The 72,089-nt window shown below is 43.4% G+C and overlaps 1 long non-coding RNA gene across 1 annotated transcript; it reads left to right on the top strand.

Annotated features, from left to right (window-relative positions):
- The first annotated feature begins 34,555 nt into the window (after positions 1-34,555).
- LOC138991434 (uncharacterized) lies at positions 34,556-52,960 on the top strand. Its single transcript, XR_011467378.1, has 3 exons — positions 34,556-35,223; positions 43,607-43,673; positions 52,611-52,960. It is a non-coding gene; the product is annotated as an uncharacterized lncRNA (long non-coding RNA).
- The last annotated feature ends 19,129 nt before the right edge of the window (positions 52,961-72,089 follow it).

Here is a 72,089-nt window from a genome sequence, read left to right as displayed (position 1 = left end):
CTGCCTGGCTTCTTGTGAAGGTTAAATTATTCAACATTTGTGAAGCAGTTAGAATAGAGCCTGCCACAAAGTCAGGGTTTAATCAACATTAGCTGTAGTTATGATCAGAGAGGGGAAGTAACTTATCCAAAGCCACATAGCTGGCAGAGGCAGTATTCCAAGCTAAGCTTGTTTGGTCCCCCAAGCCACACTTTTTTAGTAGAGTAGAGATGGAAAGAGATCCTTTATTTCTGTGGAAATAAAGCAGCAGAGGTGGAAAGAGACCCTTTATTCCGTGCCCTCTTCTCCCCACCCCCCTTCCCCGCCAGGCACTCCCAGGCAAAATTGCTCTTCCATGCCATCTCCCTGGCCAGGGCTGAGAAGCCTCGCATCACCCTGTTCCCAGACAGGGCATGTTCTCTCTTCAACTTCTGTCCTTGAAAAGGGCCAGAGCCTCTGTGTGAAGGGGAAAGAGAGTCTGCAGGCAGCCTTGGCCACCCAGCCTCACAGGGCCCTGCGGGATTGCTTCCTTCTGCTTTTCTCTGCATGTCAGGGTGACAGAGACCAGCCCAAGCCTGGCGTGCCTGGAGACTGTCTGCCCAGCCTTGCCCAGAACACCCCTCAGGGAAGCCAGAGGCCGAGATCACAAGCAATGAGCGAATGGGCTGGCCACTGGCAGGGTAGCTAAGAATAATGATAACAACGGATGATATTGCTTACTATACGTTATGATCTGGGCTCCTTAAAAATAGTACCATCTTAAATCCTTACTTCATCTCTTGAGAGCTTTCTCCCTGGTTCTTTCTTAGGATAGGGAGACTAAGCTCAGAGAGGTCAAGGTGTTTGACCCAAGTCACACGATGTTAAGGGGCAGAGCCAAGATTCAAAGCCAAATGCTGATTGGTTCCAAAGTCAGGTTGTTAACCCATGCTACAAAGCCTTACCTGATTGGCTGCCTGGAACACTTTGTTCCTTCTGGTCCCAGTACCAAGGGCCAGCTGAGAGATAAGTGATCACTGACTGTAGCCGCTGAAAGAACATGGAGGCCATCTTGCCCTGCCTCTCACTGGCCCTTGTGTGGGTCAATATAATGAATGCAAATATATGCAAACCACATGCAGAATTACCTGTCAGTTTTCTGAACCCCCAAGGGGCTCTTCAGAAAATTCTGAACTGGTATTTCCCAGTTTTCAGATATTTAAATACCACTAGTCAATTCATGGAGACTCAGTGGTTAAGAATCTGCCTGTCAGTGCAGGAGACAGAAGAGATATGGGTTCGATCCCTGGGTTGGGAAGATCCCCTTGAGAAGGAAATGGCAACCCACTCCAGTACTCTTGCCTGGGAAGTCACATGGACAGAGGAGCCTGGTGGGCTACAATCCATGGGGTCACAAAAGAGTCGGACATGACTTAGCGACTAAACAAGTCAATTCATAAAATCTGCATTGTTACTTACTAATTTTTTTAAACTTGATTTTTCTTAACTGAAAAAAATTCACCCCAAAACAGGAAAATTGAAATCAGTACCATAAATATAAAACCATTACCACAAACCAAAATGAAGTCTAGAAATGAAAACAATGAACACCTTACAATGGTACAAAATCCTAGCTGGGGGTACTTCCCTGGCAGTCCAGTGGTTAAGACTCTGTGCTTGCACTACAGGAGGTACAGGCTCAATCTCTGGTTAGGGAACTAAGATCCCACAAGCCGTGTGGCTCTGTTAAAAAAAAAAAAAAAATCCTAGCTGGGAATTGCAATTTAAAGCTTCCTGAAGCTTTGAGTGGGGGGACCTTTCTCACTCATACTGGCTCTCACTCTCTTTTTTATTTGTGAGAAATGGGTGCATGTTCATTAATACCATGTTTATATTACAGATCTGCTGGTCAGAAGCCTCTGGTGGGGCAGGACTCCGTTCTTTCCTGGAGTCTCGGGGGAGAATCTCTTCCTTGCCCCTTCAGTTCCACCTGGCCATAGGACTGAGATCTACATCTGTGTGCTGGCTGTCAGCTGGGGACCACTGTTACCTACAGGAAACCTGTTTGGTCCTCGCACATGTCCTCCTAATTTTCATGACCCCTGGATCCTTATCATGCTGCCGTCTTTCTGGTTCTCAACAGCCAAGGCAAGTTCTTGGATTGTAATGACTCATGGAATTAGATTCGTCCCACCTGGAAAATCCAGAACAGTCTCCCCATCGGAAAGGACTTAACCTTTATCATACCTGCAAAGTTCCTCTTGACAGGCAAAGTAGCATATTCACAGGCGTGGACATCTTTGTTGTTGATGTTCAGTCACTCATTCGTGTCCCACTCTTTGTGACCGCATGACTGCAGCACTCCAGACTCCCCTGTCCTCCGCTGTCTCCCAGAGTTTTCTCAAATTCATGTCCATTGAGTCAGTGACGCTCCCTAACCATCTCATTCTCTGCTGCCATGGATTTCTTTGGGGGAGGGGGTCATTATTTTGCTTACCCCTGAATACTAGCACCAAACAGAGACTTTCTTCTTGATAGAATCAGAGAGGGAGGAAGGGAAGGAAGAAGGAACAGAGGGAGGCAGGGAGGGAGGGAAAGAGGGAGCTGTCTGCTGAGTCTATATAATTTATAATCCTGTCTATGGGCCACTTAAAATAATTCTGTGAATGAAGCCTTGCTCGATAAGTCTTGCCCTGCCATGATCACAGCTGATAAGCTTTGGAAGTGCTCACATAGCCAGTCTTGCCCTGGCCATGTGAGTTTCCATCTGAAATAGGAAAGAAGCAATGGAGTGTCTCAGAGAGAATCCTCAAGAACTTTTCACTCAAGGCTCACGTTTTCCTTGCAGACTACCTAGAGATATCCCTGGCCCCCCACAATGCTCTCCTGGCTCAGAGTTGATTCCTTCTGGGTTCAATTTCTATTTGGTTGCAAAGGAGTCCCTTCCAGCACCCAGAATGGCTGCAATGTGTCATTGCCCTGCACTACATGGAGGCTTTAACAGCAGACCTGGGAAAGACTGAGCCATGCTGCTGGGAGGCGCTGGGTGGCTGGCTTCTTTCTCTAACAGGCCTGGTCTCTCGCCCTTTGCTAATTACTTTGATCCTTTGCACTTTGTAAAAAAGCCCCACAACACCAATTGGTCCCCTCTGGCTTTAACCTTGCAACCCAGTTGGCCCTTGTAAAAGTGGGGGGTGGGGGCCGGAGGGAGGCCAGGCAGGGGCAGGCACAGGCTCCCCAGATCTGCGCAGACTGCCTTGGGTCTGTTCCTTTAATGATCGCTTCCCAGGGCTCTCACAAAAAAAAAAAAAAAGACAAATAAAAGGCTTTTTACAAGATGGCAGGGCTGTGTGTGAGATTGACTCCATCAACCACCAGTTCATTCGGGAGTTTCTTTGCCTGTTCACATAACTTTCCTTCCAGATCTCTCAGCAACTGGCTGCCTCTGTCTTATTCACTCCAGCTTCCCACAGCTCTGGACAGCCTCCTTTCCCACTCCTGGCTCCAGCCTCAGGCCCTGCCCTTGGCAAATCCTCACTTTTATCCTCTTCTGCTCCTTTCCCCATTCTATGAAGCTACACTGGTGAAACAGTGTGAATTTGCCATCTGGGGAGACAGAGAATTGACTTGCAGGAACTCATGAAGCTGAATGTAAAAAAGAAGACTGTTGACTGAGATGAGGATTAGGAAGGGAGCCCTGTGGGCAGGCATACATAGGAAACAGGGGTTTTTATTCTCCTTGGAAAAAGCATAAATGTGGCCCAAACCCCACCTATGTGTCTTTAAGAGTAGATTCTCTATCACAGACTGGTTGACACACATGTGTGTATCAGAATTAGGTTCTGTTATAACAGTCCTAAAAGTTGCATATTATTTACTTTCAGAAAAATCTACTTTCCTTAATGCAAGGCGATCCCCATTATAGAGTATGTATAGGTCAGCTTTTGCTGCATGACAAACTACTCCCAGACTCAGTGACTACCCAAATCAGTGTTTATTTAGTCTATGATTCTTCTGGTCAATTTTTCTTTTCAATTAAAAAAATATATTTTTTTAACTGGAGGATAATTGCTTTACAATGTTGTGTTGGTTTCTGCCATACAACAAGGTGAATCAGCCATAGGTATACATATATCCCCTCCCTCTTGAGCCTCTCTCCCACGCCCCCCACCCCACCCCATTCTACCCCTCTTGGTTGTCACAGAGCACCCGGTTGAGTTGCCTGTTTTATACAGCAACTTCCCGTTAGCTATTTATTTTACACATTGCAATGTCTATGTTTCAGTGCTGCTCTCTCAATTCCTCCCACCCTCAGCTTTTGAGCTGAGTTCAGCTGGGTAGTTCTTCCAGCCTGTGTATGTGTGTGTGTGTGTGTGTGTATGTACGTGCACTCAATCATGTCTGACTCTGGACTGTGGCCCACCAGCTCCTCTGTCCAGGAAATTTTCCAGGTAAGGATACCAGAGTGGGTAGCAACTTCCTCATTCCCGACGCATGGACCGAACCTGCGTCTCTTGTGTCTCCTGCATTGGCAGGCAGATTCTTTCCCACTGTGCCACCTCCCTCTGGTCTGTGGGGGACTCACAAATGTGTGAGTCAGCTTCTGAGTTGGCTGGATGATGGCTGGTCCAGGGGACTTTGCTGGGACTTCCTTGCCAGTCCTGCAAGTGGTCTTTTACCCTCCAGTAGGTAGCTCAGGCTCACTCTCATTGTGGTGGTGGCCTTCCAAGGGAAGTGAAGGCATAGAAGGCCTCCTGAATCCTTGGTCAAGAATTGCCACCTTGTCAGCTTCTGTTATACTTTACTGTTCAAAGCAAATCACCAGGCCAGCTTAGATTCAAAGATGGGGAAATACTCTCCAGTGCTTGCTGGGAAATGCACAGTCACACTACAAAGAGCATGGATACTGGGAAAGGAAAAAGATTGTGATCATTTTTGCAGTCTAACCCAGTTTATTTCCCATTGTCATTCCCTGGAACTCTAGTCCCAGGAAAGGATCAATAGGGACACAAGGGTATGAAAGAATGTGTGATCAAAGAATTTGTGAAAATTTGGTCTCAACAAAGTAAATAAGGGACTTCCTTGCTGATCCAGTGGCTAAGACTCCAAGTTCCCAATACAGGGAACCCGGGGTTCCATCCCTGGGCAGGAAACTAGATCCCACATGCCATAACTCAGAGTTTGAATGGTGCAACTAAAGATCCCGCAGTCTGCAGCTAAGATCGAAGATCCAGTGTGCTGTGACTAAGCCACATAAATAAATAAATATTAAAATATTTAAAAATCCCAAAACCAAAGTAAATAAGCTTTAATGCAGGACTTCTCAGAGCCTTTAATCATCACGGTGCCTGATGAGTGAGCCTTCAAGACTGGAAAACAGCAGACAGTCCAGTGATTGACAAATTCCCAATTGGATTGTTCTTTTGGAGGGAACATCTCCCAGAATTCATAGCTGTAAATTGTATTTTGGGAAATACAATTGCAATATCATAACTCATGAGAATTTGCATCAGATATGTCGTTCCGGGTAAAGATGAAAGGGGAGCCTTCACAGGAAGTTCTTTCTCACCTGGACCACTCCCTGAGGTCAGCTATCATTACTGAGATGCTGTTAAGAACTGGAATGATTCTATGATTGTAGGGATTTACTCCCAGCATATTTTTGCTGGGAGAAGAGCTGGGCAGTGAAGTTCATCAAATTGGTGATAAATAATGCCATCACCAAGACTCATCCCACCCAAAGACAAATGTTCTGGAGGGATGACTCAGAATAATTCCTTCTGGTCGCTTTTCCCCATCTGTATTTATTTTCTTTATGTGCTTGACCTCACCCAAGTTTCTGCCATTTTTTATTTACAACTTCACATTACACCAGAAGCATTTTTTAAAGATCAGTTCAGGAGGAGCTCAATATTCTACCATATGGATGTAATATTTTGCCTAATAGCAGCCCCTCTCCTAATCTGGGTATTTATTCTTGCCCCTCCTATTTCATTATTTGGAATCAGAGCTTCTGTAAGAAGGGTTTCGTTGGGTTTCGTTATTTTGTTCTGTTGGAGAGCTGAAAGGGTCATCGGGGAACCGAAGGCATCGGACTTTTTATTTTCCTGTTTGTTTGCTTTTCGTGGCAAGGTGAGCATGATTGGAAGTGCAGTTAAGATCAGGTCAGTGCTCAACATTTCCATTGCTGGGGTCCCAGTTGGCAGGAGGAAGAAGAGGCTTCTTGCCGTGTTTTCAGATAAATTGCACTTGCGGTCTCGCCAAACTGCAAGCAGGATTCAGGTTTGGCTGGAGTCTGCGGTCTCTCTCACAGCTGTTAAATCCTCTGCAGACCACAGGCCAAAAATGACTGTGTTCAGGGACTCTGAATCACTTATTTCTCTCCTATTTCCTACCTACCTTGTATCCAGAAATCATAGAAGAAAATCTATTATTAGTAAATGGGTTTTCTGGTTTTTCAAAGTTAAGAGAGCTCAGGAGAAGGAGGGGAGAAGAAAAAGAAAACATAGCTGGTGTTGAAATTAGCTTGTGTTTAGTTACTTTTTCCCCTTTGGACTAAATTTGACTTTTTCCACAGTCCCTGAAGCGTGAGTTCTGTAGTAGTTTTCCACAAGTCTGATCTGAGGAAATTAGATCTTGGGACACAAATTGTGAGTCCAAAGAATCCCCTCAGGCTTGAATCATGTAAAGGCGGGTCATGGAAATCTCCCAGATTGCTCCTGTGTTCTCAGATGCCCTCGGGACTCAAGGCCAACAGTTTGAGTGCTCTGAGCCTCAGTTTCTGCATCTGTGAAATGGGACTGTGTTGTCAATAAATTAGGTGAGCTAGCTGCACTAATGTGCCAGGCTCTATTCTAAGTGCTTTACAGTGAAAACTCTTTCATTTCTGGGAACAACTTTATGACATAAGCCTCATGGGGACCCTCATTTGACAAATGAGAAAACTTAAATCAGAGAAACTGTAAAACATATTGTTCATTATAAATCAACTACATACAGACAGACAGACAGACACAAAGTACTGAATTCAATTCCTGGTGCCCAGTGGGCACTCAGTATATTAGGAGATTTCTAAGATCCTGAGCCATCCCATTCATCATGATATATTACCATAACGTCTTTCTTTTTTTCCCTAAATTTAGTTATTTGGCTGTGCCAGGTCTTAACTGCAGCATGTAAACTCTTCGTTGCAGCATGTGGAATCCAGTTCCCTGACCAGGGATCGAACCCAGGCCCCCTGCATTGGGAGCACAAAATCTTAGCCACTGGACCACCCGGGAAGTCCATCTCATTGCTTGTTTAACTCTCTGACATCTTCCATAGACAGTAAGCTCTTGGAGGGCAGGGATTGTAAGCAGTTCCCTCATACATTGTCCCCAGAATGCAGTCCAGGTCCTGGCTGGGAGTGGATGTTCCATAAATGTTCATCGAATGAACAAATTCTAAAGTAGTAGCAGCTCGGTTCCCCACTCACAGCCTGGTCAAAATTACACCTCATCCTGCCAGATCCTTACCTGATCAGGTGTTCAGGGCTTTGCTGGAAAGGAACTCACCCAAAGTACCAAAAAAGGAACATGGGAACATGGATCCTACTGAGATGTGGGCAACAGAAAAAAACAAACAAACTCACAAACTGTTCAAACAGGGCCTTCCATTACTCTCTCTATTCTTGTTCCTGAGAGGAGAAAAATGAGATGCAAAGCCCCCATCAACTATAAACTCATGGAACAAGTCAGATCAAATATCAAATAATGAAGGTGCCCTAACTCATGAAATTCTTTGCAGAACCAGAAAGATAGTGGTAAGAGCAAGCAGAAGTTTTTGAAGACATGGCAGAAAACATATGTTGAGAAGCATCATTCACTTTTAAGCCAGCAGATGCTAGACTTGAGATGCAGTAGGTAAGGAGAGCTGATTTGGAAGAGCTGGCACAACAATACAGGAGAAGACCCGAGTTTTAAAGTGGAGGTCTCCAACGTAAGTTGGTGGCATAATGAGTTGAATGTTGAATTCAGCAAATATTGAGTTGAATTATATACACGACAGTCACCCTGTGACAGGCTGAGTTCACGAAAGTGAACAGGACATACTTTCTCCCTTGCTCTCGGGGGCTTATATCAGATGGGGAAATTTAAATGGAACTCAGACAAACTTACAGTAAACCTAGGAGTGCAGGTTGACATAATCAAAGGAAAACAAAAAAGTCTAACCACCAGGTTGGAAGCTGATCTGAAAATACAGACATAAGTTTAAAAGCAATTGGGTATTCATTCAACAAACAGATGAGTTAAATTTTCACCATATTGTGAAATGGGAAAATTTGTTCTTAAGGCTTTCCTACCTCGTGTTTCAGCACATTTTTATAGCCTCCTGATTTCTCTCCCTTTCACCTCACCAACTTCTCAATTCTCTATTGCCCTCCCTCCCCCTTCCCCACATTCCACAGTGTAAAAGTTGAACCTCAGCTCCTTCTAAGGAGAAATGGAGAAACTAACGAGGGTGCAGATGACAAAAGACAGCTTAACACACTTTGCAACTTTAGGAGTTGAGCGTAAACCAGCATTTGTGTTTAATCCTGTATTTGCTCCTCCCAAAGAAACGAATCTTTAACTGCAGAATTTCCAAAAATCGAGTTTTGTGCTGCAGGAAGACACAGGAAATGCAACCTTTTATAGCTACAGATTTCTTTTAAGGCATTTAATTCAGAGGCAGAAGTTTCAGCAAACCATTTATTAAGCTCCTAATACACGCCAGGTGCTTGAACAAGTGCCATGTTGCTTATTCTTCACTGCAGTCTCAGACCTGGGCTTTGAGACATCAGGAAGGGTTTACAGAATAAGGAGAGGCACTCTGGGGGTAGATTTCGGCTCTTGTGTAGGAATGGAGTCGTCGTGGATAAAGGCACATGGGATGGGCGTGGGGGTCTAGGGAAGGAAGGGAAGAAAATAGTAGCAGAGCATGGAAATAAGAAACAGACAGTGGAAAATAGCAATTATAAGGGCTGATATATATTAATCAGGGGCCAGGTCCCAATGCCCAGCAACTGCCCTAACTCTCACAGCAGACGTTGGGATGCAGGCGCAGTTGTCATCATCATGCTTGCGGGTAGTTGAAGAAACAGACTCTGAGACATAAGGAACCGGTTGTGGGTCAGTAAGCAGCACAACCAGAATTCAACCCAAGGCTGCCTATTTTCACCCATTTATGAGTCACAGGACCCTAGCATGAGCCATGTTGGCCTTCTTCTGTAGAAGAGGAAATGGGGAACTCCCAAATGGTATTTAAAAGGTATCCTCATTCTGTGATGACCTGGAAGGGTGGGCAGGGAGAGTAGAGGGAGGTTCAAGAGAAAGGGGATATATGTATACATCCAGCTGATTCACGTTGCTGTTCAGCAGAAACTAACACAACATTGTAAAGCAATTATGCTCCAATTAAAAAATAAATTAAGAAAAGAGATATCCCCAGGTCTGTATTCTGGCATGAGAACAAGTCTAGGTGTCTGATTAGAATGATACCTCAGCTCTAAAGGTAAAATAAGAATTGGCATCTTGGTTAAGCTTGCAGAGAAACACTACAGAGTTTCTCCCATAGACCTTCCAAAGTGAAAGTTAGTCGTGTCCAAGTCTTTGCAACCCCATGGACTATCCAGTCCATGGAATGCTCCAGGCCAGAATACTGGATTGGGTAGCCTTTCCCTTCTCCAGGGGATCTTTCCAACCCAGGGATCAAACCCAAGTCTCTCGCATTGCGGGTGGATTCTTTACCAGCTGAGCCACAAGGAAAGCCCAAGAATACTGGAGTGGGTAGCCTATGCCTTTTCCAGCGGCATCTTCCTGACCCAGGATTCGAACCGGGGTCTCCTGCATTGCAGGTGGATTCTTTACCAACTGAGCTATCAGGGAAGCCCATAGACTTTCCAAAGCACTTCACAAATGGTGCCAGGTGGGAGGTCAGGAGAAGATAAAAGTCTTAACCAAAGTCTTTAAGAAGGCCTGAGTGAGACTTGGGTTCCCAGTAGCCATTTGCCTCCTTACACACTAAACCAGAGTGTTTGAGGGTGTATGTTTGTTTTTTAATATTTATTTATTTATTTGGTTGCATTGGGTCTTAGTTGCAGCATGTGAGATCTAGTTCCCTGACCAGGGATTGAACCTGGGCCCCCCGCATTGGCAGCTCAGAGTCTTTAGCCAGTGGACCACCAGGGAAATCCCTGTATGTTTGTTCTTTCCCACTGAAATACAGACAGGGCAGGAAAACAGTGGTGGGGGACCCAGGCCCAACATCAAAGCCTTTCATCCAGGGTCCTATGTTCTACCCCTCACAAACTAGCTTTGCTCATAAGTGTTTGTGAGCCTTCAGCCTATCAGTCTAGGTGACTCCGTACTGAAATATTGTTAAACGTGAACAGAGTTTATTTCCAGCCATTCATGTATATCAGTGCTTATCATTCAATGCCTTTAATTCCTAACAATGACATCATCCTCTTTCCCAAAGCAGAATGAAGCTCTGAGTTGGAAAGTGACTCCCAGGGAAGCCTCCATGGATTGGGGTAATATTCAAGCTGTTTCCTTGGGCCCCAAGTCTGAGGCAGACTAATCAGGGAGGGTGGATAATCTCTGGTATTGTCAGAGATTCCTATCTCTTAACTGAGATGAAAAGACCAGACCAAGAGACCCATTTCCCTGGCTCAGTGGTCAGTAAGAATGCATCTCATCTCACACGAACCATGGGAGCCCCAGGCCTTGGGCAGACTCCAGTGTACTGTGTCCTCCCTAACTAAGCCCCCGATGGTATCACAGACTTCCAGTAGAATGACAGAGGCCCTTTAAAATCAAATGACACTCATTCTATATGTGGGATCCTATAGCTCAGGGAGGTTAAGAGCAGTATCACAGGCCATAGAGTCACCTGTTCAGTTAACAAGTGTTTATTGAGTTCCAGCTGGGCTCCAGGTCTGTGATGGGCAGTGGTGAGGAGGTGATAAACAGATCTGACCCTGGACCTGCCCCCTTGGAGCTTACTGGCCAGTAGGAAATGCAGAGATTAAATCAACTATAATAAAGAATGAAGTAAACTTGTATCAGGGTGCACAGGGCAGCAAAGAAGAAGTTCAAGGGGCCAGGGGTGCCCTGTCTGGGGTATAGTGGGGATCCTTTCAGGAAGGCCTTCCTGAGGGGGGAGATGCATGAACAGAAGTGTGCAAGGGAGGGAGCCAGGTGATGGAGTGGAGGCATTCAAGGTCAAGGGAATGGTCTATGTAAAGATTGAGGGGCAGGAAGGGGCAGAATGTATGAGGGCCCAGAACAGGACCTGCATGGGCTGGACAAGGGAAGCTGACAGATGAGGCCAGGAGAAATCAACAGCCACTCTAGAACTGAAATCCAGGGCTCCTGGCTCCTCCGTGGAATATAATAAATGACAGAGGGGAAAAATGCAAACAGATCTAAAATGTGGACCCTGCCAATGTAAGAGATGGGAAAGTGTATTTTGAAGGTCTTCCCACCTCCCCCTTCAGGATTGAAGGTATTGATGAGTACACAGTGTTACAAGGGAAAATTAGGGCAGTTGACATTGAAGGCTTCTGGGTATTCCTGACTGGCCCTCTCTGGCCTGAGCAGGTGAAGTCTACAGGGAAGACTTGCTCCAACTTAGTGCCACTGCTCAAATCAGCAGTGACTACACTAGAGAGAAACTGTAACATCCTGGCCACAACACCTAATCACCTTGAAAGTTACCTAGATGAACAGACTGCCACACTGGGATCAGTGCTTCTCACTGTGTAACGGGCTGGGACTACAGTAAGGACAGCAAGGCACTCACCTTGGGTGTGAAATTTAAGGTAGTGTCAAAAAAGCCATCATGGAGATAAATAATATTTTAGTGCAGTATTTCAAAAATCAAAATGAATGCCAAGGACCCACAATGAAAAATATTTCAAAAGTTTAAGTAAAGACCAGATCCAACCCTACTCATGTACAACTCAGCCTCATTTGACTCACCATAATCCTGGCCCTGGTTCCAATAAAACTTTATTTACAAAATCTGGCAGGCAGTCTACAGGACGTAGTTTGTCGGTTTCATTTTGTTAAAATATCACACTAAACTCTTATTTGCTTACTGAGGTTTTTGGTGCCCCTTAAATTTTGTGTCTAAGATCAGTGCCTCCCTCTTCAATGGACATGAAATTGAGCAAACTCCAGGAGATAGTGGAAGACAGAGGAACCTGGTGTGCTATAGTCCATGGGGACACAGAGAGTCAGACATGACTTAGAGACTGTACAAGAATGGCAATTTGCCATTGCCTGTGGTGTGAGCTCAGGCAAATAACTTCCATCTCTGATCCTCGATGTCTTCTCATGTAGTACATGCAGTAATGGTGGTCCCAACCTCCAGAGCTGTAGTGAGGGTTACCCTCGTAAAAGACATTCGCGCAGTTACTGGCACTCGATTAATAGTGATTGCTTGTGTGGCTATAGTAAATATTCTGTTTATTGATGTTGCTTTTATAAGAGTTCTCTCCAACGAGAACCAATTCTGGGCCCTCAGGGGACTTCAGAGGACCTGGCATTCTCTACGGAGGGGGCAACTTTCTCACTTAAGAACAAGCCTCCTTTGGGTAACTGGGGCAACTTGGAGCTGCCTGCAAAGAAACTGTTCAGCCAAGGCCAGAACCAGGTGCCTCGTGGGCTCCCAGAGTTCAAAACCCCATCATAGGGTGGCCCAGACTCTTGCTATGAATTTGAACTTGTCTTGCAAAACTGAAGTGTTTCAGGACCCAGGCACGCAGTGTTGTAAAAAGGGGCAATTAAACCTATAAAACCAAGGTTTACAGGGGAATTTATAGTGTCGGAGGCTTTTTATAGCTTTTTAGATTAGTTTAAATAGAGGAAAAACGAACAGAGGAAAGAAAAAGAGAGGACTTGAAATTTGAGGAGACTTAAAAGTTCAGAAAGAAGCTTTTAGGAAGCACAGAGGGGTCATAATCAGAGGCACATTTTTCCATCTTTCTGTCTCTTGCAAATTGGAGCAAAAAAAAAAAAAAAGAATAGCTGTCTCCTATCCCTCCTTTTTTGCCTTGTCTTGGTTGTTTGAGAAGACCTGCAGGGGCTGGGGAAAGTCCTGAAGAGGGACTGGAGAATGAATGTAGGATTTTGAGAACATCAGTAGGTCCCATGGTGACTTCTCTAGACCTTGGGAGGAAACTAGCCTCGCTCCATCAGGCAGGTCCATGCAGTAAGGAGTCGATGTGCAGCCATGGGAGTTTGTCATAGGAGATGGGAAACATCCTCATTAGCCTTAAGGTGACTTTGGTCCTCAGAACACAGACCACGTGGAGAAAGTACACACTAGGTCAAAGTTCTTCAGACCATGGTCTGAGAATCAGAGTTCCATCTGGCCACCACCCTCCCTCTTCTCTTTCCTCCACCCACAGTGGCCTCCTTCCTCTTTCTTGAAGCATCTGTGTCGTTTTATCCTTGGCTAAAGGCTGTTCCTCTAGCAGGAAAGCCTTTTTCACACTTTTTAGATTTCTCAAATTCTAGAAGGTCCACTTTTTTTTTTTTCTGTTAATATTTGTCTATGTTGGCTCTTAGTTATGGCTAGCATGATCTTTCTTGATGGCACCTGGGCTATCTAGTTATGCCACAGGGGCTTAGTTGCCCCGCAGCTATGGGGTTTTAGTTCCCTGACCAAGGATCGAACCCATATCCCCTGCATTGCAAGGTGAATTCTTAGCCACTGGCCAACTGGGGAAGTCGCTGAGGTTCATTTCTTAATGATAGAGTTCACCAAGATATTACACAAAACAAGCATGGTGCACAAAATGTAGATATAGTACACTGTACAATGGAAAAATACACAGGCAAGATTATAATGTTTTCAAATTTATCAAATTTTTGAGAAAGGACATGCAAGCCACTGTGAAATATCTGACTCCAGGAAGAAATGTGTGTGTGAAGACAGAGGAAAGAAGACTCGCTTTCCCCCCGTTTTGTAAACTCTAACTTCCATTCTGTGATCATGCAGAACTCACTCAAAATTCAGGTTAATGTTTTAAAAAATATTTAAACTCCCTTGTGGTGATCTGTACTGTAGTTTTGAAAGATGTCACCATTGAGGAAAACCAGGTGACGTGTACACAGGGTTTTTCTGTCTTATTTCTTCCAACCATATGTGACTCTACAATTAGGTCAAAATAAAAGGCTTCCCTGGTGCCTCAGAGGTAAAGAATCCACCTGCAGTGCAGGAATCACCGGCAAGAGACACAGGTTTGATCCCTGGGTTGGGAAGATCCCCTGGAGAAGGAAATGGTACCCCACTCCAGTATTCTTGCCTGGGAAATCCCATGGACAGACGAACCTGGTAGGCTATAGTCTGTGGGGTTATGAAGAGTCAGAAACAGCTTTGGGACTAAACAAACAAACAAAAATTGAACTCACTTCCTCAAGAGATTTCTCTGCGTCCTCTGCTGCCCAGCGTAGTCCTACCTAAAAGGGACCCACTCTGACCCGGCATATGAGTTATTTAAGCCCTATATCAGTCAGAACCGTTGGTAGGCTATGTTGTTGTTTAGTCGCTAAGTTGTGTGCTAAGTGGTGTCTGACTCTTTTGAGACACCCCCCACCCCCCCGCCCCGCCATGGACTGTAGCCCTCCAGGCTCCTCTGTAAGTCCATAGGATTTCCCAGGCAAGAACACTGGAATGGGTTGTCATTTCCTTCTCCAGGGGATCGTCCTGACCCAGGGATCTGAAACCATGTCTCCTGCATTAGCAGGCAGATTCTTTACCACTGAGCCACCAGGGAAGCTGTTGGTAGCCTATACTGGTTGTTAAATATTTTGAATATCACATCCAGATATTTACACTCTTATGGTAACCTAGACTTCTCTTTCAAACGCACTTGTCAAAATTCAATTACATAGTTGAAAAAGTTTTCAAATTACAAACTCCATGAGCTTTTCCCGGGAAAGAATATTGGAGCAGGTTGCCATTTCCTTTTAGAGGGGATCTTCCTCATCCAAGAATTGAAACACCTGCCCCCGCCTCTCCCCCCCCCATTCACACTGCAGGCAGATTCTTTCCCACTGAGCCAGGGAGGCCATTTTAACAACAGATGCTAATGCTAAGTCACTTCAGTCATGTCCAACTCTGTACGACCCCATGGACAGCAGCCCACCAGGCTCCTCTGTCCACGGAATTCTCCAGGCAAGAATACTGGAGTGGGTTTGCCATTTCCTTCTCCATAACAACAGCTATTTGAGCTCAAATAAGCAGCCTTCTTTTCAGTCACTAAGGATTTTCAAACAAAGTTCTACAAGAGATCATTCAATTGGTTTGATTTGACCCAGGTAGTATGCAGCACTCCTATTGGACTTTTTAGATTACCATTTCAGTATGGAGGATTCCTATTGGACCTTTTGACCACCATTCAGTATGCAGCATTCCTGTTGGCCACTCTGACAGATGCTTACGCCGGTGCTTCCAACCAGCGTTTCCACAATGGCTTCCCAGGTAAGTTCTCATCTCTTTTTCTTCCTTTCAGTTGCTTAGAATGCCGATTTACCGTATTTGCATCTTTTATCTTTAGATAGAGGGCTTTCTTTGGGTGGAATCTGTCATAGAGAAGATCTGTGAGAGGAAGTAAAGGTCATGTTTAAACTCAGTCTCCTGGGCCCATTCTAGCACAGTTGCTAAGTGTGGTCTCAGAAAAGTAACTGACTTTTTTGTGTTTTCTGGCATCCTCACCAGTAAAATTGGCTAATAACAGTATCTGCGTCATAGGGCTTTTGTGAGCATTAACTGAGTTAATACCAATCAAGAGCTTGGAACCACAGCCAGATATACGTTAAGCATTTAACAAATGTTAGCTAAAAGCGTTTGGAGAGTCTTTATGACATGGTAACTGGTTGATTTTCTTCCCAAAGCTGATTTAACTCAGTTTGAATTTTTGGTTCTGCCACAAAAGTCAAATTCAGTTCTCTTGGTGAAGAAGCTTAAAGACTGCTATTTCCTGTCCTAATTATAGGCTTCAGCTGATGTCACCCTTGTTTTCCATTAAACATACTCAAGAATGTCTGGGTTGATTATTTCTTTGGCCAGGTCCTTAAAAATTATTGAATATTTGTTGAGTTCCAGGAATTCTACTAAATGCTTCAATACATTATTTAATAATGTTTAATCATAATTCTGATTCTGAAATAACCATTTTTAAAAATGTATCAAGCAGCAGTTATTGTGTTAAGGATCTTAGCTCATTTCACCCTTGGAAAAGCCCGTAGAGTAGATGTTATTATCTGTATGAGACTGATTAACTTTTTCAAGATTATAGAGGTAGTCATTGATACAACAGTGATTTGAACACAGATTTGGCTGATGCCAGAGCTTGTAGTGTATTTCCAGACTTCCCCCCTCCACTGTGCTTATACAATCTTAATTAAACAATTATTGTGTGCTACAGTAATACATAAATATCATATTCAAAGTTATCCGTGATTTTTTGGGTAGTGGGAAGTTTGACAAGCACGGTTTTGGCAGATTATACCTAAAATGTGTATGTGTGCCTGTGTGTGTGTGTGTGTGTGTTTTTTCTCACATGTATGATATTTCTGTGTTGTTGTTGTTGTTTTTAATCAAAAGTTAGTTGCTGAGAGTTACAGGTACATGTCCACTTTAGGTGAATTTCTTTAAAAACTATGCATAATTTTGGAAAATTAAAATTTTAAGTAGAGGCTTTTTGAAAATCGCTGAGTCCTATCTGACTGTTTGGGACCCCGTGGACTATAGAGTCCATGGAATTCTTCAGGCCAGAATACTGGAGCAGGTAGCTGTTCCCTTCTCAAGGGGATCTTCCCAACCCAGGGATTGAACCCAGGTCTCCCGCATTGCAGGCAGATTCTTTACCAGCTGAACTACTTACATTAAAAGAATATGTGTCACTCATTTTTTGGAAATTTTTAAAAAAATATTTATGTATTTTGGGGCTGTGCTGGGTCTTATTGCTGCTCAGGCTTTTGTCTAGTTGTGGCAGGCAGGAGTTGCTGTCTGGTTGCGGTGTGCAGGCTTCTCATTGCTGTGGCTTGTTTTGTTGCAGAGCACGGTCTGTCCGGCACAAGCTCAATAGTTGTGGCACACAGGCTTAGTTGCTCCCTGGTATGTGGGATCTTCTCAACCCAGGGATAGAACCCATGTTTCTTGCATTGGCAGGCAGATTCTTTACCACTGAGACACCTGGGAAGCCCCATTTCTTTGGAAATTTAAATGAAAATTTAAGTAGAGGATGTAGGTATTAGACACTATAGTGAAAAAATACATAGCACTCATTCTTTGTAAATTAGATAAAAATTTAAGTAGAGGGTTTAGCTAACTTTTTAAATTACAGTTATTCTCGTGGGGGAAAATGATTTTTTTATTATGTTAAATCATCATCTCGGTATGTCATTTCACATCCCCCACATGCATCTAATTTTCACACTTGGATTCTCTCATATTGGGTGCATCCTCTATATGTCTTAGTAAAGAGATGCATTAGGGGGTGGGGCTTATTACACTTTTTGATATCCAGATATCCTCTAGGGCTCTGCAGTTACTATGGAATAAAGTTCGAAATATATACCCTGGTAATTCAGGCTAGCCAATACACAAGTTGATTTTTCTTCTTTGTGGTTTCTAATAGCCTTCCCTTCATCCTGCACCACTTTTTTCTGGGCAGGAAACCCAAAGGGACAGCAATCAGGAAGAGGATTCCGTCCTTGCCTTCTCCCTTTCAATGGAAGTGGATAATTCAATCAGTCCACAGACGTAAGGCCTCATCAGCCAGCAAGGAAAGGCAGTCCTTAAGCTAAGTCGATTCAGTGTTCATTGTTCTCTCTCTCTCTCTCTTTCCTTCTCTTCTTTCTTTCCTTCTAAGCTAAATCTAATGGAAGACAAATCAATCCACACCAAAAGGAAAAAAAAAAAAAATCAGGCTTATTTTCACCAAAAGAAAATTTTGTTTTGTTTTTTTGGATCAGAAACACAGGTCTTCCCAAATCAAGTTAAGTGAGTCCCAGATGTGGACTCATTTCAAATGAAAAACACACCCCCATCATCTCAGGCAGAACTCTGCTTGAGGAAACCGGTGATTGCAATGCCTGACACAAGAGAATTTCTCCAGAGAGTTTGTCCCAGCCTGTGGAGAGGAAGAGGAATGGGGAAGATGAAGGGCTGGCGTGCTTCTCCTCCCCCTGGGGAGAAGAGAGACGGGATTCAGGTTAATGAGGTTGAAGGGTCGATGTGAACCAATCAGAGGAGTGGAAAGCATCTTTGAATAGTGCCGAGGATGGCAAGAATGGAAGCTGCCACATGCTGAAGGCTGGGTTTATTAATGAGAAGGCACTGAAGCCATATTACACAGCCTGGACATGTACGGCCTGAAACAAACAAAACCCAACGAGAAATGACAGTGACGCTCACACTTGTGGGCATTCTGGAGAATTCTTTTTCCATGGGAGAATGGTAGATGGCAGCTGGAATGCTGGGGAACAACGTGATGTGCAAATTAATATATTTCTTTTAAAGGCCAAGAGGAGAAGAGGGCCTTCTGACAGCCTTTGATTCGACCATTAATTTTCAAAGACTGATCGAGACACTGACATGTCACATGGACCTGCTTCTAGTGTTAGACCAAAAAAAGAATGTTGAACCATGTAACCAAAGACATCTCTTGGTGAAAGATCCTCCTTTTAACAACTGTAATTCGCATTTTCATCAATGTCATGCTGTGCGTAGATGAAAACAGTCATTTAAATGTGTTTCTTCTGTCTTCTCCTAATAAGCTTGATTTTACATTTCTTGCCATCTGGTTTGTTGAACAGAAATATGGAAGTACTTTTACTCTCTATATGCTTCTTACAGGGTTTAATCTCAGATGTGGTCTTTTCCTTTTTACTAAACTGGACTCTAACTCAGATTTTTCCCCTTAGACAGGCTCTTTGGCTATTTTGGCAGGGCTCTTGCCCTTCCTTAAGCCGAACCGTTTAGCCCAGTGTAATTACTTTATGATGAGCACCTCAGCCATTTCTTCCGAAGCACATGCAGCATCCTACCTCACTGTGCATCCCCACAGCATCTCAGCAGAGTTTATTAAACTCAATTGAGCCGGATGAGTTCACATAGCTCTCCAATAATTATATTTCTCAAATTGGTCCCATAATAGCAATAATTGCAAGCATGCATTGAATGCCAGCACTCTGCTTAGCGCTTTAAAGACACTTGCCCACTGAAGCCTAATCTCAACTCCATGAAGTTAAGATTGAGTCCATTTTACAGGAAAGGAAACCAAGACTCAGTGAACAGCAGATCCGGGATTTAAAACAGTCACTGTATTCTAAGTTCTCTGCACTTTGCTTCTATCTTATACTGTGAGTACGGTGCTGGACTCCAACAGAGCACAGATACCTGGGGGGAGTAATGCGAACTGCCAGGGAAGGTTACAGAGGGCTTTGTCATAGTACCAGGTCTGTTATGAGGTTGCCGGACCATGGTCTTGGATGGAGGCATGGGACATGGAAACATGAGTGAGCGTGGGGCAAGGAGCACCTGAGGACATGGGCAAAGGGCTGGAGCGCTGATGTTTCTAATGAATACAAGCCAGTGTCCAAATTATACAGCTTTATCGTGTCTGAGATATGAAACTGTATTAATTTCCTGTGACTGCTGTAACAAATAACCACAAATTTGGTGGCTTTAATTTAAACTAATAGAAATTTATTCTCTCTTAGTCTGGAGGCCAGAAGTCCAAAAATCAAGGTGTCAGCAGGGCTGGATTCCCTCCAGAGGCTCTAGAGGAGAAGCCTTGCTGGCCTCCTCCAGCTCCTGGTGGCTGCTGGCTTTCTTAGCTCATGGCTACGTAACCCTAACCTCTGCCTCCAGCTTCCTCTGTGTCTGTGTCTTCATCTTCTTCTCATCCTTCTCTTCTAAGGATACTTGTCCTTGAGGTTAGAGTCCACCTGGGTAATCCAGGATGAGTCCACCTTGAGATATTATTTTGTTAATTATTTTTTCTTTTTTTTACTTTTTTAAAAAGCATTTATTATTTTATTTTAGATTTTATTTTTTGGCCATGCCACATGGCATGTGGGACCTTAGTTGCCCAACCAGGGATTGAACCCACTCCCTTGCAGTGGAAGTGCTGGGTCTTAACCTCTGCACCACCAGCAAAGTCCACACCTTGAGATCTTGAACCTTCTTTCATTGGTGGCGGTGGTGCTTTAATCGCTAAGTCATGTCCAACTCTTGAGACCCCATGGACTGTAGCCTGCCAGGCTCTTCCAGCCATGGGATTCTCCAGACAAGAATATTGGAGTGGGTTGCCATTTCCTTCTCCGGGGACTCTTCCCAACCCAGGAATCGAACCTGGCTCTCCTGCACTGCAGACAGATTCTTTACCAACTGAGCTACTGGGAAGCCCTACTCATATTGATAAAGACCCTTTCCCCCCACCCGTCGCTACCAACATCCACATCCTATCAGACCCATCGTCAGTTCTCATTGCCTCATCTTAATCAAACCTCTCAGCATTTGTTCCAGTTGATCGCTTTTTCCTTTCTTCATTTAGTTTCTGAATTTTTGCCCTTCCCTAGTTTTCTCTTTCTCCACCAGAAAAATAAAAAAGACCCTTTTTTCCTAGTAAAGCCACACTCATGGGTTGTAAGAGGGTTAGGATGTGGATGTATCTTTCTAGAGGTCCACCTTTCAACCTTCTACTACCCATATAGCAAATATTAAATAAAGGGAATCACTGAAACCTTAGGCGAGTAAAGAGGAATTCTGTTGAAAAGAAGGCAAAGACCATGGGTTAGAATTTATCCCCTCCCCTTGGCAGTTAGCCCCAGGCCTAAAACCCTGGAGGCTTCATAAATAGCTGCCTTTTGAGGGCCAGGGCAGCCCAATAGAAATGGCAGAAGCTTCAGCAAGCCCTGGTTTAAATATAGACTCTCTCGTGTTCTAGTTCTGGTTTCATGTAAATCACTTTGCTTCTTTGAGTTTCAGTCCTCTGCAGAATGGGACTGATCCTAATGCTTGCCTGGTGAGGTGAATGAGGAGAGTAGAAAAATACGCGTTCTGTGAGTCACAGTCGTTCCTACATTCATCCATGCATATTTAGGGGGTATGTATTTTTTTCTAATTTATTTCACAGGGCTTTATTGAGCACCTGCCATGTTCTGGCCATTACCCAAGATGATGGGAATATAGCCATGAAGACCACCCGTTTCTGCCTTGATGGTGTTTGCATTCTCATGAGAGAGAACGAACAAAGACAATAAATATGTACAAACACATGAATTTTTTGAAAGATCAGCCCAGAGAGTGATGAGGACTATAAAGAAAAATTTTCAAACATGATGTGTGGGATGGGGTGGGGCCGGGGGCGGTTGCAAAGAGGAGTCAGTTGAGACAGAGTGATCAGGAAGGCCTTCTACAAGATGATGGCAGTTAGCCTGCATGATGAGAAGCAGCACATCAAAGAGGAGAGGGAGTGGTGGTCTACGCAGTTGGACCCGCGAGTACAGAGGTCTGGTGGCCTTGATGATGGATGCATTGAATTGTTGATGACACTTAAAACCTTGTCTAATACTGTCTTTTTAGTAGTAGTGGTTATTAAAGCAATAGCCTCTCCTCCCAATGTGGTGGTCATTCACAAATTTGTTAAGCAAATATATCTGAATCTCTGTATTTCCTGGCCCCCTAGTACCTGAGTGGGGTATATGAAGCGGGGAAGAGGAGATTTCCCTGTCCACTTCTGGACAGGAGATTTGATTAACTGGCACCCTCCAGAGCTCTCTGACTTTAGGAGGGAGACTGACAGTTTTGAAGATGGTGGCTAATTCATTATCCTACTATAAGTGGCTACCAGAAATGGAGCCAAGGTGGCTTGGGTCCTGCTGACCCAAGATCCATATGTCAGGTGAAGTGAAAGTAGTGTGTGAGAATAATCTCTAGTTGTTTTCAGTCACTGAGATTCTGAGGTGGTTTGTTACTGCAACATAATCTAACCTACAAATCACCGCAGATGGTGACTGCAGCCATGAAATTAAGAGACACTTGCTCCTTGGATGAAAAGTAGTGATCAACCTATACAGCATATTAAAAAGCAGAGACTTTACTTTGCTAACAATGTTCCATCTAGTCAAAGCTATGGTTTTTCCAGTGGTCAGGTATGGATGTGTGAGTTGGACCATAAAGAAGGCTGAGTGCCAAAGAATTGATGCTTTTGAACTGTGGTGCTGGAGAAGACTCTTGAGAGTCCTTTGCACTGCAAGGAGATAAAACCAGTCAATCCTGAAGGAAATCAATTGTGAATATTCATTGGAAGGACTGATGATGAAGCTGTACCTCCAGTACTTTGGCCACCTGATGTGAAGAGCTGACTCATTGGAAAAGACTCTGATGCTGGGAAAGATTGAAGGTAGGAGAAGAGGGGGATGACAGAGAATGAGATGGTTGGATGGCATCACCAACTCGATGGACATGAGATTGAGCAAGCTCCTGGAGATGGTGAAGGACAGGGAGGCCTGGCAGGCTGCAGTCCATGGGGTCACAAAGAGTGAGACATGACTGAGTGACTGAGCAACAACAACACCCCTGACTAATGTCCTCTCTTTTGCTGAGTACAACCTTACATCTTCCCACTGTAGTCCCTCTACCTCTACCCCTACTGGGTGAGAACACAACACTTGGCTCAACCCCACGCTGCTGACTGCACAGAAAGGTTCTTGCACCTCTTTCATATGGGGCTGCAGGGAACCCAGAGGAGTTGTATGGGCAGCAGAAGCTCAAAGGAAACAGGAGATTTCCAGGAGAAGCAGCTGTCCCCTTTAGCTCCCACTGGCTGGATATGGCCTCACCAGGGGTGTGGGCTCTGCAGTTCCTCATACTCCCTCCCCCAACTTCATGAATCCCCTAGACACACCCTTCATGGGCTTAGGCAATCCCACTGTTGCCAACAAACCTGAGCGCTACAGCCAGCAGGTCTTATCCCTGGACTGTGCAAAGCACCTCCAGGGTATTAGCGTTATTCATCTCTGGGGTGGGAATAGATTACAAGCGCATCTGGTGATGGGAATGAAATGCAGAGCGAGTTTGGAGCGGCACCTTTCATCCTTCCAAACCAGACGTCTGCACGGCAAATGCTCCCAGGAGCCAGGCACCTAACCAAGATGAGTGAAGTGGGCCACGTGGGGCCAGCAGCAACATGGAGCATGTATGCCTCTTCTAAGGGTCACCACGGCTTGGGTCACTGCTGCCAAACTCCCCAGTTCTTAGATCTCTGAGCTCATAGAAATATCTGGTTACAAATGCCCTTCACTGCTTCCCTTGTAGCTCCATTGGTAAAGAAACTGCCTGCAATGCAGGAGACCTGGGTTTGATCCCTGGGTTGGGAAGATCCCCTGGAGAAGGAAATGACAACCCACTCCAGTATTCTTGCCTGGAGAATTCATGGACAGAGGAGCCTGGCAGGCTACAGTCCAGGGGGTTGCAAGAGTTGGACACGGCTTAGCGACTACACCACCACCACCAAAAACTGCATAAATGTTGGGGTTCTCACTGGTGCCATTTGCAGATATTTCTGGAGGTGGCCCTGCCCAGGAACAAGATGGACGTGCCCTTGAAGTTGGGCACGGTCATGTGACTCACTGTGGCCAATGAAATCTCCCATGACTGCCGGGTGGAAACTATAAAAGCCAGTGCAGCATCCGCTCCAGATTCTTCTCATTGCCTCAGTTACAATGGGAGCACTTGAGTGCTGAGAAGTCTGCCTCAGTTCTTGAGTTACTATAATAAACCAGCAAAGGAACCACCACTGACCCCACCACCAGCAGAAACACAATGAACATGTTACAAGAGCAAGAAGTAAATGTTATTTTGCTCCAAAAATGTGGGGGCTATTTGTTGCTGCAGTATAATCAAACTTACCATGACTGATGCAAACACCAAACGGATGACACAAAACAAGTCTGTGGCCATTTCTCTGATTTGCAATTTTGGATGAATTGTTTTTCTCCTCTTTTTCTCTTTCCTTGCTTCAAACGTTTCCTTCTGTCATAAGCTCTCTTCATTTGGTACATCCAGCAAACATTTATGGAGACTTCTGTAAGGGAAAACTGCTCTAACATACCATAGTAGCAACAGCAGTGAAACCATAATTGTAAGATAGTGGAGGTTATCCTCAGACAACTAGCCCAACCAGAGAAGCACAACCTTTTTGGTCCACCAGGCAGAGGCAATGCAGACCTCAAAGCAGACAGGCTGCAGAAGGTCTCCCAGCCCCAAACCCACTCTTCTAAACCCTGCCATGATTTCTTAGAGATTTCTTACAGGTCAGAAGACTCCGTTCTATAAGAAGCATACTAACCCTCAGACCCCAAAATGACGCCTTGTGACGTTCTGCATAACACAGCCTCCAGGCAAACCAGTTTCCTTTGAAATCAGGCTAACTTGATTTTATTCCCTGCTTAGCTACTTATTCGATATGGGACTTTACTCCTCAAGTTTTTGTGGAACAGGGTCAAGCACACCTCCAGTTTGGCAGAGTTGTAATGAAGATCAAGCATAACATAGAGCAAGCACCCAGGGGAACAGCCCATAGTTGGTGCTTAGTTAATGGCAACTTTTGGGGAGACAGAGATATGGACAGAGTGAAGCAAAAGGGATATTTGGCATAACTTTAGAAGTTATGACTCTGTGGATATGGAGGGTTAAGCCTCTGGGTTCTGGAGTGTGGCTGCCTGTGTTAAAATCCTCTCATGCCAACTGGGCAACTGTGAGCAAGAAACATCACCTCTCTGGGCCTCAGTTTTCTCATCTGTGAAATAGGAATGATAATAACATTTGATTTCCTAGGGTTGCTGAGTCAAGTGCCAGGCACGTAATAAAGATAAACTACACATGCGACCTTTATGTCCTTATTATGTAAAAAGCTGACAGCAGCATTCCAAGTCCAGGTTGGAGAGCGGCCAGTGTGGTCTTGGGTGAAACCTCACTTCCCCAGGCTTCTGCAAAGAAGCCTCCTCCAGGCTGGCCCTCTGGAATTCACCTTTTGAAACAAGCACTTTACAGTGTCCCACAAGGCTTCATTGTTTTCCCCTCAGCAGGGAACCCGTGTTCCTTCTGCACGCATGCACTCGACTTTGAAGCATTTGGTTGCAGTCGCTCACAGGCTTTTCTTCCCTGGGACAGCGTGGCAGGACTGCCTGGGAAACCCGATCTCCCCAACCCTCAGTTCTAATCGTGTTGTTTCTTAGACTCAGGCTCCCCTATAAATCATTTTTAATGACACTTTGAGAAGAAAGACGTCGCAAAGCAAATCTTACACGACGTTCTCATCACCAACGGCATTTAATATCCTAAATCATATGCTTTATGGCGTTGCATCACGGGCCTCAGGCGAATGAAGGCCGTCTATTATTTTTTGCTTCTGGTGCACCTCTTGTGTGCCTGAGGGTCACTCACTTTAGGGAATTCCTGGCGGTTATGCTTAGGGGATTTGTTTTGGGGGAAGTTAGGATGGTCGCACGGTCCAGCAGGAATCTGGGGGGACTTTTTTACACAATGAGGTGGCCTGTGTGGTGGTATCCCGAGCTGGTAATATGAGAAAGTTATGAGAATATAAGCCAGACCTGATCTGGGGTTCCTCGCCATTCACCTGAGGGGCCCCTTCCCTTCCAGGGAAGTCGATATGGTGAAAATCAAACCAAAGCGACGGCAAATAAAAACAGGCCCTACCCCACCTCTCCCCAAACCCCAGCCAGACTGGGGAAGAAATGTGAACATCTATGCTCCAATTCACTTCCATCTGACAAATATTCATCTGGATATTTCAGTGTGCCTATGATGTGCGTGGATTAAAACACAGAGGTCAGTACCGTGCTCCTTAGTGTGTGCGTGTTAGTCACTCAGTCGTGTCTGACTCTTTGTGACCCCCTGGACTGTAGCCCACCAGGCTCCTCTGTCCATGGGATCTCCCAGGCAAAAGTACTGGAGCGAATAGTCATTCCTTCCTTGCATGTGTGCAAGTCGCTCAGTTGTTCCAACTCTTTGCCACCCCATGTACTGTAATTCAGCAGGCTCCTCTGTCCATGGGATTTTTCAGGCAAGAATACTAGAGTGGGTTGCCATTTCCTTCCCCAGCGATCTTCCTGACCCAGGGATCAAACCCGTGTCTCCTGCATTGTCAGGCGTATTACTCCATTCCTTCCTTAGTGTAACACAATCTAATTCACCCGTCAGCGTCAAAGCACCTACAGCATACAGGGAGCTGGACCAAGCTGCTGGCAGAGTGGCTGCCGGGGGACTGTTTAAAGCTACAGCCTTCAGGGAGCCAAACACACACAAATCTGCAAGCGGCGAGATCAGAAGCTCGTGAACATGCCTAGAACAGTGGTACAACATTCATTTGTATGGTTAGCAAATGAATGGCTTGATCAAAGAACCAACAATAGAACAAAGGGCTCCGAATAACCCAAAAGTGCAAGACAAGTGTCTGCTTCCTTCTGACCCCTCCTTTCATTCCTAGACAGGTGCTGTAGGAAGGGGATCTGGCATAACATCTCATCAAACTCACCCACTGTGAGGGGTCATCTACATGACACATCCACTGAGATGTGTCAGTGTTTCATGATAAGATATCTGGAAGACTTGCCTTCCTCTCCCACCTCTCACTTCCCAGGAATGAACCCACAGGAGGGACCTCTGCATGCCTGGCATGTGTTCACCTGGCCAGGAGGGTGTGGCTTCCAGGAGGAAGGTGGCTTAATTCCTGGTCACAGGGTGTACTCTTCCCTCCTGCTCTGATGCTGTGGCTCCTGAAAGAGGGGTCATAAGAATATGGACATTAGCTGGGCTTCTACTATCTGCAGACACAGAGCTCAGGCCTATGCATGCATCGGCTCTGAGCAATTCCTGTATCACAGAGGGGCTAGGAGCAGAAAATCAGGTGACAAGGGTAGTGTACTCAGCACAGTGCTGGAACCTACTAAATGCTTAGCAAATGGCAGTTTCTTTGTCACAGCCTCAGTTACAAGTGAGGAAATGGAGACTCGAAGAAGCGGAGAGAGGGAAGCAGCTATGAATGGAGGCTGGGGAAGTAATAGTATCCAGGACATGTGAACTTCCTAATCAGGGTAAGGAGCTTAGCCTAACACTGGAGCTGGGTAACGTTGGGTAAATTATTTCACCCCTCTGAGATTCCAGTAGCAACAACAACAATAGATTGAATCATATGAAATTGCCAGTTTTATACTTCAGCAATGTTTGAATGTCAGCAATTTCATAAGCTTCAATTGAATAAAAAAACAACACTCTCATAGTGCTCATGTGAAGATCAAAGGATATGTAAAAGCGGAAGACAGCACCCAGTAAATGATGATCCCTCAATACACGGAAGTTGGTTTAGTTACTGTCTCCACGGCTTTTTTGGATAAAAGAAATCTATTCATATCAGCATTGGAAGCAAGGCCACTACCCTGTTTTCCACCCCTGGACAAGCCTGTGTTACGGGGGCCTCGTCTCCGCCTCCAGGGGTTGGTGATATGGGATCAGCAATTTCCTCTGTCCAGCCACTTGGGTAAATGATTTACTAGCTGCCCTCAAAGCCCCCTTTCCACCACAGGGCAGAGCTCTCCAAGCCCGAGCACCCTCCTTTGAACCAGAACTCTGAAATTGTTGAGGGGAGCCCTCAGGGTTCTTTCTTTTCTTCTTGGGTTAGGGGGACCTGGGGGATGGCGCAGAGGGCAGGTGTGCATTACAGATCCGAGCATAATGAGGGAGAAAGAGGCCATTTCCAGAAGTCTGTGTTAATTAGAACTTGGCTTCCCCGAGGCTGAGTGTCACTCAGAAACATCTTATCTTCATGTTCATCATTATCAGTTTCATTGATGTATCAACAGCAGCAGCTTTAATTTTTCTCATCAGCTACACCTGCTGCTGCTTTTGTTCACTCCTCTCCTTCGTCCTCTTCCTCTTCTTCTTTTTCCTCCCCTTCCTTTCCGCCCCCCACCCTTCTTTTTCTTCTTCTTTTCTATCAGACAGAGCCACTGTACTCAAGACTCCCTTCCACATTCTGTTGCCATCTTCCTTTTCTGGGTCCTCATTCTACTTGGGATTTCTCCTCTCCCCCACCTCCATCAAGATTCAGCAGTACCCAGAGCTTCAGACCTTCCCTGGTTCTACTGTCCTTTCACCCCTGCCACCCCTGCATCACAAAATCCTACCTGCCCTGGATCCAGCGGACTCAGTGGCATCCCCTAGATTAGAATCAATTATGGACTAATTAATGGACTTAAACCTCAAAACCTGCAGCTAGGCAGGAATGATTGTAGAGCAGATTGAACCATTATTGGGATCTTCAGCAGGTAAGGGGAAGGGGTGAACAACAGATCCAAATGGAACAGCAGAGAACCCCCTACTGTGCTGTTCTAACAAAACCAAACCAGAGACTACCCCAGAACTTGGGAGCATTTGCCTTGTTCATACCCTTAACCACCAGCTGCCAACACTCAACAGGGATTGGCTCCCAGAAGTTCCATATATAACGTGGCCATAATTAACTGGATCAGAATTAGCCCAGTGTGGATAAATCAGAGTGCTTTTCCACGAAGCAATGATGATGATGATGATGATTGTGTTAGTAATGATGACGTGATGACAATGATGGTGGTGATGGTGAGGAGGAAGAGACAAAGTGGTAATGGTGGAGGTGATGAGGTGGGTGAGGATGACTGATATCACTTAGTCTGTCAGCCACTTGGATGATTTACATATATTACACCTTACAGTCCTATCAGGTAAGGAGGTAAGGAAGTGATGAATAATATTCTCATTATATAGATGAAAAAAACAAGAAAATTTCCCACATGCACAGAACTGCTAACTGGTGGAGCAGGGAAAGCCACTCAGCCCAGAAAGAATAATGGAAACTAGTGTAAGAAACAGAGATCGAATTCTGTCCAGGGTCCCGGTTCTAGACCTTTCTTCACCCTACTTAAACCTCTGCTCTTGGGTTCTTTGAGACACTCCATTCCCATTTTTCTTAAGCTTCAGTTGATTTCTGTTACTTTCAGTCAGACAAGTTCTTGTAAGTAGAGTCACTGAACTTTGTCTCCAAATAGAGCACGTGGTGATTCTTTCAATGTGACTTTGAGCCGGGGCTGGGATTAAGGTGAAACAAATGAGACATCTAGGGCACACATTTAAGGAGGCACTCACTGTCAGGGTCAGGCAGGTGAGGGGAGCATTTGCACAGACCTGAGTGTCTCCTTAAATTCTGCAGCCTAGGCGCCTCGCTTCCTTCACTATAAGCGCTGCTTAAGCAACTCCCTCTCCTTTTCTGCCGTGGCTTACCCAGCTATAAAATGAAGACATTGAACCCGGGATTACAGAGAGCCATATTAGGTGTGATATTCTGATTCTCTGGCAAATGACATACTTGCTACAAACCTCACATCCCACGTCTGTGGCAGACATCACTAATCAATAACAGCTTCTTGATGAGCCTGGACATGTCCTCAGAATCCAACTCCATCTAGAGCCACGAGGATCTCCTGGTAAATATTTAGAATTGGAAAATAAGAGGAAACTTCTCAAGGACACAAACAGGGTTTTACCTCTCTCTCTCTCAGTCTCCCTCTCTCAGTCTCTCTCTCCTGCACCTGAAATGGTACCTGATAGAGATGAAACAGTGCATATATTTCCAATTCATACATAAATTCAGCTGAAACTTGAACCAGAACATGATGGAGAACTACCTACACAGGCAACAGTTACTTCTTATATGAATACTCACACAAATATGGATTTGCATGCGTGCGGACACACACACACACACACACACGTACACACTTTCATGTACAATGTCACAGCCCATGTGTTCATTGGGGCCAGATTAGGCTCCAAACAATGAAAAGACATGTTCTCTCCAGCTCTCCTAAACTTCAAAATAATCGTTTAAAATCAAAATGAGTCTAAGAATCTAAGAAGTTCTGGCACTTGTCACCATAATTCCCTTAACTTTTTTCAATATCAAATAGCGTCATTAAAAAATGAGAGAGGGATTTGGTGTCTATGATTTGCTCATACTCAGACATGCCTTGACACTTGTAGGTGATCTTGTAGCACTGAAAACAGTCTCCTGTACACGTGAATGTGGACATGTCCACGTAGAAACATACACCCCATCACATGTTCACACATGTTCACAGTTTCACCCTTAAACTTGCACCCAGTCTCTCTGCTTTGTTCACATACATATACATATCCGTGAGCACACACATTCTGAACATGTTTGCACATGTGTCCCCTTATGCACATGTATGTATGCACTTGGCAAGGCACATGTACTCACAATGCATAGGATGACATTTGTATCCACCTAAATGTACATGCAAGTTTCCCAGGTGGCTCATTGCTAAAGAATCCGCCTGCCAGTGCAGGAGATGGGAGAGATGTGGGTTTGATCCCTGGGTCGGGAAGATCCCCAGGAGAAGGTAATGGCAACCCACTCCAGTATTTGTGCCTGAGAAATTCCATGGACAGAGAAGCCTGGCGGGCTACAGTCTGTGGGATCACAAAAGAGTTGGACATGACTTAGCGACTAAACAACAACAGATGTACACACACAGACACAGATACCCGAGCACGCTCTTCTAGGTCCCCACTTGAGTGTAGCTGTACACATACATGCACATGCATGCACATTCACACACACAGATGCCCATATCCTCATGTGCACACACACGCACCCATGTTCATACACGCTGACACTGATACATGCAGACACACATTCTCCTACAACCCGCCCCACCCCCCCACACACACACAGTCTGCCTTCCCTCCAACAGAAGGCCCTCAAGGCTGCTGCTCTGTGGGCCTGTGCTGTCAGGGAGCCTGGTAAGAATCACTGGGGCAGCTCGACAGTGATAACAATTTCCAGAGCCAACAGCAGAGAGCTTAATCCACAGTGAAAAGCTGACAGGGCCGGCGCCTCCGCGTGCTTCCTGCCAGCTCCTACTCACTCAGCCCAGCGTAGGGAGGTGGCAGACTCTCGAGCCCTCCAGCCATGTCATCTCCTCTCTAATGATGCCAACGTTTTGACAAAGCTGAGCAACACAGCCGGTAGGTGTGAAGTTGGAATTAATTTTCTTTCGGAAGGTCAAGTGCATTAATGAGCTTTCAGCTGGCTGGTATTGTTCTTTTCTTTTTGCAAGAGGAGAGAGAAGAAAAGGAGAAAGGGACACTTAACTGGAGCTGTTTTCTTCTTTCTCTTCTCCTAGCTTCAGGAGTCTTGGCCCCTTTTCCAAAGCCCAATAAGTAGAGCCCTGTGGGCAGACAGATGGGCTCAGACTTGGCCTCCCACAGAACAGTTAATTCCCCTACTGCACGAGGAAAGTCTCAGCCTTAGACCTGCCTTGAGGGACAGGGGATAAGTAAAGAAGAATCAAATATACATCTCAGCCTTTAAGGCATTTGAGTAGATGCAAAGATAGTAAAAATAAATGGGTTTCATTGTATATTCCATTCCTGATTGATTGTAGTGGCTGCCTGGAGCTTTGCGGGGAAAGCAATGAGCACTGGAGCCTCTTCAGGCTCTATGGGCAGGAGGGTCCTGATTGATTAGCGATGTCTGCCTTGGACATCATGTAAGGTGTAGCAGCATAAACAGAGGTATTTTTTAAAAAAGAAATACCAGAGCTATTAAAAAAAATGCCAAGAATTCAGAGGTATTTAAAAAGCAGAGCTATTAAAAAAAAAGAAATACCTAGAATTCAACATATTAAGAATAAATAGGAAATTCATTAAACAAGTATATTTAAAACCTAAGTGGAAAAAAGTCCACAAGAAAACTTAGGGAAGAAGCTACATGTAAACGGAAATTGTAAACTAATTGTAAACTACCAGGAAGGTGACATAAAGATTCTTGTGACCCAGATGGGGCTTCTGCTAAGCTCTAAAGTATAATTCTCATTTAAAGGATTGCTACTGCCCTCAACCAGTTCCTGCCATGGAAGAACCTGGGCTGTATATTAGCACAGCCACTGAAAAAAATTGTCTGGAAAGACACCTGTTTGGGCCTTTGTTGTTGTTGTTGTTTGTTTGTTTGTTTTTTTCATAATATTTTTCAAGATTTATTTTTGATGTGGACCATTTTTAAAATCTTTACTGAATTAGTTGTGATATTGTTTATGTTCTGGTTTTTTGGACATGAGGCATGTGGGATCTTAGCTCCCAGACCAGGGATTGAACCCACACCATTGGAAGTGAAGTTCTAACCATTAGACCACCAGGGAAGTTCCTCGGCCTCTTTTTAAAAATTAAATGGGACTATGGGAGAAAGCTCTGGTAGGGTAATGAGTGTGGTCACTCATCTGTTTTCCCCTCCAGAATTCATACTTGCTAGGGGCAGAGAGGGTGTGTGTGTGTGTGTGCAGACTCACTACTCTGCACCTGCGTGCTAACACACACTCATGCCCAATAACCACATATTAAATGAATAGATGAAAGGATCACATCCAACCCTGACTTCTGTAGAGCCATTCACAGTGTCCAAATGTTTCCCAGGCTTCTGATGACACATCACCGTCTCGTCTTTAATTCTTGGAGATGAAGAGTATTCTACCTCCCGTGATAGGGGCTGAATCTGTCAGGACTCCAGTTTGGGTTCTAGCTCTTCCTAGCCGTGTGACTTTAGGCTAGTCACGTCACCTCTCTGAGTCCTAGTTTCTTCTTTTGTAACATGGGACTAATAATAACATCTGCCTCACAAAGCTATTGTTGAAAAATCAGGAGAACCTGCAGTTTTTCTTGTAAACCAGGGAAATTTTGAGAGGGAAAGGTGGAACTATAAATAATCGCCCTGGGACATCGAGTATAAGATGTCCCGAGTCACCAGGCTGTCTGGTCACCCCACGCCAACTAACCTCGTCCACAGTGCCTGGCACATAGGGTTCCATACTGTTAGGTGACATCATGAGAAAACCGCAGCCAAATTTCTGCTTTGCTCTCTCTCTTACTCTTCTGCGATGTAGAGTGACAGAAGGAGCTTGGCTTCAAGGTTCTTGGTTCTGTCGCTTCACCTTTAGATATGCACCTGCTCAGAGGAGATGGTAACTGAGGCACACATGAAAGATTAGTAATGATTTTGCTAGGTGACATATATAAAGATGGAGAGAGGAAGATTTCAGACATAAAATAAAAAGAACAGCTTAAACAAAAGTTTAGTGTCCAGCTCATGGGGTTGGGTAGGGCCCAGTTGGAAGCAGATCATCAAGGACCACAGATCTAAAAGGTTTGTGAGTCTGAGAAATCAGGTTCAGAAGATGGCATGTGTGGGCTTTGAACACATTTTTTAATCTGTTACATTACCCATAAGAGACCTGCCAAAAGAGGACTGTGAATCAAGACACCAACATGAGAACAACTAATTTTCCTGGGAAGACTTTCAAAGTCCAGTGACCCAATGACTAGATCATATTTTAAAATGATGTCGTAAAAATTCCTTTATTAAAAAAGAGGATGGGAGATAGCCACCACCACTCCCTTTTTTATTACCATTATTATAGAATGTCACCAGCCGAGAAGGCAAACTTTAGCAAAACAAGCCTCTAAAGAAAAGAAAGCCCCTTTTCTAATCTGGGAAAAACTCAGTGGGATTTTAACTGAGATGAAGTTCCAGTCTCCCATCTCAGTGACCCTCCAGCAGTTGTTTTGCAAGCATGACATTTGCTCACGTCCATCCTCCGCATTCCGTTCATCTGTTCTTGTCTCCCAAACAGGAGGACACTGACGGGGCAGATCCCCAGCTCAGTCGTGATCAGAAACATCTGGGTGCTTCCCAAACCCTGCGCCTTCAGAGCAGGATGCCCCTAGGACCTGTCTGACTTGCTTTCTTCCAGCTCAGAAAGACACCCGCCCAGGAATCTGAGATTGCCGTTCATGTAAATTGCACCTCTTCCAGAGGCTTTTAAAAAATTGTTTTGTTTGTTTGGCTGTACCAGACCCCAGTCGCAGCATGCTGGATGTTTTTAGTAGGGGCATGTGGGATCTTTAGTTGCAGCATGCGAACATGAGCCATGTGGGATCTAGTTCCCCGACCAGGGAGAAAATCCAGGCCCCCTGCATTGGGAGTGTGGAGTCTTAGCCACCAGACCCCCAGGGAAGTCTCCACACCTCTTCCAGAAAGACAGCTTCTTGCACCCTGCTTAGCCATGGCTCGAGCTCCCCCTTCTCTCCCTGACAGTTGCAACCTGGAACTCGGAAGAGCTTATGCTGTATTTCATTCCATTCATGGCTCACCAAGGGCAAGTGTTTGATGAGTGTGTACTAAGTTCAGATTCTGTATTGCCAGAGTCCTGTCTCTGCGTTAGACCGACACTGTCTAGGCACTGGGGATGCCGCAGTGAACATGGCAAAACCTTGACCCAGTGGAGTGGACATTCTCACACTAGATATACTTCTCTCATTTATCTGCTTGGTGAGTTCTTCCTGTAAGAACCGAAATCCAGCTCAAAGACCTTGACTCCCCACACATCCAGTTCGTTCCATGACCATTCTCCTTGGGGAAAAGCCAACCCCATTCTTCTTCACCCTTTCTTCCCTGGCCTCTTTCATACTTGCAACATTCTGCCTCCCAGTATTGTGAATAGCCAGTATGCCTGCCCAGTCATTAAAATGGGTAACTTGCTGTTGAGAGCAGGCTCTGGGGTCTGATGGCCTGGGTTTGAAGCCTCATTCCTCTACTTCTGTCTGTGTAAACTTGGGTAATTGACCTAGTTCTCTATGTCTCCAGTTGCTCATCTGTAAATAGGAACCATAACCACACTAACTCCCAGGGTTGTATGTGAGAATTAAAGGAGACAGTTGATAAGTCATGCATTCCGCACAATGTGTGGGCATAGTAAAGGCTCAAAAATGTCAGCTATTTTTAGCCTTTTATTGGTGTTGAGAAAATACTAATTGATTACTGTGACAGATATTTCTCTTACCACTGGTGTGCCTGTAGTCGTCTATACTTCCCAGCCTCTTTGCAATTAGAAAGAGTCATGTGATTAGTTGCGACCAAACAAATATTGACAAAGGTGACCTATGTTACTGCAAGGAAACTTCTCTAGAATTAATACTATACAGTTTATTTTGTCCTGCTGCAGAAACCAAGGAACTCCACGTGGTGAACTTCCTTCAACTTGGATCCCTGAGTGACAGTATGGACCCCTGAGCGACTGCAACAGACAGGAAGTATGTGTGAGAAATGAATATTTGTTAACTTAAGACACAGAGGTTAGGGACTTCCCTGGTGGTCCAGTGGTTAAGACTCCACATTCCCAGTGCAGGGGGCATGGGTTTGATCCCTGGTTGGAGAACTAAGATTCCACATGATGCATGGGCGAAAAAGAAAAAGAAAAGATACAAATGTTAAGTGGTATGTGTAAAAATCCAGAAGAACCTAGCATGCTTTAACTAATATAAGTACCAGCTATACTCCAGGCTCTAAGTCAGGCCCAGCAGTCACAGTCTTGAGTCAGAGTCATATTCATGGACTTAAAGGAGCTTGCATTTTGGGGACTGCATATGCTCTCGCTTGAATGAATGAAGAGTGACCATGGATGCTTAAGACCCAACCTGTGGCTGCCTTTATGCCAGATACTCATCACCCTGAAGGCAGACTTTCACTTCCATCCCAGCAGCCCAGTATATGCCTGTGGGCACCTTTTGAAGTGAATGGCAGCTTCTTGGTGATTCTCTCCTTGGAGCAAACATCTTGCCTTCCTTCCAGATATACCCTAGGTGAGGCATCACATGACCTTGCTCATCAGGTCCAGGGGCAGTCACCAATAAGAGTCTTTCCTGGAAACCAGTAACTGGTGAGAGGCAAGGCATGACAGCGGTGGCATGGTGGGGTAAAGGTCCATGAGCCTCCATGAAGACCCAAGAGCTACCCTTTTCCCTTCCCTTCCTGGATCTTTATTGTCCAGCTATATGCTGACATCCTGAGATGCCTCCATGTCATCCTAACAAATGTCTTTTATTTTTCCTTAGCTAGCTGAAATTGATTTATGTAGTTTTTGACCAAAGGACCTTGAAAGTAAAAGTTTCCCTGTCATATCCGACTCTTTGCAACCCCATGGACTATAGCCTGCCAGGCTCCTCTGTCCATGGAATTCTCCAGGCCAGAATACTGGAGTAGGCAGCCTTTCCCTTCTCCAGGGGATCTTCCCAACCCAGGGATTGAACCCAGGTCTCCTGCATTGCAGGTGGATTTTTTACCATCTGAGCCACCAGGGAAGCCCAAAGGACCTTACCTGGATGCTAATGTGGGCACATAGTAGGACTTCAGTTAATGCAATGTGATGAAAAATGATATGTGAAAGGCAAGAAGAGAGGAGAGGGAAAGTCAGGGAGATAGAGAAGAAGAAAGAGAGGAGAGAGAGAAAAAGCTTGAAAACACAAATGTCAAAAATGCTCCCCAGATGATTATGAAAAGCGCCTGTAGTTAATGACTGTTGGAGGCTTCAGGATCTTAAAAACCCAGGTTCCAGTTTTGACATAACCCTTGCTTAGCTGTGTGACCTTAGGGTAAGGAGCTTCACTTCTCTGAACCTCTATTTTTCCATTTGGCAAATGAGTCCATAAAGCCATTCTGTCTTATTCTGAAGATATTATAAGGGATGCATGTGATGGTACCTACTGTGGGTCCCGGCATGTATTAACCACCAGAGAAACATGAATTTTCTTCTCTCCTCTCATCAGGGAACAGTACTTTGTTTCCTCCTCCTCTGCCTCCCTCAACCTTAAGAAGTCCAGAAAAGGGACTTTCCTGGTGGTCCAGTGGTTAAGAATCAGCCTTCTAGTGCAAGAGATGCAAGTTCGATCTCTGGTCCAGAGCTAAGATCCCAATGCCATAGGGCAACTAAGCCCACATGCCCCAACTAAGACTGAACACAGCCATATAAATACATATTAAAAAAAAAAAAAATCCCAGGAAAGGTAAGAGAGCTCCTTTTGGAAAGGTCTGTCTTTTGGCAGCCAACTTTGAATTTCTCAGCTATTATTTGGAGCTCAAAGTTCACACATCTGTGATGGATGAGCAGGGAACACTAACACCTCGTTAGTGTCTGAAACCACTGGTTGGAATCGGGAAGGAGGACAGCCCAAGGTCCAGCACCTTAACTATGGAAATAATACATGCGTCCCCAAAAATGAAGAAAGGTGAGTGGGGAAGGGAGTCGCACAAATCATTGCAAGGAGTTATTTGACCTGCTTGAAAATTTGAATTGCTTGGTAATGGCCAACCTGTTGGGTGGTGTTTTATTAACATGAATAGATTTTTACAGGATATTTCTCACATTGCTTTCCGAGAGTCTCAGGAATTCATTAAATATTAAGAGGTAGCACTCTGGATTGTTCAGTTAAAGATGCCCTCTGATGAGGCTTCCCACAAGTTAGAGACCTGGAGGAAGCAGGCAGGCACAGAATAGATGTTTGCTGTCAGCCTCGGCAGAGAAGATAATAAAATAATAATCACTGTGAATGTTTACTGGCTGCTTACTATGTGCCAGGCCCTAAGCTAAGCACTTGACTTTTTTTTTTTTAATACACTTTGTAAAGAAGGTATTATTAGCATCCCTGTTTTACAGATGGGGAAACTGAGGCATAGATTTCAAAGCTAGTGTGAAGGGGGAAGAAATGGAGACATATTAGCCAAACTTTGAATCTGGGTACATGAGGACTTTTCCAGATCTTTTGGTAGCTCTGTGACCTCCAGCAAGTTACTAAGCTTTTCAGAGCCTCAACTGCTTCTTTTACAGACTGGAAAGTATCCCCATGTTATAGGCAAGGAAATAGAGACCCAGGTCACAGAGCTAATAAATGGTATGTCCAGAACTCATTCAGTGATCTTGGGTTCAGTCCTATTGTTTATTGGTGCATGATGAACAACTTCAGAATTCAGTGGTTTAAAGCAGCCGCCTCATTTTGCACATGATATTATAGGCAAGAATTTGGGAAAGGTTCAGCTGGGTGGTTCACCTATGATCCATGTGGAATTAGCTGGGGCTCCACTTTCAAGATGCCTTTTTTATACTCCCATACACTTCACCTTCTCCATATGGTATCTCATCCTCCAGATCCTCAGCATTTGTCTTGGGTTTCCTCACAACACAGTGGTGTAGAGTCACTGGACTCCTTACCAGGATAGTTGGTTTGCCTCAAAATGAATGTTCCAAGAGATGAGAAGTGGAAGTGTCCTTTGAACTATAATCTATTGGTCAAAGCAGTAACATACCACTACACTCTCTGGATTCAATGGGAATAGTCATAAGCCCCCACCTCTCAATAGAAGGAATGTCAAAGAATTTGTATTCGTTTTAATCTGTCTCATTGATATATAAGTGAGTCACTCAGTCATGTCCGACTCTTTTCCACCCCATGGACTATACAATCCATGGAATTCTCTAGGCCAGAATACTGGAGTAGGTTGCTTTTCCGTACTCCAGGGGATCTTCCCAACCCAGGGATCAAACCCAGGTCTCCCATATTGCAGGCAGATCTTTACCAGCTGAGCAAAGGAAGCCCTGTAGATACATAAGAAGCCAGTAAATGATAACTCTTACTTAGAAAAAACATCTATAAAATAGAGCAGTTAATAGCTACCAACCCACCCACCCAAGAGGGTGGATTTATTAGGAGGATTAATTTCATGAATGTAGAATTTAATGCCAGATACTTGGCAAAAAGCAGGTACAGAATGAGACTAGGTTCCCTCCCTCTAGTGACTACTGGGACACACCCCACCCCCCACCCCGCCAGCCAGGGAGGTAATGTTATCTCAAGTGTAGGGATGTCAGATAAATTACAACACATCCAGTTAAATTTGTGTTTCAGACAAATGATGACTAATTTTAGTTTAAGTATGTTTCATACAATATTGGAAACATACCTACACTAAAGGGGATTCCCAGGTAGCGCTAGTGGTAAAGAACCCATCTGCCAATTCAGGAGACATAAGAGATACCGGTTCAATCCCTTCATCAGGAAGATCCCCTGGAGGAGGGGATGGTAACCCACTCCAGTATTCTTGCTTGAAGAATCACATGGACAGAGGAGCCTGGCAGGTTATAGTCCATAGGGCTGAAAAGAGTCGGACACAACTGAAGCTACTTAGCATGTACACAAGCACTTATACTAAAAAAGTATTTGTTGCTTATCTAAAATTCAAATTTAATTGGACATCCTATTTTTTATTTGCTAAATCTAGCAATCCTACCAGCTTATAGCTAGAAGAGCTGAGACCAAGAACTCTCATTTTAGCCTCTGACCTCAGGGCCCAGGAAGACTGAATGTGAAATTTGAATTAGGAGCCATACATGGTTTGTCCAGACATGTAGCTGTCTTTCCTCCAATCATACCAAAAAAGAAGCAGAAGAGAAAGAAAACAGAAGTCGAAAGGCTTGCCAACATTCCAACCATCTTGATCCCATCTGTAAGGGTGGGGGTTCAGTATTTATTATATTTCTCCAGTCACGGAGCTCACTGTCAAGTCACGGAGCCCTGGAGAAGTGGCTTCACTCAGTTTTCTCATCTGTGAAATGGGAGTGATAGTAATACCAATTCAATCCAGATCGATATTGTGAGAAATAAATAAGGCAAAATGATAAAGTGGTTAGCGCAGTTCCTAATCCTTGGTAACCGCTCAATGTTAATTTTTATTAATATCAGTGGAGAGGCAGACACTCCAAATGCTGCAATAGCTGAACCCATAGAAGTATTAATAGAAGCAGTCAGCAATGAAGGAGAGAGAGTGGGGGGGGGAAGCTTCGCAGAAGTTACACCTGAAAAGAGTTGTGATAGATGAAGTGGCCTTTGCCGAACAGACAAGAAGGAAAGGCTCCTATGCAGAGGAATCAGCATATGTAAGGAGATAAAGAAAAGAAGTAAAATGTAAAAGGAGCTCTACGTAGCTCAATACTGATGGAGAGTGAAATGGAGTTAATAGCAAATGAAGCAACTGACAAACAACTAATCTCAAAAATATACAAGCAACTCCTGCAGCTCAATTCCAGAAAAATAAACGACCAAATCAAAAAATGGGCCAAAGAACTAAATAGACATTTCTCCAAAGAAGACATACAGATGGCTAACAAACACATGAAAAGATGCTCAACGTCACTCATTATCAGAGAAATGCAAATCAAAACCACAATGAGGTACCATTTCACGCCAGTCAGAATGGCTGCGATCCAAAAGTCTACAAGCAATAATTGCTGGAGAGGGTGTGGAGAAAAGGGAACCCTCTTACACTGTTGGTGGGAATGCAAACTAGTACAGCCACTATGGAGAATAGTGTGGAGATTCTTTAAAAAACTGGAAATAGAACTGCCTTATGACCTAGCAATCCTACTGCTGGGCATACACACCGAGGAAACCAGAACTGAAAGAGACACGTGTACCCCAATGTTCATCGCAGCACTGTTTATAATAGCCAGGACATGGAAGCAACCTAGATGTCCATCAGCAGATGAATGGATAAGAAAGCTGTGGTACATATACACAATGGAGTATTACTCAGCCATTAAAAAGAATACATTTGAATCAGTTCTAATGAGGTGGATGAAACTGGAGCCGATTATACAGAGTGACGTAAGCCAGAAAGAAAAACACCCAATAAGTATACTAACACATATATATGGAATTTAGAAAGATGGTAATGACAACCCTGTATACGAGACAGCAAAAGAGACACAGATGTATAGAACAGTCTTTTGGACTCTATGGGAGAGGGAGAGGGTGGGATGATTTGGGAGAATGGCATTGAAACATGTATAATATCATATAAAAAACGAATCGCCAGTCCGGGTTCAATGCAGGATACAGGATACTTGGGACTAGTGCACTGGGATGACCCAGAGGGATGGTATGGGGAAGGAGGTGGGAGGGGGGTTCAGGATTGGGAACATGTGTACACCCTTGGGGGATTCATGTTGATGTATGGCAAAACCAATACAATATTGTAAAATAATTAGCCTCTAATTAAAATAAATAAATTTAAGTTAAAAAAAAAAAAAAAGAAAGAAATTCAAAGGGCAGAGTGATGGGAGATGAGCCCAGAAAGACAGCCCCAGACAGGTTCTGGGTACCACATGAGGCTGTGGCTCTTTCTGGGACCCTAAAATGAGGCTCAGTAGAAGAAGGAACCAATGAGCTTTGCATGTGGACCCAGTTCATACCATCGTAGTGGGGAAGATCAGAAGGCAAAATTAACATCGAGATGGGCTTCTACATTATTCCAAATGTCAAGACTCGGATTTGAAACAGTAAGGGTGAGCATGTGCACAAGAGAAATGCTGAGAGAGAATCTTCTGATATAAAGGAGAATAGAGGCTGGATTTCCAGCTTCCAGCCAGAGTGAGAAATTTGACCTGCACAGTAAAACACTAGAAAAGCACATTATGCCCAAATATCTTCTTAATTCACAGCTCGAGTGTGAAACTGATGCCTGTCATTGAGGAAATGGGAATTTCTATACCCCTGAGAAGCGCTGGAGCAGCCGCCAATACTGGAGCAACCACTGCTGCTCTGATTTTCCAGTTGAAGGTGCTAGGAGCTCATCCTAAAGGAAAGCAAGAAGAGGTAGCCAAGAAATTTGTAGTCTGTAGTTGTTCTACAAATGGTTCTAGCCCTAAGGCTAAAAAGAAAATCTTAAAATTTAACCTCCTAACCATCATGAATCTAATAAGATCTGCCACATATTGAGTCACTGGTCTGTGCCAAGCATTGAGTTAAGTTTTTAAAATATTGCTTTATTCACACCACAATCCACTGAGGATTAGTAAAATCATATCCATTTTACAAATGAGAAAACTGAGGCTTTTAGTTTACTACCCATTCATCTAGTGAATGGGTGAGACCCAGGGACCCAGGGAACTGTGACCGTGGCCTCTGCACTCTTAACTACCACACCAGAATTTAACATTTCCCAAACAACAACCCATCATGTGTACACCACCTATCCTATAATTTACTTCACATTATTTTAAATTAAGTCCATGTTGACTCATATCCCAGAAATTTGTAAACGTGAAAACAGAATGAGTGTGTGCTGTCACTTCAGTTGTGTCCAACTCTTTGTGACCCTATGGACTGTAGCCCACCAGGCTCCTCTGTTTATGGGATTCTCCAGGCAAGAGTACTGGAGTGGGTTGCCATTCCCTTCTCCAGGAGATCTTCTCAACCCAGGGACCATTCTAGAACAGGCATTGAACCTGGGTCTCCTACATTGCAGGCATATTCTTTACTATTTGAACCACCAGGGAAGACTCAAAAAAGTTGTGCTTAGTAGCTCAATTCTGTTTGACTCTTTGCGACCCCATGGACTGTAGCCCACCAGGCTCCTCTGTCCATAAGACTTCCCAGGCAAGAATACTGAAGTGGGTAGCCATTCCCTTCTCCAGGGGCTCTTCCTGACCCAAGGATGGAAACCGGATTGCAAGTGGATTCTTCTGAGCCACCAGGGAAGCCCTTATATATATGTACTAGTCAAGGCTATGGTTTTTCCTGTGGTCATGTATGGATGTGAGAGTTGGACTGTGAAGAAGGCTGAGTGCCGAAGAATTGATGCTTTTGAACTGTGGTGTCGGAGAAGGCTCTTGAAAGTCCCTTGGACTGCAAGGAGATCCAACCAGTCCATCCTAAAGGAAATCAGTCCTGAATATTCATTGGAAGGACTGATGCTGAAGCTGAAACTCCAGTACTTTGGCCACCTCATGCGAAGAGTTGACTCATTGGAAAAGACTCTGATGCTGGGAGGGATTGGGGGCAGGAGGAGAAGGGGACGACAGAGGATGAGATGGCTGGATGGCATCACTGACTCGATGGACGTGAGTCTGAGTGAACTCCGGGAGTTGGTGATGGACAAGGAGGCCTGGCGTGCTGTGATTCACGGGGTCTCAAAGAGTCGGACACGACTGAGCGACTGAACTGAACTGAACTGACATATTGAGCACAGTATATAAGAAATCAGCACAAAACAGTACTTTTGTACTGAAGTTTTGTATGAAGTTTGAGATCAGGCAGACTGGTCTATGGGCACAGAAACCAGAATAGCAATTGCTTTTTGGAAGCAGGGAGTGAGTGGATGGGCAGAACAGAGTTGTGAAGAAACTTTGTAGGGTCACAGTAATGACTACGTTTTGATTGGGGTGTTAGTTATATGTATATATAAATTTGTCAGAACTCATCAGACTATAAACCTAGGATATGTGCATTTTATTAGATGTAATTATACTTCAGTTAGAAAAACAGAGGTCTCCAGTTGGGGCTTTGACATTATCTTCACATGAGGTTGAACGTAGACTCACATATATACACCTCATATAATTCCATATAACCTTAAAACAAGGATGCCCTTTCTAAACATTGGCTGTACGTAAGGATTGGTTATTTTGTATATAGCATGATTGTTTTGTGTTGCTTATTTGTATAAATATTTTCATGCATTAGATGTAAATATTTAAAATACGCTGTGTTTTCTGTTAAAATGAAATGTCTTGCTAGAATAAGTTCCAGAATCTCTCACTTAAGATGTTTCAAAATCTTGTTGTTTATATGTCTTCTTTTGTTTCAGTTCTTTTATCCAGAAGATGTGTTGATGATGAATACATCCGAGGTTGGCATCGTATCCACATAGAAATGTAAGTGGTGGTAAAAGCACCTTTTTAGATAGAAGATGTTATAGGAATGCGGTTAATAATGTAGCATATAAAACACCTTTCTTATTTAAGAGCAGTCTCCTGATAAACCAAAACCTGCGATCATTCATTTATTCATCCACTCAAATGATGTTCACTGAGTGCTTAGTTTCATCTTTGACTCCTTTGTTTCCCTTTGCTTATCTCCCTGCAGGACTTGAACATGTTTTTGTATTCTACTTTTATCTATAGTATTTGTTTGTATCTCTTTGTATTAATTTTTAGTGTTTGCTCTATGAATTTTTATATATGTAATATTCAATATTCATAGAATATGTTATAATCTTGAATATGTTATATATTAATATTGATACTATACTTATGAAATATATTAATATGTTACATCATACTCATATTTTAAGTGAATATATTATCTTATATATTCAGCATTTCTATAATGTGTATGTATATAATAGTCTACTAGTATCAACAGTTTATGACTACCAGTAAACACAACCTAGAAATCTTACCAGTTATGTCCCTTTACCTTTTTCTCTTTATAATATAGTTTTTGTTGGAGAAGGCAATGGCAACCCACTCCAGTACTCTTGCCTGGAAAATCCCATGGGCAGAGGAGCCTGGTAGGTTGCAGTCCATGGGGTCAAGAAGAGTTGGACACGACTGAGCGACTTCACTTTCACTTTTCCCTTTCATGCATTGGAGAGGGAGATGCTAACCCACTCCAGTGTTCTTGCCTGGAGAATCCCAGGGACGGGGGAGTCTGGTAGGCTGCCGTCTGTGGAGTCGCACAGAGTCGGACACGACCGAAGCGACTTAGTAGTAGTAGTAGTAGTAGTAGTAGTAGTAGTAGTTGTTTTTGTAAATATAACCGATATGTACGTTGAGGACCACAGTAAACCATATTTCAATCATTGAACACAGTTTTGAAAACCAAGAGGAGAATAATCTATTATATATACCCAGATTTTTACCATTTCTATTGCCATTTCTTTATTGCTGATTCTCCAAGTTTCTTTCTCTTGTCATTTCTTTTGTATGTGAAGAATTTTCTTTGGCAATATTTTTTAAAATTAGGTGTGCTTGGTAATAGAGTGGAGGACGAGCTTACCCTTTCTTGTCTCACTCACTATATTAATTTCAACAATTCCATGTCTTTGAGAAGCTGGGTTTTTGAGACTGACCATGTTAAAAGACAAAACCAAACAAACAGGTACCTCACAGATAATCAATGTGGAAGATGAAATTGACAGTGATCAATTTCCAAGGTTTGAGAAATTGTAGTAGGGTGCAACGGGCATACATATCCCATTAGTAAGTAATTGGGTTTACTTAAGCATGAAATAATACTTTTTTTCTTTAAATTCATGAGTGTTATTTTTTTAAAAGATACTAACTTGTTAGGGCGCACATACTAACTTTTTTGAAGTGAATAACTTCATAAACACAATTGTGAAGGACATAATGAAAAAATTACCAAGATACTATGAACCAAGAAAGTTTGGGAACATCTGGTCTAGGAAAAAAGACCTATTCAAACCTAGAAGCAGACAGATGAATTAAACCGGAGAGAATTTGGAAGGCAAACACGACTTTGCACTTCTGTAGAGTGTAAGGGGGGAAAGAAACACAAAAACACAAACAAAGCCAGTGTGCTGGTCCATTAAAAAAAAAAAAAATCCGATTTGAGCTTTGTTAATGCAAAGCTCTTTATCTGAGGAGCTCAAAGAGCTTTATTACAGGTAAATATCCTTGTCTCCAGCTGCTAATAGGAGAGGCCAGGCCCAGGGAGATTAGGAGAGAATGCCTATTTAAGGTCACATAACAGTCAGTGACAAAGTGGAGACTCGCAGAGTGGTCTGTAATGGGATTTGTCCGCTGTCTGTTGTATCAGCCTGAGATGCTGGGCGTGAGATGGCTGGGCTCCAGTGCAGAAGCTTGCCAGGGATTGGGCATCTTAGAACTGCAGCCTGCCACTGCAGAAGGGACTTTGTGGGTCCCTGGGTAGGACCCCCTTTGTTTGCCAGACCCTACACGGCCTCTGAGAGAGCAAGCAATTGTCCCAAGTCTGCACGGCCTGTTTGTGGCAGAGCCAGAAATAGAATGGAGGACTCCTAACATCTCCCTGATTCTCTCCTGGAGTTTTCCTGGCTCTCAAGCGATTTGTCTAGGAAAACCTATTAAGGAAATTCAATTTCTCTAAAGCTGGCTGAATGGAACTTGAGTTGGATCAAAGCTGGTATGGATTTGGAAGGAATTAAGAGAGAACTGGTAAAGTACACAGACAGACTCAGAACCCTGATTCTGTTGAAGACTACTGCGGGACCAGGGACAAGTGACCTTCAGTCTCTGTGCCTCTGTGATCTATAAGACATACCAAGGGGTCTGGGCCTCTGGATCCCTAAAGTGCTCTAGCTTTAGTAAAAATCCACTTATTGGTTGTAAGCTATGCAGACCTCGGTCTTCCATTCTGCAAAATGGGGGCCCTGTTTGTTCCCCTCTCGTGGAGTTGTGGTCAGCTGCCGAGTGCCTGCATGTAACATGCTTATTTTAGAGACTCCTGCCTAGAATTACTCAATCAGTGTTGGTTTCATATTCAAGATAGCCACAAACATTCTAACATGAACTATTTGGGCTGGGCCTACCCATTTGCTATAATTTACCATTCTTTCATAATTTCTTCTAAATTCACACCAACATTCAAGCTTTGGATCCAACTGGGAATGCCAGAGAAACTACAGAATATGCAACTAAATTTGGATTTTAGATAAATAAAAAGTGATTTAATGCAAGTATATCCCCAGTATTACAAGAGATATACTAATATTTGTCATCATTTCTCTGCATTTAAATTTACCCAGCATCTTGTAGTTTTACGTGTTACATCATTCAGTCCTAGCACTGTGCCAGATTTGTGTCTCCAATTGTGGATCTGGAAAAACATTTGGCCCATCTTCCAGGCTTCCTTTGCAGAGCTAAGGCAGTTAGGATTTCATTTTTTCATGTAGTGAACACGAAGCCCGCAACATCCTCTCACAGTAGCTCAGCCATGCTGAAGTTCAGTTTTCCAAAATTTACCAGGACAATAGGTTAGAATTAAAGGAGGAAGGGTATTTATACATAAACGTTGACTTTGGTTGATAGGCATTATGTTGGAGCCTAATTCCAGAAACTCCTGGAAAAAAGAACCCAGATACAGAGCATCAAAAATGTGAAGCCAGAACCACCCATAATTATAAGGGCATTAAGATTCATGTAGATAAGATAGATGGAAAGAAGATCTGTAGGTGTTTAAGTTCCAAGGGATGCAGCTAAGTAGCCAGATCTGGAGGGCATGCCAGCTTGTGAATTCAAAATGCTGAAACTTTTCTACATCAATATATTGTCCTGTCAAGTGGGGTAATAATACCTGCACACTTCCTCCTTATCTCCCCAACCTCTCTACTTAACCTTTGAAAAATAGGTCTCCAGACTGGGAGTTAAAAGGACTGTTTTCTGGTTCTGGATAGCAGTAGACACATGATAACTTTTGCTGCCATTATACCAGGTTAACACCCCCCAATAGATAAATGTCTGGCGGTATCCCAAAGTCAAATGTTTAGTTGCATCATATGGCTCCTTGAACAAAGGGCAGTGAGTTCTTGCAAAATTCACTTACTCCTCAACCAAGTCTAGAGCCTGGCTGTACTTGCTCATTTCTTAGCACCATTCATTGCCGGGAGAAATATCAATAACCTCAGATATGCAGATGACACCACCCTTATGGCAGAAAGTGAAGAGGAACTCAAAAGCCTCTTGATGAAAGTGAAAGAGGAGAGTGAAAAAGTTGGCTTAAAGCTCAACATTCAGAAAACGAAGATCACGACATCTGGTCCCATCACTTCATGGGAAATAGATGGGGAAACAGTGGAAACAGTGTCAGACTTTATTTTTTTGGACTCCAAAATCACTGCAGATGGTGATTGCAGCCATGAAATTAAAAGATGCTTACTCCTTGGAAGGAAAGTTATAACCAACCTAGATAGCATATTCAAAAGCAGAGACATTACTTTGCCAACAAAGGTCTGTCTAGTCAAGGCTATGGTTTTTCCAGTGGTCATGTATGGATGTGAGAGTTGGACTGTGAAGAAAGCTGAGCTCCGAAGAATTGATGCTTTTGAACTGTGGTGTTGGAGAAGACTCCTGAGAGTCCCTTGGACTGCAAGGAGATCCAACCAGTCCATTCTAAAGGAGATCAGCCCTGGGTGTTCTTTGGAAGGACTGATACTAAAGCTGAAACTCCAATACTTTGGCCACCTCATGCGAAGAGTTGACTCATTGGAAAAGACTCTGATGCTGGGAGGGATTGGGGGCAGGAGGAAAAGGGGACGACAGAGGATGAGATGGCTGGATGGCATCACCGACTCCATGGACCTGAGTTTGAGTGAACTCCGGGAGTTGGTGATGGACAGGGAGGCCTGGCGTGCTGCGATTCATGGGGTCGCAAAGAGTTGGACACGACTGAGCGACTGAACTGACTGAACTGATTAGCACCATTCAAACTCTGATTTTAGAGAAGATGAGGCTATGAATCTAAAAGGAGCTGCAATATACATGAGGGCAGACAGGGTTAAACCCGTATTTCATGGGGAAAAATGAAGAGGCAAGGGATGTAAGTGGAAAAAATCCCCTCTCTGAGCCTCAGTTTCCTCATCTATCAGTTCAGTTCAGTTGCTCAGTTGTGTCCAACTCTTTGTGACCCCATAGACTGTGGCACGCCAGGCTCCCCTGTTCATCACCAACTCCCAGAGCTTGCTCAAACTCATGTCGATTGAGTCAGTGATGCCATCCAACCATCTTGTCCTCTGACATCCCCTTCTCCTCCTGCCTTCAGTCTTGCCCAGCTTCAGGGTCTTTTCCTGATGAGTAAGTCAGTTCTTTGCATCAGGTGGCCAAAGTACTAGAGTTTTAGCTTCATCATCGGTCCTTGCAATGAATATTCAGGACTGATTTTCTTTAGGATTGACTGGGTTGATCTCCTTGCAGTCCAAGGGACTCTCAAGAATCTTCTCCAACACCACAGTTCAAAAGCATCAACTCTTCAGCACTCAGCTTTCTTTATAGTCCAATTCTCACATCCATACATGACTACTGGAAAAACCATAGCTTTGACTAGATGGACCTTTGTTGGCAAAGTAATGTCTCTGCTTTTTAATATGCTGTCAAGGTTGGTCATAGCTTTTCTTCCAAGGAGCAAGCATCTTTTAATTTCATGGCTGCAGTCACTATCTGCAGTGATTTTGGAGCCCAGAAAAATAAAAGTCTCTCACTGTTTCCATTGTTTCCCCATCTATTTTCCATGAAGTGATGGGACCAGTTGCCATGATCTTAGTTTTTTGAATGTTGAGTTTTAAGCCAACTTTTTACTCTTCTCTTTCACTTTCATCAAGAGGCTCTTTAGTTCTTCTTCACTTTCTGCCAGAAGTGTGGTGTCATCTGCATATCTGAGGTTATTGATATTTCTCCCGGCAATCTTGATTCAAACTTGTGCTTCATCCAGCCTGGCATTTTGCATGATGTACTCTGCATATAAGTTAAATAAGCAGGGTGACAATATACAGCCTTGACATACTCCTTTGGAACCAGTCTGTTGTTCCAGGTCCAGTTCTGACTGTTGCTTCCTGACCTGCCTACAGATTTTTTAGGAGGCAGATCATGTAGTCTGGTATTCCCATCTCTTGAAGAATTTTCCACAGTTTGTTGTGATCCACACAGTTAAAGGCTTTGGCGTAGTCAATAAAGCAGAAGTAGATGTTTTTCTAGAACTCTCTTGCTTTTTCTATGATCCAGTGGATGTTGGCAATTTGATCTCTGGTTCCTCTGCCTTTTCTAAAACCAGCTTGAACATCTGAAAGTTCTTGGTTCACATACTGTTGAAGCCTGGCTTGGAGAATTTTGAGCATTATTTTGCTAGTGTGTGAGATGAGAGTAGTTGTACAGTAGTTTGAGCATTCTTTGACATCGCCTTTCTTTGGGATTGGAATGAAAACTGACCTTTTCAGTCCTGTGGCCACTACTGAGTTTTCCAAATTTGCTGGCATATTGAGTGCAGCACTTTCACAGCATCATCTTTCAGGATTTGAAATAGCTCAACTGGAATTCCATCACCTCCACTAGCTTTGTTCGTAGTGATGCTTCCTAAGGCCCACTTGACTTCACACTCCAGGATGTCTGGCTCCAGGTGAGTGCTCACCTGCGGCAGAGGTGTGGGTCAGCAGTGGCCTAGTGCAGGGTCAGGGGCACTGAGTGCAGCAGTGTGTACGTGGGACCTTTTGAAGGAGGTCACCATTATCTTCACTCCTCATTTATAGAATGGGGCTAACTCTACACCTTTGCAGGGTTATCCTCAGCACTTGGATGAGATGTTGTAATACAGATACACCTCTTAATGCAATTCGCAACTGCTTTAATTGCCATAAGGAGTGAAAAGTGGAAGTGTTAGTCGCTCAGTCATGTCTGACTCTCTGCAACCCCATGGACTGTAGCCCACCAGACTCCTCTGTCCATGAAATTCTCCAGGCAAGAATACTGGAGTTAGTTGCCGTCTCCTATTCCAGGGGATCTTCCTGACCCAGGGATTGAACCCGGGTCTCCTGCATTGCAGTCAGATTCTTTACCATCTGAGCCACCATGCAATGCATAACTGCCTTAATTGCCATAAGTAGTGTATAAATGTAAATAAATATTGTAACATTTTCAGATCCCTTTGAAACCTAGCCATTAAAGAATCTGTCAAGAGTGAAGTAAGTCAGAGAAAAACAAATATCGTATATTAATGCATATATATGGAATCTAGAAAAATGGTACCTATGAATCTCTGCACAGCAGGAATGGAGATGCAGATATAGAGCATGGACTTATGGACACAGTCAGGGAAGGAGAGGGGGAGATGAATTGAGAGACACACATACACGACCATGTGTGAAATAGATGGCTAGTGGGAAGTTGCCACATAACACAGGGAGCCCAGCCTGGCACCCTGTGATGTCTTAGAGTGGTGGCATGGTGGGGAAATAGGTTGGAGGGAAGCTCAAGAAGGAGGGGATGTATGTATACATATGGCTGATTCACATTGTTGTACAGCAGAAACTAATACAACATTGTGAAGTAGTTATACTACAATTAGAAATAAATTTAAAATAAAAACTAAAAGAATGTCAAATAAAATAGTAAATACAGAATCTCTGTCATACTGTTGATCCTGTAAATGTAGTGTGTATCTGTTTGTAGATAGATAGATAAGGATGTATATACATATATTTGCATATATCTATATATATGATATTTTTGGAGTGTCCCAGGTGGCGCTAGTGGTAAAGAAGCCGCCTGCCAATGCAGGAGACATAAGAGACACGAGTTCAATCCCTGAGTCAGAAAGATCCCTTGAAGGACAGCATGGCAACCCACTCCAGTATTCCTGCCTGGAGAATCCCATGGACAGAGGAGCCTGGAGGGCTACAGTCCATGGGGTCACAGAGTCAGACACGACTGAAGCAACTTGGCACACAGCATGCACGCGTGACATTGTCTCTTCTCTTAGATACACAATCAATTTCTTAAGTATATTAAATCTATTATGTGGAAACATGTTGAATAGATTAGTGCATTAAATAGATTAAACAAAAGGAAGGGTGCAGATGAAGTCCAAGTTCATTTCCTCGGCTTCTCTAGTTTTTGACGTGGCTACAGAACTAGCAGTTGGGCATAAAATAGTTGTATTTACTGAGCCTCAGTGCTTCTCACCTCCCTCCCTGCCTGCCTGCCTGCTGTCCTTTCCACCTATGCTTCTTTCTTGGCAATCGGAGGCTCTTTCCCAGCTTGAACCCTGGGGGTTTTCCAGAACCTTTTTACTTAGACATATATTGACCTAGGCCTTACTTCCCTGAGTAAATTATGCCACAGGCAGCAATCTTCAGGTCATAAATTAGCCCACAACCGCATGCAACTGTCTGCTAATGATGCGGATGGCGAAACTACGTCTTCATGGAACTGGCTGGACAAGAGTCCTCTAAATTTTGTTGGCTGACAGCTCCCTCTCTCCCCCTCACCTGGCTGGCTTTTCAGTGCCTCTCTGTCTGGTTTCATCTTTATCGTCCCTCATGTGTTCATGCCAAAGATAAAAGGACTCCATCAAGGAAGCCAGGGAAAGAAGGGTTGACATCAGCACCCAACCCATAAGAGGTGTTCGGTACATACTTGTTGAGTGAACGGATGCACGTAAAGAGCGGGACACGATGTTGACTTTGATGGTTGTTGGTGTTCTCATTATCCTGGCAGTTCCTTAAGGTCAAGCCAGAGTCTTAGCCTTAAGGACAGCCTGGCCTTAAAGAAACTATCCTGGTTTCTCCAGGGTCTGCGATAGAGCTTGTCATTCAAAACACCATCAATCCACTGGGGAATGGATGGATGCTAGGGACATTCTGGGAATCAAAGTGTCTTCCTTCTATGGATCACTTTTTCTTTCTTCATCAGTGTCTTCTCTTTGTAACCCTCTCTTGAGCTGTTTAGGTGTGCTGAATTGGGGTCAGATACATGTATTGGCTCAATGAATATTCGAGTCCTTGTCTCTCTCACCTTTGAAATTTAAAGGAATTCCTTTATATCTGTGTTATCCTCTTATTCCAAGAAATCAAGGGAAAGAATCCTTGAATATGGGTTTCACTTGATGAATTTTGTGAATATTAATTATTGTTGTTCAGTCGGTAAGTCACGTCTGATTCTCTGTGACCCCATGGACTGTGGGATGCCTGGCTCCCTTGTCCTTCACTATCTCCTGGAGTTTGCTCAGATTCATGTCCATTGAGTTGGTGATGCTATCTAACCATCTCTTTCTCTGCTGCCCCCTTCTCCACCATACTCCTGTAATCCTCACAACTATACAAGATGTGGGCCAGAAGATACTGACAGAGAAACCAAGGGTCAAAGTGATTAGATAATTTGACTGAAGTGGGAAGAACTGGTCACAACGTGGATTTCAACTCAGATTCGCCTAACACCAGGATAGACTGCTCAGCCACTGCCCTGTTCAGAGTGGCAGTGGTGTTTTGTTTTGTTTTGTTAAGTCCTTAACTAGGGATTTCCCTGGCGAACCAGTGTGGGACTTTACCTTCCAGTGCGGTGGGTACAGGTTCAATCCCTGGTCAGGGAGCTGAGCCCCCACGTGCCTCAGGGCCATAAACCAAAACATTATAAAAAAGAAGCAATGTTGTAACAAGCTGAGTAAAGACTTTGAAAATGGTCCAGGTCAAAAAAAAAAAAATCTTAAAAATAAATAAATAAATAATAAAAGTTCTTAACTTGACTCCATCGACCTGCTCCGCCCCCAACCCCGCCAAGGAAACCAGCAATTGATTGTGTCGGGGAGCTTGTGAGCCCTTTGAAATAACATTCACACACTTCCCTGTTTGCCTACAGGTTTTTCTGAAAGAGACTTCATAGCTCTCAATAGATTATCACGGGGATGCATGATACACAAATTACAAACCATTGGCTAGAGCAGAAGCAGAATGGGAACGTGAGTATTAAGAAGCATCTAGCAACATCCGAACTCTCCCACTGGTGAAACCAGTCCATACTCTACCACTGAATACATACTTCTCTTCATATTTGAGATCTGGTCCTTAACTCCTGTTTTGGCTAAAGAAAACTCCTGTTTTCTTTAGCCAAAACTGAATAAGCACAGGAGCCACTGGAAGCTGTAAATATTAGAGGAAACAAAAAGCAAAGTCAGTGGGGCCCAGCATTCCTCAGGCCTGGAAGAGCAGGAGTCACCCAACTTGCCCCAGGATCAAAGGAACGAGGCAAACCCTTCATCACCGGGCTTCCACATCAGCACTGTTTAGGGCAGGAAGATGTCAAGGGGGAAGGTTTTCTTTGAAGTGTCAAGATAAGAACCATCTCCACCTCCCTCGAGTGTGAAAGTGATTCCTCCAGGAGCCAGGGGAGGGTGTGAGGCATTTGGCTGTCTGTACAAGAGCTGGGAGGAACTTATCAGTGAAGGCAGACACCTTCGTGGCTCCAGGCTGTGTCTGGACCCAGCCAAAGATCTCCTGTGAGCATCAGTCCTTAAAAATATATGAAACGCTGAGCCACACTGCCGTGTTTCCAATGGTGTCCCATTTAGGGTTGTGTCTACACTGGCTTTAGCGTTAACAACGGTTGAGTGGCTAGACTCTTATACTCACGTGGACTAGTTAGATCTTGTCCCTTCTGCTGGGCGAGCGTGGGCAAGTTACTCACCCTCTCTGAACCTCAATTTCAGTGGGATTTACAATAATAACCCCTATATCTAGGGTTAATTTGGGAATGAAGTGAGACTATGCAAACTAACCATTTCCTTTCCTTAATATCCGGTACATAAGCACATTTTTAAAATGTTAGCTGATATTTTTCTTTACCGTCTGGCTCAATGCATCTGGTCCAGGTGGTCTTTAGAGTCAAAATATCTGAGGATGTGGTATTCTTCTGAGCTGAAGAATGAGATCTCACTTGTCTTCTTTTCCAACATGATCAGCATGATGTCATAGCCAAGAGCATACTGCCAGCATTTAAATCCTAGCTTTAGCATTTCATAACTTTGTGAACATTGGGAAGTTACTGAGCTTCCCTGTGCCTGGGTATTTTATAGATGTTGATTATTAGAACTTAATGAGTTATCATATTAGAAATTAGAACAATGCTAGGAATATAGGAAGTGTTCAGTGAGTATCAGTTTCAAGCTCTGCCTCCTCCCTCCACTAGCTTTTATAGACACCAATATCTATTTGTTAAATGAAATTTATTGAAAAACTGAAGTGTTCCCAGCATTGGGTTGTAGGATTTTAAAAGCATTCATTGGCCTGGCACTGTAATTAAGATTACATTTTAATTAAGGAATTAATATATATTCATGAAGTCACTCATTCAATCAGAAAATCCGAGGGCCAACTATAGGCTGGGCACTTATTCTATTATAGCAAAAACTTTGATATGCCAACCTTTGGCCTTCATGGAGATTCCTTTCTATGCCTGGAATATCCTGGAACACAAGTGATTGACCTTCTTTTTAAAAGAAACCTGCTAAGGTTTTCAAATCCTTTAGGTCTCAGTTTAAACACCACTTCTTCTTGAAAGCCATGACCAATTCTGGATGAAGTTAGGTCTCCTATTGTGTGCCCCAAACACTACACTTTGTCTATCACATTTTGAATGGTTGGTTTAATGTTTGGCTCCAACAGTCTTTAATTCCTTGAGGGTAAGCTCCATACCTGCCTTTCTTTTGCTATATCCCCAACATCTAATGGGCTCCCTGGCACATACGAGTACTCAAAAGTATTTGTGCAAAGATGAAGAAAAGAGGGAATGTCCAAAAGTGTACTTCTCCTGTTGGAAGGTATTATTTATTATCTTAGGTCACACCAACTGTAAATGATCCCTCCACTTTGGAGAGTTTTGTAACAGTGAGTTCTGAAACTGTTAGAGCTTGTAAGATTCTCTGAGACAGCTAGTCCAGTCTCTTTGTTTTTCTGGGGGAAACTGAGCCTGGAGAGATAAAGCCATTCATCAAACTGTACTTAATGGGCAGAATTGGGACAAGAACTCAAGTCTTTTAATGCCCAGAATCCTTTGCAAAAAAAAAAAAAAAAAGGAAGGATTAAATCAAATTCTCTCATTAAACTGTACTATTCGCCTGGCATGGAAAAATCACGACTGTCCCGTTGGAGATGAGGAACATTGAGGCACTTAATTGGGCAAAGTAGCTTTCTCATTAAAGGCAGGCACTGGGGGATAGTAAGAAAAAAATTAAAACATGGGCTCAAGAAAGCTCAGGCTCATATCCTGTATATTTTAGGATATTCATAATGCCTTCATTTTTAAGTACACAAAATGGTATTTCTTATAGAAATGTTCTACATTATATGAAATAATGTGTGTGTTGTATAATAATTTGATTGACCTTTGTCCCTGGTTTGGAGACTCTAAATCTTTGGAATTTCCTTAATTATAGGGGTGTCTTTGTTATACATGGGGCCCCTGAATCACACCTGAGTTTGTGCTAAGCATTGACTCAGAATAGGGACAGGTTGACCAGAAAGACAATTAGAAGGGTGAAACTTTGAACCGGACTTACTTTTCATATTTATTTATTTATTTGATGGTGCTGGGTCTTAGTTGTGACATGGGATCTAGTTCCCTGACCATGGATCAATGGAATGGAACAAGTAGCAACAGCAATAAAATGCCATGTACTTAAGAGGCACTATCTCATTGGTTCATGAAAGCAACCCAAGGAGGTAGGTATTATTATTGTGTCTATTTTAGCAATGAGGAAACTGAGGATCAGGGAGATGAATTCACATGTACAAGGCCACACAACTGGAATGTAATAGAAGCAGGACTTTAACCTCTTGGATTCCAGAGCCCAGTCTCTTAACCATTAAATTCTCTTGTCCCTTGACTGTGCTGCAAAAAGCATCAAGTTGGCCCCTTTCTGGAATCCACAGAGTTTTTGCCTCAAACAGAGCCTTGGCAGGACTCACCATACCCTGAAGGGGAGTGTTTCTTCATAACCCTGTGGACAATGTTAAGAAAAATGAACCAGCAATGATGCAGAACCCTCTGGAAAATCAGGAAGATGCTATCTACTCAACTTGCATGTGCAAGGTTATCAAAACTTGGTGAGAGCTAAAGCTGCAGGAGAGCTATGAGAAGAAAAGCAACCACGACAAACCTGCCCCTAGAAAGGAGGAGGAAGTCATAGGGTTAAACACATCAACCTCTTCCCCACTCCCTCCACCTCTCCAGCTGGAGCCTCCCTCTGGCTAAACCCAAATGGAAGCCAGAGGGCAAGGGGCCCACTGAGGCAGCTCATGCAGATTAGTTTCTTGGAGAAGGAATGGATCAGACCTGGGCAAACAGCATAGCTCTATTCACGTGTTCCCTATTTCCCACACTTGGTACAGGTGGAAATGAGCCATTCCAAAAGTCAGATGAAAATGCATGAGATATATTGTCCTCCTGGGGTTTCTGGAGTAAAACTAAACCCCAAACGCCACTCCATAGGCTTCTGTCACCTTCCCAGAGCTCATTTCCAAAAGGAAATAACACCTGCCCCAAAGCTCCACCTGCCAAGGCCACCTCTCTGAACCTCCAGCTGCCGGGGGCTGACGGTAAGTCACAGAAGCGTAGTGATTTCTCAAGGGAAAGATGAGCAAAGTGAATGCAGAATTCCTCCACACACGGGATGAAAACCCCTGTGTGGGAAGGCAGATGAGGAAAGCTGGGAAGGGGGTAGGAGAGAGTAGAATAAAGCCTTGCAGCCACAGCCTTTTCCAAGAACAGGAAGCGATCTAAAGAATGTTCTCTTTACTGAACACAGTCCACAGTCAACCAAAGAAGTTCTGGGCTTTCCCTTTGCCTTCATTATATGCTTTTTGATTTCCTGGGCCAGCAGACTGCTATTAATTAGTTGTTGTGTAGGTTAATCCAGCTTTTCATTCATGGACTTATTTTCTCCCGCTAAGAGTTTTAAGTTCGAAATGTCACTAACAACCTAGGTAATTTAGTGTCCAAACCCTCAATGGTCAGGGAATTATAACTAAGGAATAATATGTTCAACCAATTTAATTCTAGAAGCGGCTCATTAACATATCAAAAGACTTTCAAATGTGCACCCTCTTTGACCCTAAAATTTCCTGCCTAGCAAATGTGGTTTTTTTTTCTTTTTGGCCCTAAAGAAATAATTATGGATTTGAACAGATATTCAGTTAAAAAGCTGCTCACTGAATTATTGTTTAGTCAGTAGCTCAGATGGTAAAGAGTCTGCCTGCAATTCAGGAGACCCGGGTTCAATCTCTGGGTTGAGAAGATCCCCTGGAGAAGGGAAAGGCTACCACTCCAGTATTCTTGCTTGGAGAATTCCATGGACAGAGGAGCCTGGTGGGCCATAGTCCATGGAGTCACAAAGAGTAAGGCTTGACTGAGTGACCAATACACTTATATATTATTGTTTTATATATATATACATATATATATTTCAGATTATTTTCCATTATAGGTTATTATAAGATATTGAGTTTAATTCCTTGTGCTGTACAGTAAATCTTTGTTGCTTGTCTATTTTTGTATAGTAATTTGTATCTGTTAATCCCATACTCTTAGGAATGTCCCTCCCTTCCTCTCCCTTTTGGTAATCACAAATTTGTGTTCTATGTCTACAGTTCTGCTTTTGTTTTGTATATAGATTCATTTGTATTATTTTTTAGATTTTACATGTAAGTCATATAATATTTGTCAGAGTATGGGTTTCTTTTACTCAAGTGTAACAATGATATTAGAGCCAGCATTTGGATCTAGGGACCCTGGCTCCAGAGCTTGTCCACTTAGCTAAAGTGTCCCTAAAAATGAGATTCTCTTAATAAATTATGGTCCATCTATAAAATAAAATACTGTTCTGTCATTAAAAAGTATGTATATAGCTATGAAAAGATAATCCAGAAAATGTTACAGATGGTGAGAAAACAATATAAAATGTAAATATGCTATGATACTTTGGTGGGGAAAAAGTGTGGTTGCATATATAGAAAAAAGTATAAAAATGATATTAAAAAATGTTAATATATTATGGCAATGATGACATTTGGGGTGATTTTGTTTTTATTCTCTTTAGCTGTATTTTCTATGTTTCACATAATAACATGAATTGTTTGATTATTAGAGAGCACAAAATACAATAAAAGTTATATTTTAAAACATACAGTTTGTGCTTCCCCAGATTACTTGCATGCATGCTAAGTCACTTCAGTTGTGTCCGACTCTGCGACCCCATGGACAGCAGCCCGCCAGGCTCCTCTGTCCACGAGATTCTCTAGGCAAGAATACTGGAGTAGGTTGCCATTTTCTTCTCCACCTTCCTCAGATTACTAGAGACCATATTGAACCTTGTAGAAAATGCCAAATGAGAGACACAACAGTGTATGGTAAAGTAAAAACACTTCCTATACATACAGGAAAATGACATTTCCCAGAATCCCTTGCAGCTAGACTGCTATCACATGACTGAGTTTTAGCCAATGGAAACTGAGTAGAAGTCATGTAAGCTATTTGTACACCTAGCCCATAAAAATATTCCATGTGGTTCCCTAGTCCTTTCTTCTCCTGTTAGGATCTCAGAAGCCATATGTTCCAGAAGGCGTACCTAAAAATGGTGGGAAACTGTCCCAATTTGCATTATTACTGAGTGAACAGGGTGGCCAACATCCTGGTTTGCCTGAACTTCAAGGAGTTATGAGTGCAAAGATTTTTAGTTCTGGGAACTGATAGCTTTTGGGAAACCTGGGAGAAGTTGGTCACTTAAATGGGCAAGAAATAAGCTTGTATTCTGATAAGCCTCAGAGATCTTTTGGTTAACCTGGTATAGCTGTAGATTAACCAAACTACTATAAATGAAAAATTCTGCACTTAAAAGGTCAAACATCCAGCCTAATGCTTAGCAATCTATGTGCTGTTTTGATTTTTTGATAGTTCCCTTTAACTTTCTGAACAATTGTTTTTTGACCCATATAAAAGAGATGACAATAAAACCTACTCTATGGTGTCACTGTGGGAATTTAATAAAATACAGTTCTTAAATTGTGAAAATTCTTTGTAGCTATCAACCACTGTGCAAGTGTGAGCTTTATAGTTAATAGGACAGTTCAGTGGACAATAAGAGTTCAGAAATTCCAGAATGTGCCAGTCACAATGCTCAGGACAACAGTACAGAATCCTTCAAAAGACAAAACAGTTTGACCTGAAAAAAAGCCTTCAGTCACTCATTTATTTCACAAATATTATTGGCTTCTCCTATGTGCCAAGCATGCTGGACGCTAGGAATGTAATTATGGATCCAAATGTGTTCACTCATCAGACAGATATTTTGGGGGACTCCTACTGCATGTCACATACGCTACTGGACTGCTATCCAGGCACACCTTGATTTACAGCGTTTTGAAGATACTGCTTTTTTTATATAAATGAAAGGTTTGTAGCAACCCTGTGTTGAGCAAGTCTGTCGGCACCATTTTTCCAACTGCCTTTGCTCACTTCCTGTCTTCATGTCACATTTTGATAATTCTCACAATTTTCAAGCTTTTTCATTCGTATTATGTTTGTCACAGTGATCTGCCGTCAGCGACTTTTGGTGTTACTGTTGCAAAATGATTATGACTTGGTAAAGGCTCAAGTGATGATTAGCATTTTTTAACCATAAAGAGTTTTTAATTAACATATGGAAACGGTTTTTTTTCCAGCCATAATTCTATTGCACACTTAATAGGCTATAGTATAGTGTAAACGTAATTTTTATGTGTACTAGGAAACCAAAAACTTTGTGGGACTCACTTTATTGTGATGTTCTGGAACCAAACCCACAGTATCTCTGAGGTCTGCCTGTATAGTGATTAAACATGAGATCAAGCTTCCCAGGTGGCTCAGCGGTAAAGAATCTGCCTGCCAATGCCAGAGTCTAGGGTTTGATCCCTGGGTCAGGAAGAGCCTCTGGAGGAAGAAATGACAACCCACTCCAGTACTCTTGCCTGGGAAATCCCATGGACAGAGGAGCCTGGCAGGCTACAGTCCATGGGGTCTCACAAGAGTCGGACATGACTTAGCAACTGAACAGCACCAAAGAACAACAACAAACATCTTAGCCTCATGAAGCTTTTGTTTTTCCAGGAAAGGCAGCTCTTGAAAAAGTCATTACAGAATCAATTCATTAATACACGTGGGGATGCATGTTCTAAAACAGTCGAGGAGAGAGAATGATCTAGCAGGCTATTCTGCCAGAATCCCCGGGGAGCCTTAAGACTTGTTCCATCTTGTCAGCGCTTGAACGTAGACAATTGCGCTGAACACATTCTGGCCTTTCACTCCTCAGTCGTCATCCAAAGGCCCTGAAGCTTTTACATTTGGGCCTTTCACACATTCCTTTGTATTAAGATTTTTTTTTCTCTTAAAGACGAAAAGCAAGGAGGCAGGAAACACACACACCCCACACCATTCTTTTTTCTTCCAATGATTACATAACTGCAAGAAAGCCTTCCAAGACTGGCCGCGTAACTCTACCAAACCTATAAACGTCTTGAAGTTTAGTTGGCAGAGAAGTCTATGCCAACAGTACATAAAACCCTTCGTGGCTGGGTGTTCCAGCCATCTGAATTCATATAAAAATGTCTGGGCCCTTAAAACCTACTTAACAGAAGCTGCTAGCTTAGACATCAGCTCTCCCAAACACTTACAGATTGCAAATCTTTATAGGAAAAGTAGGGTCATCGTGGGGAGGGGAAATGGGGAATTATGTGGAGAGGGATCCAGCGGGCAGGGGTGGGAAAAGAAGAGGTGTAAACTCCAGTCGTGAGGATTGCTTGGGGGAGAGAGGGATTATTTCAAGGAAATTGCACCGGAAAATGTAACCTTGAGTAGGCGGCTGATGGTAAAATCAGTTTTTAGTGTGGGCAATAGGCTAGGACTCGGGAGGTAGAAAGAGTGTAAAAAATGAACTCTTGAGTCAGAGACTGCCAGTCCCATGCCAGGCATCTTGGGTGGTAGAACAGGGGCATAAGGTCTAAAAATTGGAGGAGACACAGAGAAGAGGTTTGGTGAAAGGAGAGAAGTGTAAGGAAACTATTCTCCGGTTGCTGGAAACCTGTGTACTTCAGCTGCCCCCTGCCCCTCCCTTGCTGTCAACCTCACTACATTCTAAGGATTTGGAAAAACCACCATGGGAACAGGATGAAGGCATATTCTACCAGAAGCAGAAAATGGTGCCACATCATTTGCTTCTTTCCTCAACTTAAGTGGTGTTGATGGGACCACCTAATGGAAGGGAAAGCCATCAATTTGCTCAGAGACCCTCTGGCTTTCTCACAATAGGAACAGAAAGTAGAAGTGAGACTGCCAATCAAAGGTAAAACTAGAGAGAACTTACAAGATTAAAGATAGGGTGCGTTAGAGCTCCATACGGAAGCTGGGCAGCCGCTGTGCATTGACCAAGAGCCTCTGTGTAGTTTCAAGCTTCCAAATCCACTGCATGCTACCCGGACCTACCTGCTGAAAGGCATGAACATCATGAGTTAGTGCTTCTGGCCGCGTTCAGAATGTTGGAGCCTGGACCTTCAGTCCCTCCCTCTGGGGTTTAGGCCAGACTAACAAACTCATGTCCGACTCTTTGCGACACCATGGACTGTAGCCTACCAGGCTCCTCCCTCCATGGGATTCTCCAGGCAAGAGTACTGGAGTGGGTTGCCATTTCCTTCTCCAGGGGATCTTCCTGACCCAGGGATCGAACCTGGGTCTCCCTCATTCCAGGTAGACGCTTTAACCTCTGAGCCACCAGGGAAGCCCAGCAAACACGAGGGTTTCCAAATTGGGTAGAGGGTAGAAAGGACTGTGAACTAGATCCCAGGGCTGCCCAGAGGGGCTCCTGTCTAATTGGGAGGATAGTAATGAACACACCAAGATACTAGAAGAAAGCGTTCTTCTTTTCCTTCCAAATTGAATCAGACCTCAGTAAATATTTATGCTCAGTATAGAAGGAAAGATTAACAAGTTTTTTTTTTCTTTTTAGATAGCCTTGTCAATAAGATGAAATATAACTAATAATAACAGCAAGAATAAGTAGTTAACAAGAAAGCACAGAACGATATTTACACTGTTGTTGTTCAGTCATTACGTCATGTCCAGCTCTTTTGCAAGAGCAATGGACTGTAGGCCACGAGGCTCCTCTGTCCATGGGATTTCCCAAGCGAGAATCCTAGAGTGGGTTGCCATTTCCTTCTCGAGGGGATCTTCCCAACCCAGGGATTGAACCTGCGTCTCCTGCATTGGCAGGTGAATTATTTACCACTGAGTCACCTGGGAAGCCCTGTTTACAGCTTACTGCAATTTATGTTTTAAAAAAGAGGAAAGAAGGAATTCCGTGGTGGTCCCGTGGTTACGACTCTGCACTCCCACTGCCAAGGGTTTGGGTTCTATCTGGGAATTAAAATCCTACAAGCCTCATGGTGTGGCATAATCATAATAAAATTTGAAAAATAGAAAAGAGGAAGGAGGTGTATTTACATACTTTCTTGTATTTCTACAAGGATGAATAAGAAGTCAATGTAACTAATTGGGTCAGAGCAGGGGGAACCAGGTGCCTGGGGGAGGGGGTGGTCAGGGATGAAAGACTTTTCACTCTATTTCCCATTTTACCTTGTGTGTGTGTGTATTTAGCCACAGGAATGATTTTCCCCTTCAAAACTAGTTTTTAAAATAAGTGTTAATATTTACTGAGACTTAAAGATGAAGAGTACAAAGATCACTGCCCATAAATATCTGATAGGCTGGCAGGGAGATGGCAGGTGTATGGTTAGCTGTGAAGCCTGGCTAAAGCATGGAGTATGGAGATGCTATAGAGTACAATGGTCAGCAGAAGTTGACAGAAGCAGTTCACGTCCAGCTAGGATTCAAAGCCTGGTTCATTCACTTAGCTTGATGTGCGAGCTTAAATCAGTTGCTAAGCCTCTCTGAACCTCTCTTTTCTTGCTTACAAAATTAGAATTATAATGATAAATAAGAATGGGAAGGAGAAGGAGAATAAAGAGGAGATTGGAGAGAAAATGATGCTGATGATGTTGGAGAAAAGGAAGAGAAGGAGGAGGGGGGAGGAGAGGAAGGGAAAGAGGAGGAGAAGAGGAAAAAGAAGAGAAAGAAGATGGGAAAGGGGAGGGAGAGGAGGAGAAAGAAGGAGAAGAACAGGGAGGAGGAAGAAGAAATGATTTCGGTGGATTGTTGTGGGTATTAAATGACATAATGTTTGTGAGGTTCCCCGCACAGGTTTTGGCACAAGTCATCAAATCACCTAAGGCAATGATTAATAAGAGTAATAGTAATTATGGTAGAGTTACAAGGAGACACTCAAAGAGTGATTAATTCTAGTGTAGAGGATTGGGGAAAGCTTCCTGAGAATTAGGCCTTTGAGCCAGTTCTTAGCATACAGAAAGATAGGCTGGATTTCAGGATCTGCAAGAAGAGTGTCATACAGAACAGCTCAGGCAAAGACTTGGAGCCTGGTTGGTGCAGCTGAATGCTCTCTGTTGGTGGTGGCGCAGAGGGTGAAGCCTCTGACTCAGGTGAGTGGAGTGGCAAGGGAAGCGAGATTTAAATTGCAAATGCCAGATCATGGGGCATGTTGGCAGTTAGGATAATGTTTTCTTGCCTTTCTGTCTCTCTGTTGTAATACCTGGTCATCTTCTTGTCAAATCAAATCCATCCACACTTTGGAGGAAGGTTTCATGTGAGCAAACAAACATAAACTCATTCACAATGTAGAAGGCATATATGGTGCTTCTTTTAAAGACAACAATCCTGTGATCTTTCTTGTGTTTGCCTTTATTAATAACACATGAGATAATTAAATATCTTAATTGCTTATGCTGCCATTGATCCACTTTTCAGCTACTTCTATGAAACACGTCCTTATGAATCAGTGGTAATATTAGTTCATTTGAGTTCTGTTTGGTTTGATTTGGTTTTTGTCATGAGGGTAGAGATATCCTTGTGGCTAGGATTTGCCTTAAGATGCTGGGTTGCAGTAAAAATTGAATGTGGACCATATGACATTGGGGCAGCATTTTATTATGGGTGCTTACTGCTCTAGAAGTAAATTAAGTTACTTCTTAGCTAACTTGTATGTATTATACAAGAAATACTCATTAAGCATTTTAGGGATGCAATCCTAAAGCGTGAATTTCTTGCTGTCCTTTGACATCCTGAGATTCTATTCTTTTTTTATTAAATGTTACCATTTGCAGTTACTGTGTGTGTGTTAAGTCGCTTTAGTCTCGTCCTACTCTGCGACCCTATGGAGCGTAGCCCAGCAGGTTCTCCTGTCCCTGGGATTCGCAAGGCAAGAACACTGGCATGGGTATCGACCCTGCATCTCTTAGGTTGCCTGCACTGGCACTTTACCACTAGCACCATCTGGGAAGCCCAATCTCTCAATCCATAGTGTGCTGGTAACTTTGTGATAACTAATAACTATACAGTAAGAAGTTGAATGAATTTGTACAAGACTCCGAATGTCAGAGTTAATAACTGATTTCACTGTATAGGTTCATCACAACAGTCTCATTTTCCCAGTGTCTGATTTTATGTTTGACATATAAACCTTTGAATGCCGTAAATTTAATCTATGAAAAATACTGATTTCATCTACTTTCTATATTGATGCAACTTGTAAGATTTGTTTGTTTATTTTTTGAAGGATTTTTTTCCCTCCTAGATAATGACAATAATGATGGTGAATATATATAAATATATACATCACACATAAATATATATGCATATGTGTTCCCAGATAGCTCAAATGGTAAAGAATCTGCCTACAATGCCAGAAACCTGAGTTCAGTCCCTAGGTTGGGAAGATCCCCTGGAGAAGGGCATGGCAACCCACTCCAGTATTCTTGCTTGGAGAATCCCATGGACGGAGGAGCCTGGTGGGCTACGGTCCATGGGGTCGTGAAGAGTTGGATACAACTGAATGACTAACACTTTCACTTTCCTATATGTATTTATCTCTCTATTTTCTCTACCTATTCTTTCTTCCTGTCTGTCTGTCCATCCATCCATCTATCTCAAAGCAACCCACCAGCATGGGCAGGATAGATTTCCATAAAGGTATAGATCTAAGTCCTTCATTAACACTTCTTTGCAAAGCTGAGACCATTCACAGTCTTCCCAGAGTCTGGAAAGTCTCTGGCTTCCCATGCTCAAGGAGTCTCCCTACATCTTTTTGTCCTGGTCCTATAGTTACAGATTTCCCAATGGCTCAGAAGGTAAAGAATCCGCCTGCAATGCAGGAGACACAGGTTCCATCCCTGGGTCGGGAAGATCCCCTGGAGGAGGGAATGGCAACCCCCTCCAGTATTCTTGCCTGGGAAATCCCATGGACAGAGGAGCCTGGTGGGCTTCAGTCCGTGGGATCGCCAAGAGTCAGAGCATGCATGCACCCTACAGTCATGGGACTCTCCCCGGCCCCTGGGGACTTGGCTGTTCTGCCACACAAACATTTGGTGTTTGCCTTTAGCTGGACGGGGGGACTTTCTTTTGCCAAGTTGAGAACTTGAAGGGATTCATCTGACTTTGTTTCTTTGGTGTTAATTCTTAGCAAAACATAGTTCCTTATTCCTCGGGAGAGTATTGTTAAGTGTGTGTGTGTACACATACATTTAGCATATAATTTACAAAGTCCTTTTGGACATCAAATGACTCCTGCAAAACAATATGTTGATGAGTTAAGTGTAAATGAAACACAACCATGTGGCTTGAATTTTCTTCAAAATACCCTAGGGTTTAAAATCAGGGGGAAAGGTACTTGAAGGAAAAAAAAAATACATTTTGGGTCTTGCTGAACCTAAATCATTTGAAAAATAGTTTAAGATGTTTGCTAAATCCAAAACGCAGCTTTGCTCCCACCATATGGCAATGTCAAAGTGGCTCTTCAGATGAGCTTAAGCCTAATTTTAATTTCTTGCACATGTGGTAAAAACATCTTTGAGGGCTCTCTTAAGCCACTGTTCAAGGGAATACTTGGAGCGTGGGGTTTTTCTGTGCATTCATTTGCATAACAATAGCCTCAGGCCCAGCTTCCTGGCTGTCTTCTGGTTGCAAAGGACTTCTGCTCTGTTTTACCTGTTTCTTGGGCCCTGGCATTCCTCTGGAATCATCTTTTCTCACCATGCTAAAGGCTTTGAGGGCTGGCCCCCAATTCCCACCCATTCTTACTGGTTTCCATTGGGAGAGTTTGCTTTTGCTTGAGAGTACATATGTGGGCATTTGAAATATTATTCCCAGGTCGTCCCAGAATTTCCTCTGAATCCATTCCCAAGTAATCTCTGTAGGATGCTCCTTATTTGAACAGATTGGGCAAATCCCCAGGAACTGGGGTCATTAGGCATAGCTTCCAGTGATCCAAAATATCTCATGATCCTTTGGGGCGTCTCTGCAGCTGTATGGTGGTGGTGGTTTAGTCGCCAAGTCATGTCTGATTCTTTTGCGACCCCATGGACTGTAGCCTGCCAGGCTCCTCTGTCTATGGGATTTCCCAGGCAAGAATAGTGGAGGGGGTTGCCATTTCCTTCTCCAGGGCATCTTCCTGACCCAGGGATCGAACCTGAGTCTCCTGCGTTGACAGGTGGGTTCTTTACTGCTGTGCCACCTGGGAAGCCCCTTCAGCTGTATAGATCCAACCAAGTAGTCCAGAATAAAGCTGAGAAAGGTCTACAACAGTGGTTTCCAATGATAGTAATGTTACCAATTAAGAAGAGTGCCAGAAGTTTGTGGGGGTATTCTTTAACTGTCTCAGTGATTGCGGGGTACACTACTGGCATTTAATGGGCAAGGGTCAGGGATTTGAGATGTTCTGCAATAAACAGAACCCTATAAAAGATGACTCTGTGTCTCACAGGACTTTCAAATCCACCACTAGACATTTTCATAGGTGAAAACATGTCAATAATTATCTGAGCCCAAAACCTAACTCTGTTTTATAAATATAATCGCATATCTTTTTTTTTCTCAGTTTCCATGTATCCTGAATTTTTCTGAACTTGCCACTACCATGTAATCCAAGGAAAAACTGAACTTGGCTGCGTTCAGGACAAGATGGAAATGCCATTAATAGGAATTGAGTTGCCTGCACAGCGCAGCACCACACACTCATAGCAATCAGCCACAGTAGTTACTGCATTCACAGCACTTCTACATAGAGGATTATTTGTCATTCATCCTCTGTGTCCTATTTCTCATTTATACTGCAGTTATGTATGTGTGTGTATGAATTATGTGTGTATGTAGGTTACGTTATCTCTAAATTATATACATAGTTTTTATAATCTATCATTTTCATTCCAGCCTAGTAAAGGGAGGTTACAGAACGTTCATTACAAAAGGTGCCATTAATTTTGATCTGATAGGAAATCTCCTGGATGAGGGCCCATACTGCCAGATAATGAAGCATGTGGAACCCAGGGTTAATAAGCCCAGGTTCTCATTCGTGGCCAACACTAGCTTACTGTACAATCTTGATCAAGCCTTGCTTACTCCCTGAGCCTCAGTTTTCTCATGTCATCACTGGGTCATGAACTTACCTTCCTCAAATACAGTGAGTGAGAAAAGACTATAGGTCTGCCTATCCAACTTAGAAAAAACATTCTTTACTGTTAGTGAAATTATGGCCTCTATCATTTTTTCATAAAACATGCAACAATTTGAGGCAATGTTTACTTTTTTTATATGACCTTTTTACTTTTATTTTTAAAAAACTTTTTATTTCATATTGAAGTATAGTCAATTAACCATGTTGTGATAGTTTCAGATGGACAGCAAAGGGGCTCAGCCATACATATACAATGTTTTATTTTACCTTTATTTACCATTTTACATTTATTTACCATGATGAATGTCTCTGGATTTTGAGAGTACATGTGTAATGATTCGTGACTACTAAGACTCAGCTGCGTAATGATGAAGAAGGGAGAGGTAGAAACTGTGGAAAAATACACCAACTATTTCTTGTCAGAAAAGGTGGACCCACTGCCCAATTCTTGCCAATGTTACTAAATGTAGTGATTTTCTGTCCCTAGATCTTTGTCTCATCTAAGATTCAACTGTCAAAAGCAAATAATAGTTGATTTTTTTCAAAGGTCTTTAGAAAAAATTTCAAGATTTCATTTCATGACACGTCTAGGTGACTTCTCTTCCTTTAACATCCAAAAGAACGGTTTCATCGATACTACACCCGTCCCTTCCCTTCTTTGTATGTTTTTTTAAAAAGAGAACTAGTTGGTAACAGTGAAATGTGAAAGCAGTGATTTGTAACATGCAGTCACATTGACTAATGGGAACATGGGAATGCCTGTTTTGCATTTAGATTTCTGATATCATCTCGTTGTAGTGTCTGGAATATCCTTTTTGGTCAAGGCAATGCCAGAAGTCTTGCTGGGAAATGGTGAGAAATCTTGAAACTGCCAGATGCTTTGTTGCTGGGTGAGCCAAAGTGGCCCTGGGAAGGAAGACGCCAGGGTACGAGGCCAAGTTGGGTGTCCCAGCCTGGGTATCAGGAACAAGCCTGCCTCTTTCCCAACAGATGTGTGCCTGGGGCAGGTCTCTTCACTTCTTAGCTGTAAAAGGCAACTATGAGCTAACCTATTTCAAAACATCAAAACATCTACCATTGCCTAATTCCTAAAATCCCCCTCCAAGCCCACTGACCCAAAGGAGAATTCCAGATAATGTTGTATAATGATAGGTCCACCACAGGACTAATTGATCACATAGGTATTAGATGTCTATCACTTTGATCCACTCACTATCCATTCTCCTTTCTTTGCATAACAAGACCCAGCAGTTTTTCTCTTAGCATCTCTCTCTCTCTTTTTAAAATATCTATTTATTTGGCTGCTTCCGGTCTTCCTTGTGGCATGCAGAATCTTTAGTTGCAGCATGTGGGATCTAATTCCCTGATTAGGGATTGAACCTGGGTCCCCTGCACTGGGAGTGCAGAATCTTAGCCACTGGACAACCAGGATAGTCCCTATCACCCCTCTCCTGTTGTATGGTAAATGTGGGCGGACTACCACCACTGTATTCTCGAGTAGGGGCATGACCTAGTCCCAGCCAATCAAAGCATGCCCTCCTCCTGGCTAGTGATTGGCTCAGGAATGGACATGTGACTCAAATTAGGCCAATGAGAGTCATTCCTGGGAAGAGTGCTGAAAAAATGAGCAAAGCCTCTTTCTTGGTCCAGCCTGAATTGATAAACTGAAAAGATAGAAACCTGGAGCTTATATGCAGCCATCTGTCTCACAGTGAAGACAGTCTGTTTCAGAATGAAGCCAGCTAGCAGGAAGTAGAGCTGAGGGGGAGACAAATAGATTCAGCCAACATGGCTTATGCCTATGGATGCAATCATGGCTGGAACTAATAGACTTAGCTTATATGAGAAAATGTTCCTTAAAAAATTTTCACATGACCCTGAATATGATTTTTTTTTTGGCAACCAAAGGAGCCCTGAATAGAGTGGCCAGGATATGAGCACAGATGACTATGGATTTCCTCAGCTTCACCTTTAGTAAGGAAAAGATTTCAGGCTGTAGGGGACCTTGATTCTTGCCTCCGTTTTGCAGTACTGATGATGTGGCTGAGCAAATAGTTTACCCACTCTGTGCTTCAGGTACTTTTTCAATCAGCTAGTAAAACTTGGATAAGGTGGTGAAAGACTCAGAGATGATACCATGATCATTTGGTTACAAGAAGTAGAAATCCGTTGAAATTAACTGAGGAGAAAGGAGAAGGATCTAGAAAGCCCTCAAATTGCACATAGTAATATAATTGGGACTCACAAAGCCTGATTTCCACTGTCCTTTCCTCTGGGTGCTCAGGACATCTCCAATCACAACTCTTACTTTCTTTTCTCTCTTTGTAGAGGGCTATTCTTTGCTGTTAACAGTCTCCCCCAGCTTTCAAGTCTCAGCAGAGCCAAGTCAGTTATCTCAGAGTCCCCGATTCCAAATTCCTAGGACAGAGAAGTTGGACTGACCCAACCTGGGCTGGGTGTCCAACATATAATCACCTTGCCAACATATGCCAATATACAATATGGCATTCCCTTCTGGAACTGTGGAGGGCAACTCCTCCAAGGGAACACTAGGTAAGAAAGAGCCTTGAATAATAAACCATGCATGGTGGTGGTGGTTTAGTTGCTAAGTCGTATCGGACTCTTGCGACCCCATGGACTGTAGGCTGCCAGGCTCCTCTGTCCATGAGATAGTTGGTGCTTAAGACACACAGTTATTTACGCTCACTCTCCCCCGATCCTGCTCCTCCTGCTCCTCCTTCTCCTCCTCCTTCTCTGTCTCTCCCTGTCCCTTTCCCGTTCTCCATCTTCATCATCTTAATGTTAATATCAGTGGTATACATGTTAGTTTTACCATAATCATGATTCCCTAAAAAGTTCTTCCTCAATTTTGAATGTGAAGCAAAGAGAAAATAATTTACTCTCTAAACATGAATTCTAGAAAAGATCCCCTTTAATGCCTAATTTCATCTTTTAATTTAATGATATCTGACCCACTTCCCTTGCAGAGCAGTGGGAAGACAGTAATGGATTTGAGTTTTGACAATGTAAGCATTGTCATTACTGAGAACATCCCCCTTTGTTCCCCACCCCCCAAAGTTACTAATGACAACATAGTATTCTGTTTTTCTAGTACCCAGAAAAAAGAAGTACCGTCATAAGGCTAAATAATTTCTCAAAAGAAACATTGCAAAACTCCTCCTCTTTCTTTTTCAACAAGAGATTTTTCTCCAGTACATTTTAGTAGGTCATGTTATAATAGACCCCAATAAGGGTCCTAAAACCCCTCTTGTCCCTTTGAAATGGCCTAATCTGCAAAACTCAAAACAGAGACCTGCTCCTTATTACACTATTATTTAACCTGGATTCTGTCCAGACTCAGCCCTTCCAGACAGCAGCAGCGTCCAGTGCAGTGGGCGATGGGAGGCTGGCCTCAGAATCAACACCCTGTGATTTCTGGAATTCGGAGGCAGTCTCCACTGTCCTTGCACTCCCTTGGTCGGCAGATCTTGGGTGCCAGGCAGCTTTATTACAACCTGGCACAGCCAAGGCAGCCACTCAGCCTGTCAACAGCCAGCAGCCAAGCGGAGAGCCTTCCATCAGGGGGCCTGACACCTATCCAAGTCCCCCAGTGGTTGCGGTGGGCACTTCCCCAGTGAGAACGAGGCCTGGACAATGGTGCTTTTGTGCTGGTGGTGACCTGGGTGCTGCCCATTCTTGATCTGAGGAGCCAGAGCACAGGAGATGGGTGAAACTTGTTGATGTTCAGGATCCCCGTGCCAAGGGCTTTTCTATGGAGGAAGTTCAAAGTCAAACAGACTGGGCTCAAATGTTGTGTGACCTTGGAGCTGCACTTAACCAGCCATTGTGTCTTTGTCCAGAAAATGGACATCATACCCACTTGGGGTTTTCTCTGGCTTATGTACAAGAGTGTATTAAAGCACCTAGTCCAAGGGGAAGGGATAGTTAGGGAGTTTGGGGTGGACATGCACACACTGCTATATTTAAAGTGGATAACCGAACTCTACTCAATGTTATGAGGCAGCCTGGATGGGAGAGGGGATTGGGGGAGAATGGATAGTTGTATAGGAATCGCTGAGTCCCTTCACTGTTCTCCTGAAACTATCACAATGTTTTTTTATCAGCTATACCCTAATACAAAATAAAAAGTTTTAAAAATAAAGAACAGATGAATGAATGAACACAACAACAACAAAAAGCATCTAATG

This window comes from Bos mutus, chromosome 17 (genome assembly GCF_027580195.1).
Source record: "Bos mutus isolate GX-2022 chromosome 17, NWIPB_WYAK_1.1, whole genome shotgun sequence".
Classification (NCBI taxonomy): domain Eukaryota; kingdom Metazoa; phylum Chordata; class Mammalia; order Artiodactyla; family Bovidae; genus Bos; species Bos mutus.
Note: the sequence above shows the minus strand (reverse complement) of the source record. Positions and strands in the feature narration are given on the sequence as shown.